This window comes from Lissotriton vulgaris, chromosome 4_1 (genome assembly GCF_964263255.1).
Source record: "Lissotriton vulgaris chromosome 4_1, aLisVul1.2, whole genome shotgun sequence".
Taxonomy (NCBI): Eukaryota; Metazoa; Chordata; class Amphibia; order Caudata; family Salamandridae; genus Lissotriton; species Lissotriton vulgaris.
This window is the reverse complement of record NC_141691.1, coordinates 1,624,635,461-1,624,707,549: the sequence shown is the minus strand read 5'-3', so window position 1 is coordinate 1,624,707,549 and position 72,089 is coordinate 1,624,635,461.

Sequence of the window (72,089 nt, the reverse complement as noted above, 5' to 3'; positions counted from 1 at the left end):
CCCTCAAAGGAACACGTGTCTTCCGCAAAAGTTTGGGAATCCCAGGGCCACAAAGCGGACAGTGTCCGTTCTCTGGCTACTTGAGGGCAAGAAACAAAATGGATGCCGTACCTAAAATGGAACCCGTGGGTTCAGATGAAGAAACCCACGAAACAGACAAACGGCTTAGGTTAGCACAGCGAAAACGCGTACACCCACTAAACTGGTCATTTGCGGTTCATAGATACCAGACTCGACCATATTCGAGCGAGTCAAAAACACCGCTTACAATTGTCACGGAACCTCAGATGCTCCTTTTGCCCTCATGTAGGCAAGCACTAGTCGGAATCAGAATCGATCTCGATATTCATCAGACCATCCAGATGTTGCTGCAACATTATTCTATCCATCAGTGCTTCCTTGGTAACAGGTGGCCGTCTTATACACGTTGTAGCACAGAGGCCACATAAGGCGGGACCACACTGCACACAAAGACAACACGTGAACAGAAATGCTACAACAACCCCAATGATTATCAGAATTTTCCAACCCCACGTCGACATCAGGCCCCAAAACCACCCTAGTAGCGTCCAATCCCCTACGTCCACGTGTATGGACTCGGAGATCTTATGCAACTTCGAGATGGCTTGATAGACAGTTGGAGCGTTGTCAGGAATGAAAATGCAGCAACTCGAATGGATCACCTTACATACTCCACCTCTATCTGCAAGGACAACGTCTAAAACCATACGATTTTGTAACGTCATAAGCCTGTCAGCCTGAAGCTCTGCTGTAATATTACCAAGGGCGCTTGCAGTGATATTAGCGGTCGATTCCACCACTCGAGTCAACTGTCTCAGGTTCCTACTATTGATCATAGGTCCCCAAAACGGCAAGAAACCCTTAAAGAAGTCTCCTGCTTCTTGACCGGCAGTGTCCTCTTCGCTAATCACGCCTCTCACAACTCTGGTCTTGTGATAATCCGACCCAACAGTAAAGGTCGGCGGCAACAAATTCGCAATATAACATGTGCCTGAGAAGTCACGAGGCAACCATGTATATGCGCGGCCGTAACAAACAAAGTAAGTACCCTTGGCAGTCAAAAGAACAGGGGAAGAGGCCGTCGGCAAAACATACGTTTCGGTACAGGCACTCCTCACGAGCTGAGCTCGCAGGCTTCGGCCAAGGCCTTTCAGACAGAAATTACCGAGATGGGGTACGATCCAGATCGGAGACGAGCTTTTAAGATGCCGATCACCCACTGACATGCTATACTCAGCCTCACTCAGATCTCTGTATGCTCGCACCTCTTCCTCTGGGATAAGCGATGCGTCGAAGATATCCCTATCTAAATCGGCAATCGCTCTTGCCAAAGGCTTGTGGTACGGGCCAGGACCATGATCTGCAGTGCGTGGCTCTCTATGGGGGTAGGAATCTAGTGCGCTACGAAACATTGTTTGGAAAGCTCGAGCTGAACCCTGGGAACTGTAAGGAAGGACCAAGTACGGAATTCCCCTATCAGTGGTATGTGGCATTAACCCACACACCCAACAGTTGGTAGTGTTCATCACCAACTGATGTTGATGAAGGAGCTGAACGAAGGAATTGTTCATGAATTCCGCACGTCTAACCTGCTCGTGTTGGGGTAAGATGTGAAAGGAATGAGGAGAAACAGTGGAAGTAGGTTTGGGTTCAGAGGAAGGGGTAGGTGAAGCAGAAGGCAATAATGATTGTATTGCATAGTATACTCCACCCACCAGTAACGAGGAAACCGTTAGGAACAGTAAGAACACCTGAAACATAAAGCATTTAGTGCGTACCACCCTATGCAGTTCGAATCTTTGCGCTTGAGTCTTCTCCACTTTCGACAACTTTGAGAATGCCATCCTCTAAAACCGTCCGCAACGTTCTTGACGCACCTCGTTCTGTGTAGCAATGGTCAATCCCCAGGAGTTCCCAGGAATCAACGGCCTCCGACCTAGTGTCAGGACCTGCTAAACAGAAGGAAGTACCCGCACGGCCCTACGGTCAACCCGGATGTAAGGTTCTTTTAATCAAACAATATATACAAAATCTCCTAGCTGTGGAAAAACACACATATGTGGAAAAGAACTCAGAATTTGATAAAAAACACAATTGTTCAAAAATGTTCAAAGTGATAATGGGGGTAACGTGAACTTCGAAAAGGAAAAAAGCTAAAATAATTTTATTTGTCTCTGGTATTGGAACGGAGAAAATATCTGCTTCTTCCAGGACGAGTCTGCTCTTCAAACAATGGGTCGGATTGTGGAACAGAGTCCTGTCGGTCAGACGATAGTTCAGATCTTGAATTCTCCAATGGCAAAGGTTCAACAAAGTTATCTGGCTGCACTGAAGTATCCCCCACAGGCTGAGCGTCACTGAACGGCACAAAGTTCGGCAAAGCTTCTGTTTCTGTTGCAGCGATGCCAGTCCTCACCCACGAGTCCGCTGGTAAAGGTATTGGTACCTTTTTGGTGTGGGTGGCGTGCACCCAATGCTTACGGCCCTCCAAACGAACAGCGGTCCTTGTGGCGAGTAGCACTTGGAAGGGTCCAACAAACCTCGGCTCGAGGTTTCGCTTCCGGCCAAAGTTTCTGGCAACCACCCAGTCTCCGGGTTGGAGCTGGTGGCCTGGACCCTCCGTCTGCGCCGGCAGTGCTTCAAAGACCTGTTGATGAATTAACCTCAGTTTAGCAGTCAGATCATGAAGGTAATCAATTAGCATTGGATATTCAAGATTTGTGAATGCACTGGGTCTAGGAACCCCCCAAATATTTGCAGGACGGCCGAACACAATCTCATATGGGCTGAGCCCTACTCGAGAGTGTACAGTCGCCCTAGTTGACAAAAGAGCCAGAGGCAAAGCATCGGGCCACGAGAGACCAGTCGTAGCCTGAATCTTTGCGAGTTTCAGTTTTGGAGTACCATTGTACCCCTCAACCAAACCTGCTGACTGGGGATGATTGGCGCTGTGGAATTTTTGTGTAATTCCAGGGCCCTTACACACACTCTTCATCACACTCCCCACAAACTCACTTCCGTTATCGGACCATACAATCCGTGGCATTCCATACCGAGGGAAGTACTCCTTCAGTAGGACTTTCGCTGTGGACAGGGCAGTATTGTCTTTGAGAGGATAAGGTTCAATCCATCGGGATAATGCGCAAACCACAACTAAAACGTATTTCAGGTTATTACATCGCTCCATATGGATGAAATCCAGTTGTATTACCTCAAAGGGACATGTAGGAGGAGCAAAATGGCCAGGGGGTGTAGGAGTGCCCTTGCCAGGATTGTACATCATACATACCATGCAATTCTTGACCAATCTCTCAGCACACTTAGCAATACCATCATTCTTCCATACAGGGGACAGCAACTTGCAGATACCTTTTGCGCTAATATGTGACAAACCGTGTGCCATGGTCACAACAGCTAGCACATATGCATCCGGCAACATCCATCTTTGATTCTCCGACAAATCAATCCAACATCCATTCACATCCAACTTTCCTGTGCTCTCCTTCCACTTGGTCTTTTCAGTTTCGGTAGCCTCATTCTGAATCGCTTTCACACTTTCGACAGTATCCTCACACATACCAGTTTCTGCAGGCCACCTTACCGAACTCGTCACATACATTCTAGTTGCAAGGTTTCTCGCAGTCTCCTTAGCAATCTCATCAGCAAACGCATTGCCACGACCAACATCATCCGTCACCTTACGATGCGCACTGCATTTAATAATCGCCACCTGCTTGGGCAATGTGAGTGCGTCTAAAAGATCGTTCACAAGCTGTCCGTGCTGGATCTTCGTACCATGCGATGTCATAAAACCTCTCTCTCGCCACAATCGTCCAAAGCTATGAGCAACACCAAAAGCATACTGGCTGTCGGTAAACACATTCACCCATTTCCCTTTCGACAAAACACACGCTCTCGTCAAGGCAATTAGTTCTGCCGCCTGTGCAGAATTCTGATTCAATCTCGCAGTTTCCACAACCGTACTCAACGTTACCACAGCATACGCAGTCGTCACATCACCATTCGGCAACTTAAAACACGAACCATCCACATACAAAGTACCATCGGGGTCTTGCAATGGAGTGTTTTTTAGGTCAACACGACCCTTCGTTTCTTCCTTAGTTTGCAAATAACAATCATGTGGTAATACCTCGTCTGATTCCATATTGATTGGCAACAACGTCGCCGGGATTAGAACATTGCAGCGCTTTATTTGAATGTGACTTGCCAAAAGCGTCAACTCATAACCAGACAACCTTGCGCTCATCAAGTGTTGGGTTTTCGTACGATTCAAGAGAGTGTCAACTGCATGCGGAACTATCACCGTAAGCATATTATCCATGACCAATCCTGCAGATTGTCGGATGGACACCGCAGCTGCCGCTGTTGCTCTTAGACAACTCGGCAATGCTCTAGCTACTGGGTCCAAGGTCGAGGAAAAATATGCACATGGACGCTGCTTACTGCCAAATTGCTGCATCAAAACACTCAACGCGCAACCTTCCCTCTCGTGAACGTATAGTGTAAACGGCTTACTGTAGTCAGGAGTACCTAACACAGGGGCCGAACACAACGCATCACGTAGTTCAGAAAAACTTTTCTGACACTCTTCCGTCCATGGTAAAGGAGTTGAAACATCCTTACACGTGAGGGCTACCAATGGTTTCGCTAGCAATGAAAAATTTGAAATCCATTGCCTGCAGTATGACGTGATACCTAGAAAGGCATGCACATCTCTCTGAGTTGCTGGCACAGTCATTCGAGCGATCGCTGCAATTCTCTCTGGGGTCAACCTTCTTCCCTCCTTTGACAATACGTGACATAGATAGGTTACTTCTTGACAACAATATTGCAGTTTAGAAGGTGATACCTTATGATGTAAGTCACAGAGATGTCGCAACAAAGACACCGTAGCGGTTTTGCAAATTTCTCGTGTGTCCGCAGCCACCAATAAGTCGTCAACATATTGGATCAAGGCCGCACCAGCCGGTAACACAAACGCGTCAAGTTGACTCTTCAGGGCTTGGCTGTATATCGATGGACTCTCACAATAGCCCTGAGGAGCGCGTTTAAACCTAAAGCTGCGGCCACCTAACGAGAAACCGAATAGGTCCCTGCTTTCCTCAGCAATCGGAATGCTAAAGAAAGCATTCTTCAGGTCAATCACTGAGAACCAAGAAGCAGATGCTGGAATCAGAGTCAGTAAAGCCGTAATGTCAGGCACCACAGGGAACTGAGGAACCACAATTTTATTCACCTCCCGTAAATCAATGACAAAACGATAAACAGGAGGCTTAGATGGATCAGTGCGTTTCAGAATAGGTAACACAGGACTATTACACACGGTTCCCCGAGTCTCCTCGATAACATCTTTCTCGATCAAGTCATAGATGATCGCTAACAACGCTCGTTCACCATCAAGGGAGATACGATACTGGGGAATACGTGGTAATCGCACATTCGATTTCAATTGGACAACATAAGGGGAGATGTCAAGCAGGCCCACGTCATTGGGACCTGTTGCCCACAAAGATGCAGGAAGAGAACTCAATTCCGGTGGGAGCTTATCAATGGACAAGTACATAGGAGAGATTACTCTCTCACCCAATGTAAGCTTTACTCCCGCAGGAGAACAATACAAAGTTGCATACAAACGTTTCAGCAAATCCAGGCCCAAAAGATTTTCACCACAACCAGTAGTCAAAATCAAAGGTGCTTTCAGCTCACGAGGCCCAATTGTAAGGGGCAAAGGGCTAGAAACCGGATTGCTAACAGGGGCGCCAGAGAATCCAACGGAAACATTTGTTAAGCCAGACAAAGGTGCGCCAGGGAGTTTCGAATGCATGATGGAACTTTTCGCTGCACCAGTGTCCAACAGAAAAGGCTCAACTACGCCCGATGTGGCAACTGCGACGTAAGGCCGTCTCTGATCAACCGGAACTGATACTACTCCCTCTCCTTGTCTATGGCTGTCCTAGTAATTACCGTCATCAGTACCCTGGTCGACATAATAATCGTCCACATTGTACTGTGCGGATCTACCTGACGATGACCCACGCTGATCAAAACAATTTTTGGAATCAGAGGAGTTATTAGAACGCTGATTTTGATTCTGAGTAACACCACGACCTCTACCTCGTGAAGCCTGTTGAGGACCACTACGACCTCCTCTAGATGAATTGCCATTATTCCGATCGCGCAGAACCGGACAATCAAATTTCAAATGACCCTCACCTCTACAATAGGCACACTGATTGTACCCAAGCATAGATCTCTGCGAAGAAGAGTCATTCCGCGACTGTGACCTAGCGGACTGCGATTGTGATCTATTCCGCTGTTGAGAATCGTTTTGATTCGAGCGCGGAGGATACGCTTGTTGTAACAAAACTTTCGTTTTGAGTTCTTTCGTCTTTTTATCTGCACGGTCATTTTCCTCCTTCTCTCTATTTTCATAATATTGGGCCGTAGCCAATATCTGAGCAGAAGTAGAAACAGCCCACGCACTTTCTGAATTTCTTAATTTATTGCTAAGTTCGGGCAACAAATTCGATACAAATGTATCCACAAACAACCTCTGACCTCCCTCAGTGCCCATATCCTGACCACTATGATCGATGAATGCCTCCTCAAATCTCGTAAAGAAATCGGAGACACTCTCGTCCTTCTTTTGCTTACAAGCGGACAGTTTATCCCAATTAACTTTCATTGCTGGCATAAGTGTCTTCATAAGGGTAATTATTCTTTGGGGAAGATCAGTAATGAGCTGTTCAGGTTTAGCCCCACCAACTTGTCGTACATCAGCCACTGTAAGCGCAGCCCAATCACCACCTAATTCAGCTGCATGATCTTCGTGACGTATTTTCGCCCATACCGGTTGCGGTAAAACATTGCCGAACAACATATCAATGTCGGCAAGATTCATTATCGTTGCATCCACTAGCTGGGACAATTCTTTATAGTACCCTGCAGGATTTTTGCGAGGGTCAGGCAAAGTTTGCTTAACCTGCAAAACTTCAGATCGTTTCCATGGAAGGTGTATCCATACTCTCTGGAAGTGTGGCAAGATAATAGGAACAGCATTAGCATCACCTGGCATCCACACTGGTGGAACTTCACGCATGGGATACTGACCAGGCGTCGGCATCCATTCCTCATGTTTGTCTTTAAACAGCGCACGAGGCATCAAAGCGGGATGAAAAGATAGTAGATGCTCGACAGCGCGTCGAATATTGCTACCCACAATCATACCACTCGAAAACTGAAGCTGAAGTTCAGTTAAAGCGGCCAGTACATCATCTGCCGCATCAACTGATATCTCATCGCGTAAGAGTTTGCACATTTCTTCAAACACGAATCTTTGTGTTGGCTCATTGAATTGAGAGAAAGTGTCAACAACTATACGTGGAGGATTCTTAAGGGGGTATCTAATCAAATTTTTCGCCATTTTAAATAGCGTGTCACGTTCCCTACCACCAGGAAGCTAACTTCGTCTTTGGGGAGCGTCAGAATCAGCAGACCCAAGAATCGGTCCAAGAGGGGGGTAAAATTTGGCAACAATATTAGGAATACGTCGCCGAACAGACGGCGAAGAGGAGAGAAGTAAAGGGGTAACAATAGGAGGACCAAATACATGAGGAGCAAGAGCAGTAGGAGTAGCCACAAGAGTGGAAGTAGCGGGAACAGTAGCTTGAGAAGGTATAGACGGTGGAGCAGTAGGGACAGTAGCAGGTAGAGGAATAGGGACAGAAGGATTCGCAAGAACAAGACCAGCGGCAGGCTGATTAACAGCCGCCGGAACAGCAGGTTGAGGAACAGGGGGAACCACGGGAGCTGTGGTATCCTGTGCATATGGAGGTGGCGACTTCAGAAGATAGGACAACAAAGGGTCCTCTATTGCTTCCTCTCCCTTCTTATCCGTACCCGTCGGTAAAGTGGGATAACAATTATCCACAGTCATACGTTGTAATCTATCAAAAATTTCCTTTTCCTTCTCTTCTTTGTCTCGCTGAAACTGCTCTGCATTTCTCATCGTTGTAACGATACCTTCTCTCTTATTACGTTTAAGCTGTTTGATTTCTTTTTGCTTGGCTTCTTTACGCCATAACCGAAAGGAATCAAACATTGCTGGCCTTGCTTTTCTTTGGAACAATTTAGCTTCAAGATTATCTAAAATCGGGGTCTCAAAACTACCATGAGGTGGCCAACTATGGACACCGTCATCTTTAGTGTAACGGACCCAGCAATCATTAAACTTGATAGGACCCACACCATGTCGACTATATAATTCATAAATTGGAGTTCCAACCGGAGGTATCGGACATGAGTCCTCCAATCGGGAATCCGCACCACAACCTCTAAAGCAACTGAACAAAGTACTACGGCTAGGCATCGTGCACACTAACCGAGTTTCACAAACGTCAAGGGTTATTGGATTACAATGTCCCCGCAAAAAGTGCAAAAACCCTCGGTTTTTGGCGACTGCAGTCGTCAAATAGAACAACTAAGAGCAAAATATGAAGAACCACAAATGCAATGGAACCATGCAACAACTAAGCACCCACAACAACTAAGGACTCTGGGAGCGACCCACAAATACTTAACTCAAAGAACAATGGCGTCACCAGGAAGGCCCGTCAATCGTCTCGCTGTACCAAGGTCTACGCCAGGCGCCAAAACAGGTCGACAGTCAGGGCAGCAGTCCGTCGCAGCCGTCAGGAGGCGGGGATCTTCGCCGGAAAAGTCTTGGGGCCACTTGTTTCGACAACAGGATCGATGAAGCGGGGTGCACCTTCCCTCGGAGATTTCACACGAAGTTCCTCATGATCGTCAGGCTTTGGACCGGTACCGCTGATGCCGCCCCACGTTGGGCGCCAACTGAAGGACTGGGTTTTTCTAAGACCCAGCGGTGCCAGGGACAACACCTGAAACCTTCGTGGGTTACCTGTTCCGGCGTACAAATGACAGAGACACGGGACACTTCCTTCGGCGTCAAAGATTCGAGGTTTATTTACTGCAGGGAACACAGAAGTCACAAGAAGTACATAGCATGTAGGTTCAAGGAGACTGCTTCGAATTGTATCTGTGGATCGCTCCTTTTATACAGTTTTTCGTCATACGACAACATGGCAAACAAAAGGTTACAACCCGATTCCCACAGTAAATTTCATAGAGGGTCGCTTTCATGTATTCAGGGTCCCCGAACATAATTACAGTAGCATTGCCTGTTCCCAACTGTAGAAGTACATCTTCTCACCATTAGTGCATTCCATTCCAGCAGTAAACGAGTCAAGGAAGAGTCAGAAACAGGTGCAGAGGAAGACGAGGACAACTAACAGATTGAAAAGAGTGTAAGGGGTGCTATCAGAAACACGATTGCAGGGATCAAAGGAGACGTGCCTAATGAATGCACAACTGAGACAATAGACCGGCACGGCAAGATGAGCCTCGAGCGGGGCCATCTGCCTTGCAGTGTCATCCCCCTGGTCATAAAGACACCCTCAAAGGAACACGTGCCTTCCGCAAAAGTTTGGGAATCCCAGGGTCACGAAGCGGACAGTGTCCGTTCGCTGGCTACTTGAGGGCAATAAACAAAATGGATGCCGTATCTAAAATGGAACCCGTGGGTTCAGACGAAGAAACCCACGAAACAGACGAACGGCATAGGTTAGCACACCGAAAACGCGAACACCCACTAAACTCGTCATTTGCGGTTCATAGATACCAGATTCGACCATATTCGAGCGAGTCAAAAACACCGCTTACAATTGTCACGGAACCTCAAGCTGGCACGAGGACCTGCCCTCTTGTGCCCACTACTTTTTTTTTAAAGCACATCCACTGACAGACCCACACATATACTCAAACACACACATTTACAGACCCACTCAGACCCACATGCACCCTCTGACAGACCCACTCAATGCACCCACTAATGGATCCATTACAGGCATTCATTCATTCACTCACTCACAGACCCACTGAGACACACTCACATGCATACTCACCAACTCGGAGACACAAACACACACTCATGATCATTGATATTCAATGTTCTTTTATACGCGCTACTTGGAGCCTTGATAAGTTCCATCGCCATTACGCGTCTGTTGGTGTCTGAAAAGGTAGCCTCCTTCCGCGTTTCCCTTCCAAGGCCGCGTATAAACTCTGAGACACAACATTTGGATGGATTCTAGATCAAGGAATTATACTTACAGCAACTTTACGTGTGTAAACCAAAGGCTTGAAGGAACAATGGCCAAAGGTTCTTTGCAAATTATTGATTCTTAGAATACATGCTGTTCACCTTACATTATTTGCCTTGAAAAAGCCAGAGGAGGGCGAAACACGCGTCGGCTGTGACAAGAAAATAATTAATAAAAGAACATTGAATATCAATGAACATTGTGCGTCTATATCTGTGGATGGCAAGAATATTTGAGATACTGGATTGATGTGGCCAGATGCCCATTGGATAAGAGTGACTAAAAAGGATGTGCACTGGTGTTTGTTCATAAATTATATATGACACTCTGCCTCACTTTGTGTGGATAGGGTATCGTAGATTGGTGCTAAAAGGTGGATGAGCACTACATCAAGATTGCACTCCAACAAAGTGATTCAATTAACATTGTATAAATTCATAACAAGGGAGATACTTGATTCTATGATGTGCTGATCGTGTTAAGCAAATCCGCCACTTGTTTTTTGTCATAGTTTAGTATATATCTTTAACACAAACTCTTAAAAACATTTAGAATCTCTTACAATCACTTGATGATGTAATCAGTGATGCAAGTTGAGATGTCATCAGTGACATAGTATGTGAGGTCATAAGCAGTGCATTACAGGGGCATAATTTACACTTAGCTCAGCTAACTATAACTGCTGGATTTCACTGGTTTTATACAGGTAAAATCTGAGCCTATGACATCCCTGTAACCGTTGTTTTTTTCAGTGATGTTCCTAAGGTTTTTAATTCAATTTCCTTACTAGAACATTTCTGTAACCTCCATTTCTTTTCAGTGAATATATATATATATATACATATATATATATATATATATATATATATATATATATATATATATATATATATATATATATATATATATATATATATATATATATATATATATATATATATATATATATATATATATATATATATATATATATATATATATATATATATTCAGGCTCACATCCTTCGCAAGACGCCGGGACACCAAGACAGCGGTGCAGTTCAGGGGCAAAGGTAACCGTGTATAGATTCAGATCCACAACGCGTAGCTACGCGACTGCACTCTCCTCGAGAATCCAATGATCACATCCAGTCCATAATGCGCTTTTCCAGATACATTTATTTATTTAAATGCAGCATCGTGATGAAAAACGGAATAAACCCAACGCGTTTCGGCAAAAACACTCGCCTTGGTCACGGGTGATTCCAATGGTAATGTGCAAACAATATATAAAGTTTCACGTGATTAGTGATGAAAATAAACAATGGACTCAAGGCTCTACTATCGTGGCCATCTTGGAATGGAGTATAATTCCATGAATGCAACTGACCCACAGTGCGCAATTTACACTGTTTACGTTTAGACAAATGCCTTTCAAAAAAACATTTTGAAATATTTGAATACTTTTGCCTAATTAATTGCATTTTTCAATATAAGGTAAATGCATACACAAATTCGCTATATTCGCGTTTAACATCAGCATCAGCCAACAACTTCCTGGCATATTTTAGAGCCGGAACGTCCTGTTTAAGCTCAAATCATTTCAAAGTACTACATACTCAAGTGAGTTATATTACATATACTGCATCAAATTGTGAAATTGTGCCTTTCATATAGTCCCAAGTGAGATTATATACAGTGTGTCCACACGATCATATCCAAATATCTGTGCCCCAGTGGGATTGTTCTTCCTGTACACCATTACATTTCCATTACCTACAATTAAAACACAAAAGAGAATGGGCCGATCAGAATACTAGTAGTCTATAGCATTCCATGAGGCTTCTAAATTAGCTATGAGTCACGAAATTAGTGCAAAAACAGTGAAACAAAAATTAAAAAATGTATCAAACATGTTAAAATCAGCAGAAAGCACAGTGTAGACATTGGGCCTAAGCAATACTGGATTCTGGACATACATAGCCTATTGCTAAGAGACCTGATTAACAAAGAAAACCATAGTAATCTATGTGACTTGCCTCTTAGTCCCCTAAATGCCATTTCATTTCATGAATCTTTGTTTTGTTTTGTAAAAGTCTAGAGAGAGAGAGTATTTGAGGGACTGTCAAGTAATGAAAAGTTGACCTTTAGCACTCCGGCCCATCCATGGCAAAATAATGTTGTATATGAATAACGGAGAATGTAAATCAAGTATAACATTGATTTAAAAATGTAATCGCATGTAAATATATAAATTGGGATAGTGAACAAGAAGGTTATGGCATAAGCCCATCCAGGGCGGTATTCTTGGGATGATGATCGTCTAACATTGCAAATACCGTTCTAATATGGCGTATATGTATGTGACATAAGTCCTCTTTCTACCTCCATAACAATGTACAATGTATCACGTGAAGGGTATTTAAAAAAGAAAAAATGGCGCGTCAGTGTACCACTGACAAAGGCAGTAGCCGAAACGCGTCTGGTGCTCTGAGGGTCTAAATAAAACCTCTGATCTTCCTCCCATGAGTGCTGTGTCTTCTTTGGGGAGAAAGAGAAGTGAGTAGCTGCGATATATATATATATATATATATATATTTTTTTTTTTCACTGAAAAAAACATAGGTTTTACAGACAATACAGTTAGGAAATAGCATTTAAAAAACCTTTGAAATTCACTAAAAAAAAACATAGGCTTCAGGGACGCTCTAGTTAGTTGGACATTTGACTCATATAAAACCAGAGAAGTTCAACCGTTATAGTTAGTTAAGCTAACAATAACTCGCGCGCCCGCAATGCATTGCTGATGACGTCACATATTACATCACTCCTAACTATAACGTCTGTAAAACCTATGGTTTTTTCAGTAAATTAAAAAAAAAAGTAAATGTTAATTTAATATTTTAATATTTATAAAACCTATATTTTTTACATTTTTTAAATAATATTTGAGAAAACTAGAATCCCGTACCGGTAGTGTACCAAGCTCCATCAGCACGCGAATCCTATCCGCCATATTGCTAAACTCGTAAATGATGCGCATTTCGTATCCCTCTGGTTCGTGACACCGTGACCCGCGTAACAACATATACATATGTGGTCGCGCCAGCTGCTACTTTGGTATGCGATGGGTACGCAGTACCAAGCCAGGCGTTACGTCATGTACATATGGAGTCACACCCGCTACGCATTGCGTATGCGATGAGTGCACGCTGCCAGGCCCTGTGTTACAGCATAGACATATGGTGTCGCGCCTGGTACGTGATTCCCTCATTTTATTTGATGTCTCCAAACTATATCTAAATAACTTTAAAGTGTATATGAGAGCAAGCGATAATCAAAAATATTTTAAATGTATATATTTCTAACTGTAATAAAATCGCATCGGGTGCGGTCTCCTCGCGCGCTGGGTGCACGATTTCCATGTGGCCTACAAAAAAAGCATTTGATTAGTTCATAATATTTCCCATTGTATCAGTCGGGGAACGCCACCCATTTTAGTCATTCTCTCTATAGCATTTGATGAGACACACCTCTTCTACTTAGAGAGTTGTTTCAAAACTTTTTGCTATGTACACATATCTTACACTACACACAACATGCAACCATCATCTTCGTCAATATTCATCCAAAAAATAAATAACCAAAGTTTTCCCCACTGCCAGAGGTAACATGGTTGCATACACTGTCCACAGCACAATGTAATGTGGTACGGCCCAGGGGTAGTGTCATACATAGATAATGAACACAATGACACAGATAGTGGAAGTGGGTACGGGCACGTGCGCTCGACTCCTTTTTATTACCACAGTCAGATATCTAGTGATGTCTGTGCTGGATGCTTGTGGGGTGAGTGTAAACCAGCCCTCAGGGAATGGTTGCTGCTAGCATCAACTACAATAGTAATCATTGGATCACACAAAGAGATTTAATGATAAAAGGGTCAATAGTGTGTGCTGCAATACGGTAGGGACAGTAGATGTGAAATAATACAGAAAAAAAATCTATTGTAACTTGTGGTACACTGAGACACAGGCAATAGATCTGTAATAATACACAAAAAGATTGTATAATAAAGGGTCCATCAGTTCTAGTGCACTCAGATAGACACATCAAAAGCATTCAGCATGTGCACAGCCAGCGATGATGCATGCTGCTGGCGGGCCGTACTAGGAGCAATGTCTGTTGCCATCAGCACTGCATCATCTGCAATAGCGACTCAATCTGAATTGTGAACACTGCTGTCTGCAATGTAGGCCCGAGTGAGTGGTCAGCAAGGGCCCACAGCCATGTAATGTGGACTTGAGCTGCCCAGTTTGTAATACACAAAGCAAAAAAAAGCGAGTGCGGAGCCTGCGATGATGCATATGCGTGGTTCGGACAGAGCGCACTGGATCAATGTCTTTTGCCTGCAGGACTTCAATAGCGACTCGATCTGAATAGTGAACACTGCTGTCTGCAGTGTAAATTGAAGGCAGTAGTCACACAGACATCCATGAATACATTTTTTCACTTCCTCTTCACATAATACATACATAAAATACAGAAAACTCTGCAATAAATAATTCAAAACAATGCTAATGGCGATCTCTGCTGTCCACAGTGTACACTGTTATTCAGTGTTCTTTTCCACTTCCAAGAAGAATTTGGTCATTGTACTAAACAACTCATCTAAAAAATGTTTTCAAGCAAGTATACTAAAACTATGAAGTTGTAGTTAAGAGTTTTGTAAAGCGCTCGATCACCGTGTGGTTTCTTGGCGCTGAGGACAGATAGACCCAATGGGAGACAGAGGAGGCTGCTTAAGGCAAAAAGGCACGAGAAAAGAGGAAGGTTTTAAGAGCTTTGCGAAAAACAATGTAGGTTGGAATGGACCTGACAGAAAATGGAAGGACATTCCAGAAAGGGGGGCCAAGGTGGAAAACCTCATGCCTCCAAGCTTTTTCCTCCTGAAACGAGGGACGGATAAAACAAGCTAGGAAGAGGAGCGCAAATCTCTATGAGGGACATAAGCTTTGATTTTGGAGTTAATAAAAGCTGGCGCAGTGCCTGCAAGGGCTTGAAAAATCATGCATCCCACCTTAAATAAGGAACGCTCAAGGATGGGCAGCTAATGCAGAGTTTTTAACAGCGGGGTAACATGATGGAATTTAGGAATTTTCTGAATCAATCGGGCAGCCTGATTTTGAATCAGTTGTAAGCGCCGGAGTTCACATGCAGAAGCACCCGCGTACAGAGCATTGCCATAATCAAGGCATGACATGATCATAGCAAGGAGAATGAGTTTGAGAGCTGCCAAAGAAAAAAAACAGGAGATCTTGCGTATAGTACGGAGTGTCCAGAAACATGATGATACCACAGTACTGATCTGAGAACGCATTGTAATATCATTGCTGACTTTGATCCCCAGGGTTTTTACAGAAAACACTGGGGTTTGGTGGTGGATCTACGGTCCGTACTTTGAAATGTTTCTAAGAGAGCAGCCTTCTTCCAACCTGCGTCCACGAAAAAAGAAATTCAAACAAAGAAAAAGAAAAGAGAATCACACATCTACCGCCTATGTGAGAACAGGACAGAAAAAGAAACATTTTAAAGTACGGACCGTAGATCCACCACCACAATTCAATTAGAGGCGCGCCGTGCCAAGAAATAAAAAGGCCCTTTTCAATACATACGAGTAATTGATTAAGAAGAGCCGAATGATTGTTTAGAGCCACTTGGTCCTGAGGAGAGTTCCCTATCTAAGGAACTCGAAACTCGTCGACCACAGTTTTTTGTTAGGCCAATCTATCAAATAATGTTATGCTATAGGACCATTTGAATGGGATATTTTGAGATGGCCTATATGTATAACTTTCTTGTATATGTTTGGAAATATTGTTGCTTTTTCGATTTAAGAAAAAAAGATTTTCTGATTACGTTTTTTCTCCATGGTGGGTTTTCGTTTTTGTATATATGAGGTATGTATGAAGAGTGGAATGGAGAAGAGTTGAATGGCTAAAAGTAGTATGAATGTGATATTTATTTAGAACACACAACCAAAATATTATGGGATGTATGTATGAAGGTGTGGGTATGAAAGAGGTATGCTCTATGACCACAAGTTTTGGGTGGGGACTCTTTTTCTAATGTCGGTTGTAATGTTCTGAATTTTTTGTGAAATGGTTTTTTGAAATGAAAATGAACTAAACAGATTCGAGAAAGAATAAATTGATTTATTCGAACTGAAAAAGTGGTTAACAAGGGTCAGTTTAACTCGGTCTCTGGTTGGTCTAAAGTTGAAAAACAAGAAGCAGTATTGGCAATAATCATGTGCAGCTGTTAACTACGGAAGCACAGAGTGTGATGCCCTGGGGGGGGAGGGGGAGGGGCCAGGGGCAGTAGGACCACATCGCCCAGGTGCCCTTGCGGCCAGAGAGCCGCTTCCGGCGGAATACGCGCCAGGAGGCGCTTGAAATACAGTATCATCCTTCGCGTCGCGGGACGTGTGCGGGCGGTGCCGGGCTAAGCCCGGGCAAAGGGCGGGCCGTCTGTAAGCGTCCGGGGTAGGAGGAGGCAGGGCAGGGCCATATTCCTTAAATTTCCTTAAATTTCCTTCTCAACAAACGATTGGTGAGTGCCTTCACATTTACATTTACCTCCGGAACTGACCTGTAATATAAAATGGGAAAGAACGGTGCCATGGCTACTGCGACTAACTTAAATATTGATACCGCATTGGAGAATGCTATGACCCTGGTGAGCAACGAAATTCAGATGGCGAAAAAAAGACTGTCCGTGGGTTCTATTAAACCACCAGGCACCAACTTTCTTGACACCCTAGATAATAGCACAGCTTCGAGCCTTGTTGTGTATGGCAACTGCACATTCACCCCAAATTGTAACAGGAGACACCCCTCTGGAACTGGTAGGCCCAGAATTGACTAGCCCGGTTGCCAATGTTGAAGCTGACTCAAGCCAAATTGACCATTCACTTATAGCGAATGTACCCATCACACCTGACCTGGAAATATGTGGCACCAAAAAGAAGAGGAAGGCATCCAAACAACCTTGCCCCAACCCCAAAAGAATACAGCAACCCCGTTTGAAACCCCAATGAGCAACTCTGAATAGACCTTGAACCCTCCACGGATCAAGCTCCAACTGGCAATGGATGCAGCGATATCACTGTTCCAATCATCGTAGCAGGGGAGGATTCACAATGTAATTCTAATGGAACACAATCCACACAAACTGGCTTTTCTGACTTTACATTGGGGGACACAGCTATCGACATTATTGTCGACACAGTCTGTAACGGCATCAAAGGGCTGATAGATTTAAGTTTTGATAGGTTGTGGAACCGATTAGACCGCTTGGAAAGCTTAACTTCAAAACCCACCCCGCCTAATAAGGAAGTTAACAAACTTACTAACCCTGTTAACCTCCGGAAAACCCATATGCCAGGGAAACAACTAACTATTCCTCCACCTTTAGCATCTAAAATTGTAGTATCCAAGCCTCCAGGGACATCATTGTCTGCACTAGTACCCTCACCAATCCAAACCACAAAATCTGTGTCAGTCACCACTGATTGTAATACACCTATATGCCCCGGTTCATCACACGATATTAATATAAACCCTGCCCATAGCAGGACGATAGATAATGCCAACACAGCTGTGGAAATGGACAAAGTACTTGACGAACCCAATAAAGATATTCCGAGCCTGCCTCTCCATCTTGCCCATACGTCTTAGTCCTTGCAGGGTTTCCTCCCCTACAGAGAAATAAATCTGAGTCATGGGCCCAGCTTGAAACAAATGTATGGATTGGTTGGCTGAACACAAAAGGTTCAAAAGGCCTGACATGAGTGAAATCTTAATGGTCCGTAGGGTGGGCTGGGGAGGCCACGCACCAAAAACAATCAAAGGGGACTGCATTGTTATTAATTTTTCACACCCAAGGATTGCTGGATCCATACTTGAAGTTAAGGAAATCACTGACCCTAGCCAAACCAACATCTGTGCTTCGCCCCTGGGGTTCTTTTACAAATGCCCACTGTTACATTACCCAGTCCCTAGTTTCCCCCAGATGACAAATCAATACCTGGCCCTCTCTGATCTGGATACACTTGACTGACCATCTGAGTCACCCATTTTTAATAGCTCGCTGGTGTGTGGGAACGCGGACATGTCTGTCCCTGTCAGCCTTGAAGCGCCCAACCCTTGTAAAGCTGAGACACCCGAATCCATATTGAAGGTCCTGAGCTGGAACGTGGCAGGCTCAGCCTCAAAGCTACAATCATTAGAGTGGGTGGATGCGATTAGGGAATATGATGTCCTCTTGTTCTAAGAGACTTGGGCTCCCAAAGAGCTATATCTCGAGGGATATGAATGTTTTAACGCCAACCCCGCCACCCCTAGTCACGGTAGACCGATAGGGGGACTATCAATATGGATCAGAATCGCCTCAGGAGGTAGAACAAAATTAATCCCTACAGGTCACGCAAATTTCCAAGCTCTAATCTACACACAAGGTCCCTCTATTTGTTTTATTAATTTTTATAATAATGATTTTTTAACAAACCCGAATCCTAATTTTGTCCAACTTTTTAATGTTATCATGGATCAAGATAACCTATTAGAGAAATATAACTTGGCGGGCATTTTCTTGGGGGGTGATTTTAACGCAAGGATCGGAAAAGGCCCCAATGGACTCCCTTGTGATCCAAACACCCACAACCCATGCAAAAGGGGATATGAGCTGATTGATCATTTAATTAACTCAAGCCTCCTAAATGTTATGGATATCGCCCCAATTAATAACAATGAGAATCCAACGCCTACCTATAGAGGACTAGGACTAGAGTCAGTTATTGACTATGTTTTTCTATCACCCTCGTTACAAAGTTATCTCCTCGGGGCAGAGGTAAAGCGGTCCTCCTATGGAGACCATAACCCCATAATTGTTCTACTAAAGGTAGCACGTGGTGAAAATTTTAGGAGGGAACCAGGAGCGAGCGACTTACTCCTCTCCACTGACACATTGAGAGTCAAATGGAGAGGTTTAGACTATAAAGAACTTTTTGTTAAGATTATAAAAACATACCCCACTTTATGGAAAACGTGCCTGGTCTCATCAGTCCCCAAACCTTCAGTAGTTATTACATTTACAGAATTATGTGAAAGCATACAAAACCTGATCTCTAGACCAGTGGGCACCCTTAACCCTGACCCAAAATGGTTTGACAACATCTGCTCCAGAGCCAATAGGGAGTTGAGAGCGGCTCTGTCAGCATATACCAGAGATCCTACGCTTATTCACATCCTAAGGACAAATTATAAGAGGGCCCTAAGAACAAGGGGCAATACTGTCTTAAAAGAACAGTGGGATAAGTTGGCTTGCGCCGCCAATTCCAAAAGTACAACTGTCTTTTGGTCTGCTACCAAATCCCTAAGAACTTTTGGGAATCCCTCCACACCCCTAGACTGTAATATCTCTAATGAAGCATGGGTTACCCACTTCTCCAAAATATACGCTCCCCCATTATATTGTGATAATTCCTTGCCTGTTATGTGTCCTACCAAAATTTCGATAACTATAGGCGAGGTCGAGGAGGCAATATCCCAGAGTATGGGTAATAAAGCCCCAGGCCCGGATGGCCTACCGATAGACCTCATAAAAGCAGAACAGGAATTTTGGGCCTCCTTATTAATAAATGTTTTTAATAACTTAACCACAACTGATATTCCTAAGACATGGTCAACTTCTGTAATTGTACCTATTTTTAAAAAAGGATCAAGATTGGATCCTAGCTGTTATAGGCCGATCTCTTTAATTGACAATACCCTCAAAATATTGGGAAGAGTTTTATTTAATAAAATCAGGGCATGGGCAAAAGAAGAAAATATTTTAAATAAATTCCAGTTAGGCTTCCGGAGCCACCTGGGTACAGTGGAACAGTGCCTGAATTTGAACCTAATGATAGGAAAATATACCTTTGCCAGACACAGTCCACTGTACCTGGCTTTTATGGACCTTTCGTCCGCTTTCGACTTTGTCAACAGGTCGAAACTCTGGTACTGAACTACGGCCTCGATATTAACCTGATACACTTTCTGGCATACCTGCATAGAGTCCTAAAAGCTAGAGTAAGAATAAGCATGGATGGAGCAGTTTCAGGAGACATAACGGTTGGCAGAGGCGTCAGACAAGGGTGCGTTCTTGCCCCTCTTTTATTTATTTTATATATTAATGAACTTCATAACGCCCTGTCTATTTTAACTTCCGATGTCCCTATAATAAATGGCACCAAACTCCCTTCCCTACTCTATGCAGATGATGCAGCTTTAATGGGTCGTACACCGAATGCCCTGAGGATTTTAGTGAGGGGATTTGTGGATTTTATGTATAATCTCGACCTTAATACTAATTTAAAAAAATCGTTTTTAATGTGTTGTGGCCCCAAAAAACGGCACATTAATAGGATCGTCTTAGATCAGGGATCACTGTTATGCTCTCGCACTTTTCCCTATCCGGGTTTTCAATTCTCTGATAACGGCTCATGGACCCCCATCTGGCATACGGTCGGACTACATTCATTAAGGCCATAAACTCTGTACTTTCTCTCCCCAAGCCTAAGAGATTTGAGGTGGTCCAGCCCCTACTGAAGATCTATAAGACACAATGCGTCCCCGTTATGACATACGGGGCCGAAATTTGGGGATACTCAAACCTAAAAAACACCCAGGCAGAGGAGAACAGATTTTGCAGAAGGCTTTTGGGGTTACCAATTTCATCTTCCACCTTTATAAGCCACAATGAACTAAAATTGTTCTATTTGGGGGATTACATCAAGGCACGTCCTGTGCTGTTCTGGCTTAAGTTTTGGAAAAACCCTGAAGCCTCACTGACAAGAGAAATTCTGACTGACTGCCTAAAATGTGATCAGGGTATTAAAATCCCATGGCTTGCCCAAGTTCAGGCAAGCCTGGCAGCAGTCAATCTTGGGCACATATTTAACAACCCAGATGGGCTAGAGGGGACTAATGTGAAGATAATACGGAATATCCATTACAGGCACTATGGGGAGATAAGATACAATGTAGAATCAACCAAATCCTCTGTAAAGGGCTATACCCAAATAGAAGGTGATATTGTATCCACTTCATCCACACCAACTGGCTACCTCCTTAAAGAAATGACATGCTGGGAGCGCAGCCTTTTGTTTCGCCTGAGAGCAGGATCTATAATGTATTTATTTTGTTTTCCCTTGGGCTACCATTGTAACATTGAGAATCTGCTCCGCCCATGTCAGAACGCTGGAAAGCAAACACTAATGCATTTTTTGTTCTTTTGCTCCTATTATCAAAAATACAGTAAGCCCCTCCTGATACCATTCTTCAGAGCCAAAGGCATAAAAGATTTTAATGTGGCATTTAAATCTGTTTTACAGCTTAAAGATGATGGACTAACATTTCGTGTGTGTACCTTTTTAAAAATGGCCGTTCGATCTCGTACCTTTATGAATTAACTCTTACATGAACTATGTCATCCTAATAGATTGGGAGGTTTCTTTGCACACTTGCACATTTGCACATTATAACTTATGCTGCTATTTGTAAATATATGAACCCCTTTTCTCTTGCCAGTACTGTAGTAATATGGAGATATAGATAACAATTCACTTCTTGCTCTCTGGCTGCTATTACACGATTCACTTTATTCAGACAGTCCAATAACTAGGAAGTATGCCCTATGCACTTTAGAAAATTGGTGTTCAACATAATGCTGATAGATATGTTCTATGTATATATTGCCATGTCATTTTAATAAGATTGGAAGGAGGTTTCTTTGCATTTTTGCACATTGGCACTTTAAGATCTTTTACATCGTTGCACATCGCCACTTTAAAATCTATGCTGTTATTTGTAAACATGTGAACCACTTTTCCCGTGTCAGTATTGTAGCAAAAATGGAGATATAGATAATAATTCACCCTCTGATCCTTGGCTGCTATTACACTATGCTCTTTATCTAGACAGTTTAATAACTAGGATGTATGCTCTATGCCCTCTAGAAAATATGTGTTCAACATAATGCTGCTAGATATATGTCCTATGTATATACTGTTGCTGGTTCAACGGTGATCCTTGTATTTGTATATCCTATTATACATAGAGCCAAGGAAATAGACAGGAATTAGTGGACATGGACATCAATGATATCTTGGACCATTTTCTCATCATTGTTTTTATTAAGAAAACATAGTACTTTACCTTTTTTGGCCATGTATGTAATTATGTGCACACTTTTATGGATAATGTAATATCCGAATAAAGGTTATTTTGTCTTTGACTATGAAAACCAAGCACAAGGAATATCGGACATCGTCCATTGTGGGATCAAGACACCATTCCACTGTTGGGACCTAGAATAGTTGCACCTGGTCGAAGGGAGTACCTTCAGCTCCACTCTCAGATGCAGTTCTAACATTATCCATTATGGGATCAAGATACCGTTTCACTGTTGGGACCTAGAGTTGATTGCATCTGGTCGAAGGGAGTACCTTCATCTCCACTCTCAGATGGAGTTCTAACATCGTCCATTGTGCGATAAGACACCGTTCCACTGTTGGTACCTGTTTGACTACTGTGTTAGTAGTATACAGGGTACTCCACGGTGCTGGGCCTCAGGTTGGGTGCTGTGTTGTGTTAGCCAGCGTTGATCTCAGGAGCCTTCCGAGCTCACAGACCTCGGCCCAGGAGCTTTCGCCGGCACGTGGTGGGCCCTCTTTCACATACGGCAGTGTGGAAAGGTGAACTGTGCGGCATATATGTGTTGCAGCGACCATGACGGTTTCTGAGTACCAGCAGGCTAAGAGCATCATTCACGCAGCTCACGGCATCAACCTCGTGGCAGTGTAAGCTGCACAGATCTGGCAGACACATTCGATATTCCGGGACAGAACCAAACTCCGTGAAACAAGACTTTTATTCATACCCCAACGCTAGCCTTGCGTATGCCGAGCCAGCCCACTACGCTAAAGATTTACATGCTATGTTTTTGTAATCTTCCCTACTGACTGTACTATCATGGTTGCGTCCACTGTCCACTTCACTCAACAGACCATCAGTGTATGTTGACATGTACATGTCTGTGCTCTGCATACTCAAGTCTGCCTGGCACATCCCCTCAACACTTTACATTGTATAATTTTATAATAGAGAATCACTTGCCACCTTCACACATACTTTGTTCCAATGCCGGTGTCTAAAGATCAGATTAAGAGTCTCGGAATGTGTGTTTCTTATCTTGTCCCGTCTAGACTACGCGAACGCCCTGTACCTGGGTGCCCCAATGGCCACCATCAAAAATCTACAGGTGACTCAGAACTGCGCGGCAATGTGCATAGCCCATAAAGCTATGTGGCACTCAGGCCCTGCTATGATTTGTTCCTTGGTGACTCCTTACCATCCCTCCAGAAATCTGCGCTCTAGTACAGCTTTTCTTGCAGTCTCACGGAAAGTTCAATGAGCTAGATTGGGAGGTCGCTCCTTCTCATGGAATGCGGCCTCCTTTTGGAATTCTCTGCCCCCCCCCCCACCATGCGCAGCGAATCTGATCTACAAAAGTTTCGTAAACTTTTGAAAACTTTTCTTTTTCACTAATCTGCACAGCCTGGATGTTGTCTCTGCTCGCCGGCCTTAGCGCTGCGAGGCCTTAGGGTAAAATTGCGCTATAGAAAACCGAATTTAATTTAATTTAATTTCATTTCATTTCATCTCTCCCTGCATTCTGCATTGTTTGGTTTGTGTACATGGCTAGCCATGGTTCCCACAGTATGTAGTGTCATTGTGTCTGCTAGGTGTACAGGTTGTTTGTCATGTTGTGTGTGATTATATAAGGTAGCGGTGGTTTCTCCCATTTACATAACGCAGTCTCAAAGAGGATACAGAAGTTTTTGTCACAGGTGAAAAGTGCGACCACAATGGCAGTCATTCATTACTATGCAAGAAGGTCCAACTGCACAACGCTTCTAAGCTTACAGCCCCCAATCCTGCAAGCTTTCTTAAAAGCACGCTAACTCTCACAATCAGACCAACATTCACACAGCTTTCTAACTGCAGTTATCTACTTCTTAATAACATGTACTCCTACGGAATGTGAGCTGGCATACCGTTTGTCCTCACTGTTTCAAACCGAGTAACTTCCTGTGGCAATGCCTATTCCCACCCACACAATGTAACTCCCAAACTTCAACTTGGCCATCAATACTTACTCTGAAAATAGATTTCATTACACTGAACAAACTGAAAGCGCTTTTGTACAGAATAGAAGTGTCCCTCACTTCTGCAAAAGAAATGTATCGACTGCAGATAGCACAAACTTCAAGTAAAATACAGTCCCTTTTAAATACAAACCTCCCATTACACTTTGGGCCAGATGTAGGACACCAAATACCGGTCGGTAACGGCCGATTTCGGCCGTTACCGACCGGTATCTGGTGTTTGACATGTAGGGGGGCCTAAATTTTACAGAATCAGTAAATTTACCGATTCGGTAAAATACTGAATCGGTAAATTTACAGATTCTGTAAATCAAGATGTAGCTGGCACTTAAAACAGTGCCACAGGCCCATAAGAATTTGTTATTTACCACCAAGTACTATTTGGTGGTAAATAACGAATTCCTGTGTACATGCACATCTGTGCATGTAACCTGTGCCATGTGGCACACATACATGCTCTATGGCAGAGGTCTTCAAACTTTTGTAGGTTGAGCCCCCCAGCTCACTTTTTTCAGCTGTTGGGCGCCCCCCTCCCCCCAAAACCTGACTGAAATTTCTGGAATCTGGTACACTACATAATTTACCGCCGCGCCAAACCCGGGGCCATATCCAGTATACAATGTCCAACATGATAAGAGTGTTTAGTTAAGTGCAGGTTTGTGAGTGGGGGTGCTGAAATGACAGATTATTACATAGCTCAAACCACCATTTTCCTAGATAAAATGTGCGCAAATTGTTTTTACTAGGATGCTTAGTTTTACACATGACATTGATTGATAACAACACCAACATAAATGTTACGGGTGTGCCCGTTTTTCTTCTGTACTACGTTTTTTGTCACAGACGCTCAATCTGTGGATGGATTTTTGAGAATGAGAAGCGAGTTGTCTGAATGCAAGGTGCATTCCAAGACACTTGAAGTAACTCAGAATGTTATTGAGGGCAGAGTAGGGTTTCAAACGTGTTAAACCATGGGCAGTCACAAACTTTCTCTCGGGGGCCAAATTTACAGTGTGGTTTGTGTCCGAGGGCCGCACCGGTGGGGGCAGGGTAAGTGGGGGAGGGGGCGGGGCTAGAGAAACAAAAAAAACTTAGGTTGAACAGAGGTCCCTGCAGCAGATGCCTTCGTCCACTGAGCCACCAGACCAGGCATACACACATCTCTCTCACTCTCTCTCTCTCTCACTCTCTCCCTCTGTCTCACTCAGACTGTCTTACTCCCTCTCACTCCCTCTCTCTCCCTCCCTGTCTCACTCACTCTGACTGTCTCACTCCCTCTCTCTCTCTGTCACTCTCTCTCTGTCTGTGTCTCCCTCTCTCTCTGTCTCCCTCTCTCTCTGTCCCCCTCTCTCTCCTTCCCTATCCCTCTCTGTCTCCCTCTCTCTCCTACCCTCCTCATTCTGTCGCCCTCCTCACTCTGTCGCCATCCCCCTCCCTCCCTCTGTCACCCTCTCTCTCCCTTTCTCTGCCTCCCTCCCTCTCCTTGTCTCCCTCTGTCTGTCTCCCTTTCTCTGTCTCCCTCCCTCTCCCTCTCTTTGTCTCCCTCTGTCTGTTTCCCTGTTTCCCTCCCTCTCCCTCTGTTTCCCTCCCTCTCCCTCTTTTTGTCTCCCTCTGTCTCCCTCCCTCTCCCTCCCTTTGTCTCCCTCTTTCTGTCTCCCTTTCTCTGTCTCCCTCTCTCTGTCTCCCTTTCCCTCCCTCCCTCGCTCTCCCTCTGTCTGCCTCCCTCTCCCTCCCCCCTTTCCCACCTCCCTCGCTCTCACTCTGTCTGCCTCCCATTCCCTCCCTCCTTTCCCTCCCTCGCTCTCCCTGTCTGCCTCCATTTCCCTCCATCCCTCTCCCTCCCTCTCCCTCCCTCTCCCTCCCTTTCCCTCCCTCCCTCGCTCTCCCTCTGTCTGCCTCTCTTTCCCGCTCCTCTACTTAAGCACACACAAGCAAGCATTTGCAAACATTTGTTCCAACGGAGACACTTCAGTGAATTGGAAAGCTGAAAGCCTTGCAATATTTAGTACGTAAATATGTTATGTTATGTTATGTTATGTTATTTATTTTTTGTATAGCGCACGGATGCCGCAGCCAAGAGGCGTCCCGGCGCTTGGAGATCTGGATAACACAACACATATGAGAGGCGAAGGCAAGCAGACAGACTAAACTGTGGAGAAGAGGAAGGTCTTCAAAGCCTTCCTAAAAAGAAACAAGTCTGGGATTGAAGGTACTTTTAATATTATAATTTAAGAAAGCATTCTTGTTAGCTTCCTTAACGTTTTTAAAAATATATTTGTATATTTATCAAAAGTACACTTAAAAGTACATCTATCATTGAGATGTGGGAATTGTTACAGTACTTAGCTGCAACCCTCCAAATAGAGGTGTCCTCAAGGCAGTTAAATACAGCTTTGTTATTGTGCCCATTCAAATGGTGGCCTCTCAGCTGATGCTCCTATTCTGCGGGAGTCAAGCAGCACGGAATGTGTAAATTCGCCCCTAATGCGTCTGGACTAGCTTGCCTCAACAGTCAGATGTACACCTTGTAGCACTATCATGGACCCTTGACTTGCTTTATCATTTCTCACTCTTTTTAGATGGGACTTTTCCTGAAAGCGCCTCAAGGTCATCATGGTTCGTGTGCGCTATAGCCCAGCTGACCCCTCGTAACTTCTGCCAGAGTGCATGATGGTGGTAGGAGGTAACTGAGCGGGTTCACACATCTGCTGCAGAAACGTCCTCGCAGGCTGCAGAGTGTGAGTTTGAACCCTAGCAGGGCTGGCTGCGCACCGTCCTCCCACTGTCAGGAAAATGACTATCATGGAGATGCGGGAATTGTTACAGTACTTAGCCGCAACCCTCCAAATAGAGGTGTCCTCAAGGCAGTAAAATACAGCTTTGTTATTGTGCCCATTCAAATAGTGGCCTCTCAGCTGATGCTCCTATTGTGCGGGAGTCAAGCAGCACGGAATGTGTTAATTCGCCCCTAATGCAACGTTAGAACATAGTGCTACATAAAACTATAATAAATAATGCACCACGGACGCTTTTAAAAACAAATAGATAAAAAACAATGCCATTTAAAATACCAACAACTTCAAACTTTGCTAATGCGAGACCTATTGCATTGCAAATGCTTGTTCCTTCTTCCCTCTGTCTCCCTCCCTCTACCTCCCTCTATCACCCTCTTCATCTCATCCTGCCTGTATGTGCCCGGGCTGATACAGCTTCAGGGCACACACCTGCACCCAAGCACTTCACAGGTCTTTAAAAGACCATTTGTATGTTAATGAGGCTTCTGTATTTCACCTCTGGGGACAGACAATCAGGAATGTGGGTTAAGGGACCATTGGCAAGCGCCACAAATCAATTGCTATAAATGTGTCAAAATGAGGCTGAAACAATATGTCCTGTTTCATGGTCTGAATGTTGTGACTTTGCCCAATTTCTGGATGATTTTGTTCTTTACGATTTTGTGCTCTTGGTATGGATTCACTTCATTTCAAAGGGGGGCCGGGCTCCGTGTCAACTTAAAATGCTTCCTGTTTGCAATTGGCACTGTTCCCATTTTTTCACGAACCATAATTTGCATTTGGGCTCAGTCACCTAAAGCAGTGCCTCCCACGTCACCATGGCTTCTGTGAATATCATCAGAAACCATCACAGACCTCTTTTCCTAAATTAAATGTCCTCGAAAGGCAGTTTTCAGTTTAGCAGAGGAGACTTCCTGCCTCCTTGCTGAAGCTGAATGAATTAACCCCCTCCTGGGAGGGTAAACATAATAAAAGAATGGGCACTTCGTGCCTCGTCGATTTCCCCTCCCTCCTCCCTCGACTTGCCGCAGATAACAAAGGTGAAATTAGAGAGTAGTTGTGAAATTAGAGAGGAGTTCGCGCCCCCCCAAGGATGGTGTTGCGCCCCCCTAGGGGGGCGCGCCCCACAGTTTGAAGAACTCTGCTCTAAGGGCACATACATGTGCTTAGGGCATGTATGTGTGCCACATGGCACACAAGCCAGAATCAGGGGTGCAACAGGGTGTCAAAGTGACACCCTGTCCCCCTTGACAATTCGGTAATTTTACCAAATCGGTATTTACCGATTCGGTAATTGCCATTGATTCCTATGGGCCTCAAGGCCCATAGGAATCAATGGCAATTTCCGAATCGGTAAATACCGATTCAGTAATTACCGAATAATTTCGATTCGGTTAACATTACCGAATAATTACCTACATCTTATTTACTGAATCTAAAATAACGAATCTGTAAAATTCGGTATTTTAGAGTCGGTAAATAAGGTTTACCTACATCTGGCCCGTAGTGAATTGTTACACAATTTTCAACGCATCTCACAGTCAAAATCTGGCACACTTTTTTAACACGTCTACTCTGGCCTTGTCACAGGCTTTCAAACTGTTTTTGGTATAATACCAGACTTCATTCATTCGATCATCTCTTGAATAACAGGAACGGTGCCCATAATTCTCACCCTTTTTGTGGCCATCCTACTATTATTTTTTGCTTGTAAAGAATGGCTGCGCTCCCTGTGGTAACAAGCATGTCTGACAGAATACGCCTCTACGTGAAGCTATATCAATACCGTGAAAAATTGGAACAACTTTTTGGCTGCCTGCCACTATCTATTATCGGAGCCAGCTACAACATGACATTTATTTACACATATGCAAGCTGCGTGCAACCATATTTTTATTGCCAAACTTGCCCATTCGACTGGCGAATGGATCTATTCCTTGCCAACATCCCAACAATAGCTCCTGATATCCAGCAGGTAAAGGTTATGTTGAAAACCATTAACTTGATTGTTCAGGCAGTGGAAAAATGGCGGATGCAACGCAAAAATGTATCGTGGCAGAATGGGATTCCTGCGCAGCCACGAAAGATCTCCTGCAACGTGCGACCTTTGACAACATCGCAGATTGCCTGCCAATTCACATTGTCGCTCCAACATTCAAGGAACATTACTATTCCTTCGAGGATATGAATAGGATCGCTTTGCTTTTCTCACACAATTGCAACAATGACCTCTTGGAACATTATGCATCTCAAGCCGCTGAAGAACTCCCGGATTGCAATCTCCAAGACTTGTAAGAAATTCACGTTATTCTTGGATTGATTTTTTCCAACTTTTTTTTACTTTCTTCTATACAATTTTTTAATACACTTCAATTGAACTATTTTCATATAATAAATTTCTAAGTATGCTCAGGCATTTGAACTCTGTTTTCATTATTGCCCCTTACGTCTCCAGCCTTACCAGGGATGGGTGATGTATGGCCTATGTCTATTCTTTGTGCACACGTCTCCCTGCCTGCCTGTTATCCACGAAGCCCTTTCACACAAATTAACTCATCTTCAGCCTCTTCTCACGAGCTGGCGATCAAGATAAAAAAACACAACATTGTTTAGGAACTGGTTGGCACAGTGTGGTAATCGTATCCTACCTTTATTTTCATTATACAATTTAGTCATTCATGTGTAATAGCTATTGTTTATGTCACATGGAACTGTAACATGTAATGTGGAATTTACTGATGCAGGAGCTTCGGTTTGAATACATCAGAAGCGGTTGGAGTTTGCCACAGCTCGATGTCTCAGCTCTTTGCACAAGAATGTTTTTTTGAAAGAGCTGAAGACATTAATGTATGGTTTGATGAGAAGGATGCCGAATGGTCTTATGACAAGCTCCATATTTGTGTTCCTCCTCAAAGTTCCAATGTGGGTAGAACTATTACCAATTCTGACATGCAACAGATTTAATCTACTGTAGAAGATATTGCTACTGTTGATATTTTGGGTTACAAAAAAGGAGTACCAGGGTACCTAAGAAGTTTGATGATTACATTTTGCAATACCTTTTTTTCTTAAAGGATACATGTGGTAATCCTATCCTACCTTTATTTTCATTATATAATTTAGTCATTCAAGTCTAATAGGTATTATTTATGTCACATGGAACTGTAACATGTAATGTGAAATTCACTGATGCAGGAGATTACATTTGAATACAGCAGAAGTGGTTGGAGTTTGCCTCCGCTGGATGCCTTAACTCTTACACCAGTGAGTCCATTTATGGCACTTAAATAAATACACTTTTTACCTAACTTGCAGACTCCATTGCTTTATTACACACAGCCACTTTCTTAGACACTCCTGATTTCACCATTTCTCTTCGGTGGCATTGCAACATTTTACAATATATTCTTCATGATTATTTCTCTATTCCTGCTTCCTAAAATACTGCATTCGAGTCTTCAGACTCGTAGAGGTGAGTAGTTTGCTTCCCATTCCCTGTATAGTATAAACGCATACAAACACTACTTTCACAGGTATGCTACAGTGGGCAGTATCCTACAGCGCCCACAGCATATCACTTTACAGCAATAAGCTCACAGCTTAGGCTCACGGTTTCATCTCCGAGTCTTCAGACCGGTATCAATTAGTGAGTATTTTGCTTCTCACTTCCGCTATAGCCTAAACGCATACTAACACCACCTGCACAGCTATGCTACAGCGGCTAGTATGCTACAGCGCCCAGAGCACATCAGTTTACAGCACTCAGCTCACAGTTTAGGTGCACGCTTTCCTCCCAGAGCATACCAGCACCTCACCACAGCACCATCTCACTGTGTGCAAAACAGTACGTTCACGCCGGTAGGGGTAAATACATCGCTTCACACTCCCTATATAGCACACCCTAACCACCCCACAGAGCTTACAGTGCTCCTACCCTCCTCTTTCCTACTTTTTTCATCATTTTTCCCCTTAGTTGCTTCAACGGAAACACAAAATGGCTGCCAACACTTCCTAGTTGCAACTGTTCGCAGCCAATAACCAGCAAGCTCATGGTCGTAACGCCTCAGCCAATCAGATGGCAGAATTCCCAAATATCGATATCTGTAAATTTAGATATTTCTCCAAAACTACTGAACAGATTCACACCAAATGAACAGCGTGCTTTCTAGACCAAGACCCTTCTCCCTGCCAAATTTGGGGTAATTCCGTTCACCCGTTCGACCTATAGCCTTGTCTAAAGTTTCCTATGGAATTTGCATGGAGAAAACATGTTTTGAGACCCCCTTTTTTTCTCTGCCCCCCCTTGACGAATCACCCATTAACATTCAACATAGGAGCTGATATGAACAAAGAATGAGTTTTTAAAATTTCACAAAGATGCATCAAACGACACCAAAGTTATAAGCAAAACAAAAAAAAGTCTTATTATGGAAACATGGTCCTAACTATAACTACCTACTGGCGGCCGCCAGTAGGAGATATAGATATATATATATATATATATCAGTACGTAGTTATAGTTAGGACCTAGTTTCCATAGGAAATCCGCAACATTCTATTTGGAATAACTTTGGCGCCGGTGGACGAATCTTCGCAAATTTCTCCAAGAAAATGGCCGGCTCCGCTCCGCCCCTGAAAGTCTGGGGGTGATTCGTGAAGCAGGGGCTGAGAAAAAAGGGGGGTCCCAAAACATGTTTTCCCCATGCAATTTTCCATAGGACCTTTAGCCAGAGCTACAGCCCGAACGGCTGAATGGAATTACACCAAATTTGGCAAAAAGGTAGAGTTTGGTTCGCAGATCACGCTTTTTGTTAAATGGTGTAAATCCGTTCAGTAGTTCCTGAGAAAATCATAAGTATATTTATAGGTGAGGGGCGTGGCTGAGCTAGCCAAAATGGCGGACGTCTCTTTGTGAGGCTCCGGCTACCGGCCGGCACCCGTGGCCACCAGCGGCAGTATATGAGTCCATAAGTGTCGGAAAACCCAGCGGCTGACTCCGGAAGGGGTGAGGCATGCCCGATGTGCTTAGCTCCCGGCTAGATGGTGTGAAAGGTCCGGGAGCTCTCTGTCGGCGGCACCCGTAATCGGCCCCTTCAAAATGGCGGACATGCGAGGGACTGTCGCGCAACTCTAACAACGACATTGGTACAGCGGCTCCCGCGCTGAGACTGGAGAGCCGGAATCGTAGGGTAAATGCCGAATTAAGATGGTGGTACCCGGGGGAGCGACGAGACAGTGCAGAGGAGTTCCCCTCCTCCCCCTCCTGATCAGCTGAGGAACGGGAGGGCCTTGCCATCAGCGACGAGTTGGCGGGAGAGAGGCCCCGGTGTGTCCCTGAGCCACATGCCCCATCAGAGGAGCGAGACGGACCTGGGGGCCCAATGGCAGGCCCGGCAAGAGGTTGATACTGAGAGGGGACAAGAGACTACCAAACCCCAGGTAAGGAGACGGGGCCCCCGGCCCGACAACCTGGTGACAGAACACATGCGGAAGCCTGCGAGGAGGTGGGCACGTGCTACACCGTAATAACTAGGCGGCAGCCGCGCGGAGCCCCTGGGAGACCCATTGCGGAACAGACTAACCGGACCACCCGGGACGCCGCGCTGCAGAAGCGGATCGAGCGGCGTGCAGCGCGCCCCAAACCCGGCAGCAGCCAGGAGAGTGACCTAGACCCAGCAACAAGGGCACAGCAGGCCGCGTCACAGTGAGACTCACCCGCGATTCCAGAGCAGAGGGGAATGGTACCAGAGCGGATCCCTACTGCAACATCCCCGGAGCCCCGACATCTGCACCAGGGAGGGTGGCCCCGAACACCTGAGGCCCCCAAGGGGATGCAAAAGCACTGCACCGGCTGGGTGCGTCCCGGAACTGGCCGGAGGACACTACTAGAGTGTCGGGAGGCAGCTGGGGGAACGGAGCGGCTGCACGAGACTACTGTGGTTCGCCCTTCGAGTCACTCCCTGTGGCAACAAATAACCACCTTCATTCATATCTCATGCTCTCTGAGGGACGGCGCACGACACCCACCGCCACACCATCTGTGACCATCGCAGGAGGAGGCCCCTCGACTTTGAAACTGGACGCTCTACTGACCCACGGTGACTACGGGCCTGGGAGCCGGATCCTGGGCCGGTCGTGACATTACGAGGGACCCCCCGGAGTGCATCACCGGAGTGAATTGCCATCACCTGCTGATGGGTGTGAGTCGCGCCGAACTTTCCGTCCCGCCAACATGGGTCGACCACAGAAGACACTGTCACAGACTTCCTCCGTAACCAGATCCCGGGATGAGCCCACCAAAGACAACAACCCTATGTCAAGGAAGCTGGACCAGGTCCTGGCAGCCTAGAACACTCCCAAGTGACGATGGAGAGCAAGTTCGACACCCTGGCCTCAGACTTAAACATCTTGCGCGACGACCATAGGAAGCTCGCAGACAGAGTGAACCAGGGCACGACGACACTACAAATGATAGAGCCTCAGGTCCAACAACAACACCAAGCCCTTAAGGACCTACAGGCCAGATTCAAGTCACTAGAACACAAAACTGACGACTTGGAAGGGCGCTCCCAGAGGAGTAATATTCACGTCATGAACCTGGCTGAAGGAGTGGAGGGAACCGAACCGATCAAGTACATCACGGAATGGATCACAACATTCACGCCCTCCAAGGATCTAACCCCCTACTTTTCCATTGAGCGGGCGCACCGGGTCCCCGCGAGAAGACCCAGACAGGGCCTCCCGCCCAACCGTTCCTACTGAAGCTACTTCACTTCCGAGATCGGACACCGTCCTTTGCGCCGCCATGGCGCACGGTCGCTTGCAGGTAGAAGACAAACAGGTGATGCTGTTTCCAGACTACTCTCAAGCAGTGCAGCGCCAAAGAGCTACTTTTCAGGCTTTTAAACGTACCCTGCATCAACAGAACTAAAGCAGTTGGCTCTTCTGTTCCAGGCCGATCTCCGGTTCGTCCACAACGGGAACACACATTTCTTCACAGACCCAAAGAGGCGGACTCCTGGATAGAACAAAATTTGCAGCACCGAGACAACGCCTCGTCCACACAACATGGCCGGACGACGCGCAGAACCGGGCGACAGCCTCAAAAGATCACCCTGATGCAACTGAGACGCGACCCGGCCCTTCCAGAACGGGCTCCCCGGATCTAACACAAATTATTGCTGAGCGCAAGAAGGCCCGCTGAGTGGTGGCCGCCTTAGACCCCGAGAACAGAGGATCCGACCTGGAGGAATGTCCCCATCTGTTTAGCTCAGAAGACGAGGGCAGCAATGTACCCGTATCCCGGGAGGGATCGTGTCACCCCCCTAGACAGCTGACACTCTGATCTGATGAACTACCAAAAGATTGAGACTCCTGACGTGGTCGATGGAGGTCATGGACCAGGCTGTGCCTCACTACGGTATTGTCCCACTCATCGGAACCCGCAGCCTGACGTTCGTTGACCTGCTCCACTGAGTGCACGGCGATCGCGGACGCCATAGCCCAGCCATGCACACGAAGGACAGAGACAACACGAGCGGACATCTCTCAACTATGATAACTGGCCGCGGAGCTCCGCCGGCGACGGCAGGAGAGATACCCATCCATGACCCTGTGAGAACGAACTAAAGTTTATTCTAATATGCAACCCAGTTTGGACGCACTGCCCCCGGCAGTGGGTCCCTAATGTTGGGATCATATCTCAGAGTTATGGTTTTCCATCCCCCCCTGTTTTCAACCTACTTTATCCACTTTACCTTGGCCGGGCAGGGAGGGAGTGGGGCGTGCAACATGGTCCTCTTAGGCGGCGGTGGGCGGGATGGGCTAGGCGGGGGAGGGACGAGCACGGGGGAGAGACACACAGCAAGGTAGACACACAGACCACACGGGTGACACATGACCCCTAAAGCATCAAATACTGATTACAAATTCCTCACCCTGAACGTCAGGGGCATACACACGGCCAGAAAGCAGGATTCGGCGTATGCACACATCAAACGGCAACAGGCACAGGTGGCTCTCCTACAGGAGACACACCTAACGGCACAGGAAGTGGATCGATTACACAAGGAATGGCGGGGAGTGATATGCGCCACAGGGTTCTCAGCCTTCGCCAGAGGCCCACTTATATGGGTTAGACCGGGGGTCCTCTTTAAGGAACATACCAGGCTCATAGATAGGGAGGGTTGCTACGCTATCCTGACGGGTCTGTTAGAGGACCAGCTGATACTAATAGGAGGTGTGTACGCCCCCAATACAGACCAAGATCAATACTGGACTACCCTCACAAGTGTACTGGCCCGAAACATAGGGGTCCCATGGCTCATAGGGGGGACTACAATACTGTTTTAGATTTGCAATTAGACAGGTCACATCCCCCACCAGTACACTCCCCAGTGCACAAACAGACGGAGCGTCTATGACGCTGGTTGGACCACTGGTCTCTGGTGGACGCATGGAGGGCACTACACCCAACAGATAGGCTATATTCCTTCCATTCCATCCTGCCCGACTTGCGTGTTTGACTAGACAGGTTCTTATGTTCCACAGACCTGCTACCCAAGCTGCAGCACACAGATTATCTGGGATGAGTCATATCAGATCATGACACCCACGTAGTGGTCCTCCGATGGAGACCACCCCGAGCCCCAGTCCCAACATGGAAACTACCTCAGGAGTGCCTTACAGATCAAGTTTTCCGTCAAACTCACGAAGATTATATTAGGGACCACTTCCTGCGCAACACTGGCACAGCCTCCTCCAGGGCGATAGAGTGGGGCGCATACAAAGTTAGTGCCAGGAGCCATTGCATCCAACAGGTGGTGGGAGTGCAACGCTGGGTGACACAGAAAAGACCCTAGCGGAACTCTCTCGTGGCGCGGACCAGGGAATAGCCACACTAGCACAACTTTCAGCAGCGAAACTCGCGCACGCAGAAGCCATGAGAGACCTGCGCAAGTATAACTTTCGCACTTACGCTGCTAGGGCGCACAAGGAGGGTAACAGAACGGGCGCGCTTCTAGCCTGGCTGATCAAACAGGACACGATGCCCCACCCCGTGACAGAACTCATAGACGCGAGAGGACAGCTTAAGCAGTCCCAACTTGACATCTTGCACATATTCCACAACTACTATGCCAGGGAGTATCGTGCCCCGGCGCCGACGGTGCCCCATGATCTTACTCAATTTTTAAGCCTGTTGCACATGCTTCTAATGTCTCAGGCGGACAAGAAGGACTTAGCTGGTAAAATTACACCCTCCGGCATCAAGCATGCCATAAGTTCACTAGCGAGGCAAAAATCACCAGGTATGAATGGGTTCCCCCTGGAATACTATAGGACATTCCTGACTGAAACGACACCCCATCTGGTGCTCATATTTGAAGAGGCTCCGGCCGAGGGCATGTTACCACAATCATTCCGTGAGTCGCTAATCGTAACCTTCCTGAAGCCACACAGAGATCCCACACTCCCGGCCTCTTATAGGCCGATCACACTGCTAAACGCAGTCTGTAAAATTATGGGGAAGATACTGGCCGACCGATATAGTCAAATCCTCCCGACCCTGGTCCTTCCCGACCAGTGCAGTTTCATGCCCAGGTTCAACACCTCCCATAATCTGCGCCGGCTATTTCACATACAAGACTCTGTCGTGGATCGGTTTCCAAGTGCTGCCTGCCTGATCTTCGACTTAATGGCGTTCGATACCCTGACCTGGCCCCACGCTGATGGCGTACACTCAGCTCCTCTACAGAGGACTCACCTCCAGGGTGAGGATCGGGAAATTTATCTCGACCCCGTTCCCAATAGCGAGGGGAACCAGAAAGGGGTGTCCCCTCTCCCCCTCCTGTTCGCACTGGCAGTAGAACCCCAGGCCATCCAGTTACGGAGAGAAGGAGAGGATTGGGCATTCCAATAGTGGACGGGCTTCACTGCGTCTCCCTCTACGCGGACGACCTGCTTGTATACGTCCGGGACGCGATGGGAGACCTCACCTCACTCTGGCACACTTTGCAGGACTTCGGAGTCCTATCAGGCCTCAACGTTAACTGGGAAAAATCGTCAATCTACCCACTTAGCCCGGATCTGGCACCCCATGACATGCAGCTAGGCACACAGACCCTGAAATGGAGCGAGGCGGCCCCCAGATATTATTATTATTATTATTATTATTGCATTTATTGAGCGCACAGCTACCCGGAGGTTTCCCGGCGCTTGCCTTGGGAACCCGTCCTGGCTTTTCCCTGTGAGATAGCCCCTACAGGGTATCCCCAAGGTTAAAGCCAGGCATCCCGCCGCAGGGGGGCCGTTGTGGAGATTAAGCAAGCTTAATGCCCAGAGTTGCAGAGTGAGAACCCATGATTAGAGCAGGCACCGAAGCGAGAATTATCGAGTCCGTGGACATTTGAGCTCAAGACCCTGCCGCGTCGGGAATTGAACCCTGGTCCCGGGTCTGACCTCAGCTTCCGGGTCTGCCTGCTCTACACCGTGAGCCACACTTCTCCACCTGGAAGTGCGCCTATACCGCTCACCTGAGGACCTGTATGAGGGAAATCATCATAGAGTATTGGCTGGCCTCCGCTCTGCGGTCGGGTTTTGGAAGACACACCCATTGGCACCCACAGGACGGATAGCTGTAGCCAAAATGATAATGGTGCCCAGACTATTGTATCATTTTGCAAATCTGCCAGTGATTCCGCCCCGATCCTTCTTTCGCGAATTGGACACACTTCTCACAACATTGATCTGGGGGGATGGGTGACGTAGAATAGCCCTGCGCACTCTACAGCTGCCCACAACGGAGGGGGGCATGGGCGCCCTATCCTTCGAATCATATTTCCTAGCTGCGCAACTCCAATGGCTGTCCCACTGGACGGCAGAGAGACATATGGGAGGGACGGTCACCGATGGAGGAGCACTGCCACTACCTGCTATCAGGCGGCTACTAATGCCAGGCTCCAAACCGGACGGCACGCATCCGATACAGGTCACTGTAGCACAGAGGTGCATGATGCGAGTCCACCGACTGTCGAAAGGGCAACCATTATATTCCCCTTTACTCCCCTCGGTGGGCTTTCCTCGAAAAGAGGGATATTATACCGAGGGAGACCTACAGGCATGGACTTACAGCGGGGTGACGGAAAGGAAGCCCTATTCCACGAAGGGCAACTGAAAACGTATGACCAGCTAATCGAGTGGTACGACTTCCCGCGGGGACAATTCCTGACACACAGGCAACTGATAGACAGTGGTCGAACATTGTGGGACCTGGGAAGTGGTGAACCCCCTACACACCCAGTACTACACACGATGCTGCGGATGGGGACGGGCCGTCACCTAGTCACATGGCACTATAAGACCATACAGGAGCTGATTACAGTTCCCCTGGACAGACTTCGCAAAACCTGGGAGGACGAGGTGGGCCGGGTCTTTCATGATAAGGAGTGGGCACAAGCGCTAGAATACCCGAAAAAAGTCACCCGGAACTCCCACTTTAAGAATATACAGTACAACATCCTACACCTCGCCTGTCTTACACCCAAGAAATTCTACGCGGACACGGAATTCCAGTGCCCTCAGTGCCAAACGCCAAACGCGAATTTCAAACACATGTTCTGGGACTGTCTATCCCTGCATCAGTGTTGGACTAAGGTGCATCACAAATTACAGACCTTGGTCCACCTTCAACATGCTGACACGTGGGAGGCCTGCACCATGAAGAAGACTGAGAAGATGCAATGGCGTTTCGCATCCCTAGTCCTCCTCCTCGCCAAAAGAAACATAGCCATTCATTGGAGGTCCCCTACGGAGGCGGCCTAACCATGTCATGAGTGATGTAATATGTGACATCATCAGCAGTGCATTGCGGGCGCGCAAGTTATAGTTAGTTGAACTAACTATAACGAGGGAATTTCAATGGTTTTGTATGAGGGAAATGTCCAACTAACTATAAAATGTCTGAAACCTATGTATTTTTACTGAATTTCTAAGGTTTTTTAAATGCTAATTCCTAACTATAACGTGGCTGAAACCTATGGTTTTTTCGGTGAATTTCCCAAAATTTGTAAATTATAATTTTTAATTGTATTAATTGTTATTTTTTTATACTGATTTACTACATTGTTTTATACTATTTATTTTTAGATATTTTATTTTTAAAATTACATTACACATTTTTAATTTAATTGAAAAAAAATGTTTTTAAAATATTGAAATTGTAATATTTGTTTTTTTAAATTTTATATATTTTTTAATTTATATATATTTTATATAGCAGGCAATGATATCCTATAGAAGGAAATTCAAGTTACTGCAAGCATGGTTAGAATTATTTTTCAGGATCAGTACTGGACTGAAAGATGCAGCACTAAGGTCTCTCCTGATAACAGGTGAGTAAATCGGAATTTGTGGTTCAGTTGATTTTATAGGATTATTTTAAAGTTCCAAAACTCCACACTTAAAAGAATTTCCAAGTGAAACTAGTCAATTTTAGCCTATAGAAGGAAATTCAAGTTACTGTAAGTATGGTTAGAATTACTTTTCAGGATCAGTAGTGGGCTAAAAGATGCAGCACTGAGGTCTCTCCTGATAACATGTGAGTAAATCGGAATTCGTAGTTTGGCTGATTTTAGAGGAATGCTTTAAATTTCCAAAGTGAAACCAGTCAATGTTAGCCTATGGAAGGAAATTCAAGTTACTATAAGTACGGTTATAATTACTTCTAAGGGTCAGTCTGGGCTATTTGGCCCCCAGGGACCATCAGTATTGAAAGAAAATATAGTCCCCAACTTAAAACACGCCAAGGGGCGCTTTTGCGCAGTGGTGAAGGAAAGGGGCGTGGCCTGAGGTGACATGTCTGCAAACACGACCTGTGGCGTGTTTTAAGTTGGGAAATTAATTACTCCTCAATCCTGAGGGACCCTGGGGGCCAACTAGCCCACCAGGTACCTCCAGTATGCGCCAGGTGGCTGCGTGTCAGAGAGGTGTTCAGAGGTCACGCCCCTTTTTACAACACTCTGCAACCAAGCTCCATGGCGCTTACTGGAGGTACCTTGCCCCAGGGAACCACTCTGCAATGCAGCCCCCTGGCACATACTGGAGGTTTTATGTATTGTGGGAGGGGGACTGCGTGGCCCCCCTCCTGGAGCACTGGAGGGCCCCGTTACCCCTGGGGGGGGGCTACAAAAAAATCGTAGGGGGGCTGCAAGGTCTCCAAAGGCATAGGGAGCACCACTCCCCGGGGCTTTATGTATTGTGAGAGGGTCGTTTCCTGCAGTGTCCCGGGGTGTCCATCCCACCCTCCCATAGCAAGGTAATCTGTTCTCTCTTTCAAAATGTAAATCAGATCGCTTTTCCATATGGCGAGCTGCCTGTTAGTAGGTCTCCATGTGGAAAAGCATCGCTGGCTCCCAAATGCGTGGAAGTTGTGCTTCAAAGGCGCTTGAGTTGCGCACCCTACAGATTATGAGTCGTGCATCCAGAGTGTGCACACCAGAGGGCCGCACTGAGCGCTGCGCTAGGTGCCCGACTTTTAATTTTACCATAAAAAAATAGCCCCTGTCAGAAATTTCTAATATTCCTGGGGACCCAATCCCCCGGGTCTTATAAAAAATGTTGGGAACCATGGGGGAGCCACAATGTCCCCTTTGGTCCAAGCCGGCTCCCCTCGTTCTTTGGGAGCCGGCATTGCTTTTCCGCATGGAGAGATGCTAACTTGCTTGTGGAAAAGCAAATCTGGTTTGGATTTTGAAAGTGAGAACAGATTTCACTGTTGTGTCTTTCAAAATGCAAACTTAGTTTGCTATGGGAGGGTGGGAGCCGCAAGACTTCCGCTCTTTCATAGCAAACAGCAGTGTCCCGGGGGTAGGCCCCAGGGACACTGCAGGAGTCGGCCTGGGGCATGGTGGTCTCCAGGGCCTTTGAGGGGTCCAGGCGGAACAATACACAAATCCCCTGGGGTGGTGGTTCCCGCGGCTTGAGGGCGGTCATTGAGGTCCCCACACTTCCTATTTTGCAGAGGGGGGCCTTGGAACCCCCCACAACCATTTGTTTTATAGACCCGGGGGTGGCTCTCACTCTTGCATAGCAAACAGCAATGTTGAGAAAATCTTTCGGTAAGATAACAAAGGGTTTTAAAGTTAATTTTCTGTCTTTTTTTGTACTTTGCAGGCGTTAAAGCGATGACAATTTTAACTCTGTCTTTCTAAATATGCCACTAAGTTTTGTCATGTCGACAATCTTGTCTTCCATTTAAATAGGCACAACGTATTTATTGAAGTTCATTGTGAATCGTGAAACAACACTGTCTAATTGTGATTGATAAAGAAGCGAATGAGTTGTGTCCTTGTTTTGCTCGTAGTGTGGATAGGGGCCGGCTTACAAGTTCATTGCGTTACTATTGCTTCACTTTTAAGATGGGAAAAGTGTCGCAAAAGTGGTAAAAGGGTGTTGTAAATCTGGTTTGGATTTTGGAAGAGAGAGCAGGGTGCATCTGTAGGGTAATTGCAGGTTAGTGTCGGGGTAACAATTACTATTCTAAGTCCAGGGGGGGTGCATGTGTAGGGTAAGTGCATGTTAGTGTAGGGGTAACAATAACTATGGTAACTCCAGGAGGGTGCATCTGTAGGGTATGTGTTGGATGGTGTATGAGTAACAATTACTATTGCAAAGCCAGGGGGTTGCATCTTTGGGGTATTTGCTGGATAGTGTATGAGTAACAATTACTATGAAAAAGAAAAGGAGGAGATGGGCACTTTCACGGTCAATCTCGACAAACAAAGTGATGAGAGATGATTTCTGACGTGTTGAGGCTTGAGAGCCTGGATAATCATTAAATTGGTCTGGCAGATAAGTGCGTACTTATTCTGCAAGAAGCCTTCGGGGTCTTGCGAAAGCAAGTCATCTTTGATAATTGCCTCTCGCTGCGTGTACTTGCAAGGTCATCATTGCTCGTATGTTAAAAACAGAAACTTTCTACACCTCCTTTTCATTGGTTGTGAAGCATTGTAAGAAGAAGTATTACCGACCAATCCCTTTTCTTGCGCAGATTTTGAAAAACATTTGATTGGCTGTTGTGTGGTTAGCTCTACCTTCCTGATCCTAATGTTGATTGGCTTGTTTTTTCTATGTGATGTTACGATACCCCCACCATGTACGTAGCCCATTTTGTGACGCACTTTACTTATGATGAATTTCAAAAACTAGTTGTGGTAGGGTGTTTTCAACTTAAACTGTGTACTCTGCTTACAAGTTTGTTGACTGTAAAGGTATTTAAAAATATTTTTCTATTTTCTATTGCATCATAATTGTGCTGACTTTTTTCCTGTAACTTGGAGTACTTTGTTCTTTCATTAAATGTATAATTCTTCAAAGAATCCTTGAAAGAAAAATGCACAAGTTTTCAAAATATTTTTATTGAGTCTTTTATATTCATCACATTGATGAAATACAAAATCTTTTTTTCATGCATTGGTATCACGCTTTGGACCACATTTTTTTATTTTATCATAAGCACTCATTTCTTAAGTTTACATTATATAAGTGTTGCCCCATCATCTTTTTTTTAATATTAGGGCTTGTTTTACTTTCAGATAAAGTAGAATAGAAGTGCTACGACAACCACTTCCTCACTACTTCATCTTTCTTTTTTTATGTACATTTCATGTCATTATTACATTTTACAATAATTTTTAAAAATTGAAAGCATTAACATTAACATTTGAAGACACAATTATATATATATATTTTTTAAAGTGCTTGCGAAGATAATCCTCCTGTTCTTCACAAATGAAAATTGGTAAAAGCATTACTCAATATAAATACTTTTATCCCATTTTCACTGTAGAAGCTAGAGAGTATTTTCCTTACCTTGCACGTATTAATTCCTTAATTAACCTATATTTCTTGTAATAGTTCTTTCGTCAACTCGTTATTATATTCCATTTCAACTTAAACATAGTACATTTTATAATCATTTAAATATTTTTGCTTTCTTTTTTAAAAATATCAAACATATACCCATAAAATAATTTACCTCTGTTCGATATTCTTTCCTCCCTGCATCGAAATTCATTCAACTCCTCCGGAGGGGACATAATGTTTTATGTATTTTTAAATATACATTAACAATATGTTCCCTCTGAGGAAATGAAAGATATTCTCAAGATGCTTCCACAGCCCCGAATTATTACCTTGCTTGTAGTTTCTTCGGCCCGTATTTTTTTTTTAATGTTTTTTATTGAAGTTGTTTGCAGTCTCTTAAATCAGATACAAAAAGTATAAATCCCACAAATATACATTATCCTTCTTGCCAATATAACATAATATGCAGGAAGTTACCGAAATACAATCCCCAGATCTTTTCAAATTTTTTTATTCCCCCAACCCGTTTTGCATACATATTTTCGCATTTCCTGACCCTTTTCATTTTGTTAAGCCACTCTTGAAACACCGGAACCTGTGATGTCCGCCAATTCTGCAATAACAGAGATCTAGCAACAGCCATTGCAATATAAACCAATTTTGCCAAATAATCTGAAAGTTTGCACTCAGGATCAAAACCAAACAGTAATAATTTTACGTTACAAGAAATCGGAATCACGTAATAGGTTTTAAGAAAATCAAAAATGTCATCCCAGAAAGGCTTAATTTTTGGACAGTAAGCCATAATGTGAGACCAATTCGCTTGGTCACATTGAAAACATCTAAAACAATTGGCAGACGTATTATCGTACATTTTGGTAATAATTGCAGGAGTGCGGTACAAAAGCCATTTGCTAAAATATTGCATTCTATGCCAGTTGGCACCGCGTAGTGAACCAAAGTCGAACTTATTAATATTTTTCCATATATCGATAGATAACACTAAATTTTCCTGTGTGTGCCATTTTCGTAAAGCGTTTTAAACCCAGCACACCCCCACTTTACAATGATTGAAGGTTCAATTTTAATCCTTAAAAAAGCAAAACCGCAAGTTAGGGGAGTTGTTAAATTAAAGAGGGGGAGAGAGTATCTCTTAAGCATGGCATCCCGTCGTTTGGAAAACCAATTCAGGGTCTTGTATCGAACAAATTTGGGTGATTTAGGCACAAGGAGAGGGGATCGAATCTGAATTTCTAAGCATATTAACTCAAAGAAAAAATGTATAAATAAGCCGGCACCTGGAGTTGTATTTTTAAATCAGTCTAAGTACTGCGCAAAGTATGCGTTATAGTAATCTTTTAAATTTGGTAATGAGAGGCCTCCATATTCAGTTTCTTAATACAAAGTCCGTATGTCGATTCTAGGCATTTTTGTTTGCCCCGACAAATGCGGAAAACATAGATTCTACGCTAGCAAAAAAAGAGCCGGGCAAAAAAACTGGGATAGTAGAAAATAAAAAGTTGAAAAGGGGAAGTATTGACATTTTAATCAGGGCAGTTCGACCGAGAATAGATAACGGTAGTGGATCCCAATGAGCGAACATAGAGCGGACCTTCCGAAGCAAAGGGACAAAATTAAGTGTATATAGATCCTGAATTGAGAAAATAAGATCCCCAAGTATCTTTTAGGTTTAGAATTAAGACAGCCCTTCAGGTCTGGATGTAATACTGGGTTGCACCCCCACAAACCGGAATTTCTGTCTTTTTTTGTTAATTCGATAGCCCCCTAAAACCTCGAATTCTTCAAAAATCTGTAGAGCCTGTGTCTGTGATTGAAGATCCGGTTTAATTAATAACATAATGTCATCCGCATAAAGTTTTATCTTGGCCATAGAAATGACCGGTGGAACAATCTGTACACAATTCCGAATAGCTACAGCAAGAGGTTCAATGAAATAGGCAAAAAAAAATAGGAGACAGGGGGCATCCTTGCCTAGTTCCCCGCTGAACCAAAATTGAGCCCGCCAAAAGCTTATTAATAATTATATTAGCTGTGGCACCAGTGTACAGATTCTGTATTAAATTAATGATTTGTTGTGGGATCCCAAAATATTTCAAAATAATAAAAAGTGTATCCCAGACCACCAAATCAAAAGCTTTTTCTGCATCTAATAGTAGAACCAAAGCCTGACATCCCTGTGACTCAAAATAATCTAGTTCCTCAATCAAAAAAATGTGTATTTGTGAATAATTGCCTGCCTATAATAAACCCGTTTTGATCGAGATGAATTAAATCCGCCGTGCTATTATTAAAACGAAGTGACATTAATTTGGTGGTGATTTTATAATCCAAATTTAATAACGTGATCGGTCTATATGAATTAGGATCTTTAGGATCTTTCCCCTTTTTCAAAAAACTAACAACCGTGCCTTCATGGAAAGATGCGGGAACTTGCCCGCCATCGAGCATAGAGTTTAATAATGACAAAAACAGATCACAAAAAGAACTAAAAAAAACCTTGAAAAACTCTGCAGGAAAGCCATCCGGGCCACTGGCTTTACCCAATGGAAGATCATTTACGACCAAATTAACTTCCTCCCTAGAAAATGAACTTCGCATAATTAGTTGATCATCTAATGATAGACTAGGAAGTGCATGTCGCCCCAGAAAATCAGACAAATTTTGGTGGTCGATGGAATACTGTGTACTATAAATTTTATGATAGTGGGAGAGCATTATAGAACTTATTTCAGCCTGATCTGATGACTCAATATGAGTGACTGGACTTCTTAAAGAATGTATCATATTCGTGGCAGCTTGTTCTTTCACCTGCCAGGCTAAAAATTTCCCCGTAAAGTTACTTTCTTCATAGACTTTTTGAGATTGTCTACGAAAAACCTCTTCGCTCTGTGAAAAATAATGGGCGCTAAGTTCCCGCTTAGCTTCACTAAGCTGTTTCTGAACATTACAAGTTGGGTTGGAGTATCGTTGTGTTGTTAAGTCCTGAATTTTTTGTAACAACGTATTCCTAATATTTTAACAACGAGCCACTCAGCCGCATCTTTTCTTATGACTATAACCCAAATAAAAGCCTTCAGGGAGTCCCAAATTATATGTACGGGAGCTGTGCCGGTGTTTCGAGCGATGAAATCCGTAATCTTAAATTTGAGAGCAGTAACCCAGTTTATCTCCTGTAAGTAAGCTTTATTAAAGATCCATCGTTTAGGAGTTCTAGTATTGTCTCCCACAACAAAATTAATAACCACCATTGCATGATCCGAGAAACCATTATGACAAATTTTTTGAGAAGAAAAATTAAGCTCTCTGGAGGCCAAAAAAAAATCAATACGGGAGGAGGATTTGAACCTGCCCGACCAACAAGTGAAATCCGTTTTCCGTGGATTTTTCAAGCGCCATGGGTCACATAGATCGAGAATTAACATATTATTTAACATAGTCCTAAGGGAATTAGGCATAGACTGTTTCTTGGAGGATGAGGTAGAATCTAAGTTAGGGTTCATAAGTATATATAAAATCGCCTCCTATAACAATATCCCCTCCCGCCAATAACAAAGACTGAAACAGAACGTCATAAATCTGAGAATTATCCTCTTTAGGAGCGTAAAAGCTGACAAAGGTAATAGGCCTTTGTCGATTTTTGAAACTGCATGAGACCCAACACCAACGACCCAGGCTGTCCTGTTCCGTCTGAATAATTTCAGCCTCCAAGTTTTTATTAAAAAAAAGAGCAACTCCTCGTTGTGAACTGATGGCGCATGAAAAACCCCGGAACAAAGCCCATGCTTTAAACATCGGAAAATCCTCCTTTTTAGAAGCGGAAAAATGAGTCTCCTGCAACATTATAACAGCGGGATTCTCAGTCCTAATCCATGACTCTATGGCTCGCATTTTTTTCCTATTATTGAGACCATTATCATTAAACGAAATTAATTTCAGCCCCCCCATTAGAAGACATAATGCATATTACAACTTATATGTATCAAACATTTCGACATCGTAAATGGCACAGTGCGCACATTTCCATAGACAGCAAGAATCCTTACAAAGTACTTTTTCACCAAACACAATCCTACTGCAAAAAACTTCCCAATTTTAATCTTTTTGTCTCCCACCCGCCCATATCCCCACCCCTAGCTTCACCCGTGGCCATCCTCCTGCTGCCCTCACCCACGCCTGCCACTGAGTCTTAACCCCTACCATAGAGGTGTCTTGGTATAACACCCCATAACCTACCAAACATCCCCCTCCACCCCTCCTCCAAATGCATTATAGCGCCATCCTCTGATGAATTTAAGGAAAAAAAGCTAAGAAAAAAAAAAGCAGAGGTGAATTAAATATCTAACCAGGCGACATTTTACTAAGCAGATCTTGGGCCTCCTCTACGTCTGTCAACAAGTAAAATTTGCCTTTGATCAACGCCTTTAGATTTGACTGTTGTGCAATTGAGGCTTGAGCCCCCTAGGCTTTAAACAGGTGCAGAATTTTTACAAACTCCTTTCTGCGACGAGCCGCTGCAGCTGACAAGTCGGAAAAAATCCGACATTTAGTAGTGCAGCAAATTGACCTTGTTTAATGGCCCTGGACAAAATAGTTTCTTTGATACGAATGTCTGCAAAGTTTAACAAAATAGTACGGGGAAGAGTGGAATTAGGAAATGGCTAAGCAGGCACCCGATGGGCTCGGGTGATCGTCAAATCCCCTTTAAACTCCGGAATAACTTCATGCAGCAGAAATGAAGCAACCCATTGAACCATATTAGATCATTCAATTTTTTCAGGAACTCCCACTATTCTGAGGTTTGATCTACGATTGAAATTTTCCAGTTCATCAAGCTTAACTTCCAAAGCCTTGGACGTTTTGGAGACATTTTTGACGCCCTTCTTAACCTCGGACATTTCGTCTTCTAAACCTGAGATTCTGCCTTCGGCTTCCTGAAGACAAGGAGGGAATGTTGATACAAGGTATTCAATTTTATCCAGGTGATTTTGAATCCCGGCCAGCTCTGCCCTCTGGAACTGTTTGACTTCACGTATTTCCTCTAAAATTAAATTTAGCATGTCTTTAACCGACAACTGCAATGTTCCAGTAGTCTGAGTAGTCTCAGTATCCATAGATAAGATAGGACTAAGTATATCCATTCCCTCTGTTGCACCTGACTCCTTATATGCCTTGACCAAAGCGTTATTTGAGACTGACACTGTAGCTGCCGGAACTGCCACTGCTTTTGAGACCACGGCCGTCGAGGGGCAAGACAATATTATGTCAGTCATATTTGATATTAACCCACTAACCTGTGAGGATGCAGTACCTGTAGCAACTATTGCTGAGGCTGGACCGGGGTCTGAACCAGAAGTGAGCAGAGTGGGGCTGCTAATTACCGAAGAATTGGTCTTGGCCTCGAACAGAGGAAACTGTTTTAAAGGTTTATTAGTAGCCGATGCCTTCAGCTGCACTACAGCTTGCACAGAGTCTTGTCTAGGAGCACCCGTCTGCATTGCTTCAGATACTGAATTACTATCCAGAGTCTCTGCTAGTGACTTTATAGTACAAATGTTGCCGGGTGTCTCTTCCGTCTCTTCTTCAGAGCTCACAGAAGAAGCCTCCTCTTTGTCCTCTTGACCCACTAATTTTGCCGCTTCTTCTTTAGCTTGAAGGCGTCGGGCTCTCGCCTTGGCACGTACCCCTGTGAGTTTGCCCATTACAGACTGAAGTTTCCAAAATAGTTGGAAACAGATAAAGTGAGAGCCTACTATTAAAGATGACCAGTCCACAGAAACCCCTCACCGGCAATCTTCTAGCTTCTTTCCAGCTTATTTAGATTTCATTTCCACAAGAAGAAAAAATAGCAATTTGCCGCTAGGAATAATGGGACACGTAGTCCTCTCCACACTGCAGCCACAGCGGAACAACTTTTAAATTACAGACAGAGGCTGAGTTCGCTTGAAAGCTGGTATCTTCAAGAACTAGACCAGCCGGTGCATTTGCTGGAATAACACTGCAGAAGCCAAGCTCGGAAAGCGAGTGGCCACCACAGTGAACTACTCGCGAAGGGAAAACGCCACTGCCAAGCCTCCACAAGCCACCACAATCCCTCGCTTCTCAGGATGCGGTAATCCGGAACAGCGTCTCAGCAGAGCCTCGTTACCCACTTCAAAGAAGAAAGCGGCTCAGCCTCAAAAAGCAAGCCGCCACCAAAGCAGACTACTCGCGAAGGGAGAACGCCGCTGCCAAGCCTCCACAATCCCTCGCATTTGTCAGAGATTCCACACTTGTTACAGCCTCCGCCTCTCAGGACGCGGGAGTCCGAAAAAACAGAGTCTCAGTAGATCCTCATTGCCCACTTCAGAAAAAGCGGCACAGCAGCGGCCCAAGCACCTCAGAAAGCCAGCAGATGCCACGTGGTTACAAACGCCAGCTGGGAATCACCAATATTCTCATGGTAGGAGGGGCGAGGGAGTGAGAGCGGGATGCCCAGGTGCTACGTGGAGGCCTGGAACTCCACCGTAGCAGGCTTCTTCGCCCGTATTGATTCTCTGAAACGAAACTAATCATCCCACTGGTGTGGTTGATATACTTTTCGGTTACTTAACAGTCTATGGGATCAATTTATTGCTCCTCCCACTTTTAAGTCACAATTTTCAGTTGACAGGTGTTCTCATTTTCACTGTTTTAGTGCACCAGGTGTTTATGTAAACGTCCCTCTTTCCATACTTTTTAACTTTTGTATAATTTCTAAAATGCTTTATTTAGACTCGTGTTTCTTATTAAAGCATTTCTATAGATTACTTTTTTTATACTAGAATTACCATTCATTCCCCTTTTATTCTAGTAACTTTCCTTTTTTTGTAAAACTTTTAAACTATTCGTCATTACCCTAAACCCCTATTTTCCCTGCATCCCGTGCCGAGATACTCTCTATTAAACTTTGAGTATTCTAATTTATATCCGACTATTAATTAATTAAATTCCATTACTTGGAGTTTTAAAACATTTATTTATCTAATATTTTTTATCTTTCTTTATACACTGCAAGGGATACCATTATTTGTCTAGAATCACACTATGAATCAGTGTCCATTTGGCAGAATTGAGAGAGAATGTTTTGGTTGGATGATGTGTTTGCAGTTATATAAGTACATATACTCTTGTAGTAAGCCAGGCTTTCGGGTATACAGTGCTTCACACTTCTCTGCATTATGCATGTAGTGGTGTAACCACCTTCATATTTGTGCTTCGGGCCTACAATTCCCCTGTCACTATCTATATACTGTGACTGCTGTTGCAATTTCAAAATGACTCTTTCAGTACCATGAAGTAATTCATTCACTAAAGTAAAAGTCAAACAATTAAGAATTCACCCAGTGTCTTTACTTATATTAATTTAATTTAATCATTCAGTCAGTAAGCATGTACTCATGCAGTGAGCCAGGCTTTAGGGAACGGAGTGATTCAAATTGCTATGTATTATACATGTAGTGATGTAATACCCTTCAAATTTGTGCTTCAGGACTACAATTCCCCACTCACTATACATACCAGGGGTCTCCAATTAGTAGCTCTGGAGCTACTGGTAGCTCACCAACACCCTGAAAGTAGCTCTCAGAGGTGAAGCCATACCAAGCCAATCTCAGAGATACTGTGTATATTAACTCCTTGGACGCTCATGACGAGCTCAGCTCGTCATGGTGTACATCTCCATACACTCATGACGAGCTGAGCTCGTCATGAACAATGGGAAAACCAAGAGGTCAGCACAGGAGGAAAATGACACTAGCATCGATGTGGTTAAAGAAGGTAGTACTGATTATTTTACTACCCTTAAGAGTTACAGACAGCCAAACCAATGGCAGGGGCGGTTGATAACACTCAAACACACAGTGTGATGACTTGGATACAGAGGATTTCGGCGAAGGCCTGGTCAGCAGAGTGGAGGTTTCTTTTGGGGATGTAGATGGAGATTGAGGTATTGGAGTTGTGGAGGGTTTTATAGGTGTGTGTGAGAAGCTTGAAGGTCACTCTTTTTTCGACAGGAAGCAAGTGGAGTGCTCGTTTATGCTGGGTAATTTGGTCTTGTCATGGGATGCTGAGGATGAGTGTGGCTGCGGTGTTCTGTAAAGTCTGAAGTTTATGGAGTAGAGATTTGTTGATTCCCGGCATAGAGGGCATTCTCGTAGTCCAGCCTGCCGGTGATGAGTGCTTGGGTGAAGGTGTTCCTTGATTCGGGGGTGGGTCTATTTGAAGGTCTTGCTGAGTATGTGGAGGGTGTTGAAGCATGTGAAAAGTGCAGCGTTGGCCTATAGGTTTGTTATATGAAATATGTTTATCAATTTTAAATCTAAGTTGGGGAGACTTATTGCTGTGGTAATACCGTTTATGGCACACTGCATGTGATGATTTGAATTTAACTTGATTAGAAGCATTTAATATTGATAAACATTTTCCTAGCATTCTGCTGATAACTTTACCTGGAATGTTTTGGTGGTTACGACTGATAATTGTGCTTAGGGTGGTCATAGTAAAATATTAATACATACCCCCAGCACAACCCCTACACTTTACAAACACCACTACACTACCCTAAACCCTAAAACGCTACCCCCAGCACGACCTCCTACACTACACAAACACCACTGCACTACCCTAAACCCTAAATCTACCACCAACACGACCCTCTACTCTACACAATCACCACTACACTACCCTATACCCTAAAACACTACCCCCAACACTTATACAAACAGCACTTCATTTACTCATATAGATAGTGACTAATAGTTAGTGTTATAAAATCACTATTACAAGTCTACAGTTATCCATACAGTTACTCATGCAATCACTGAGTCATATGTATACTTCTTTATTTACAACCAATGTCACATACGCTGACTTTTATTTTTCTACTTTGTTGGACATGTACCATTGAGAGATATATTTGCTCATCACCACACCCATAAAGATATTGACTCACCCAAACAATTGGTATAACATGTAGTCTTAACATCATATACCTACTGAATCAACTATTCACACTTCTTTGGGCAGTCAGACACCCCCCAGCGAACCACACACACATTCAATCTCCCATATAAATACTCAGTTAACTAATCAATAACTAATATAGACTTTCACATAGCTAGTAACCAACTGGTGCAGCAGTTTACAGAACAAATGACAAAGTAATACAGATATTCACACAGTTTAGTCACTATCCAATATATTTAGTAAGACACTCTAAATTAGTCAAGTAAACTGTCAATCACACTACTACTAAATCATCCAGCCAGACACTACCACTCATTCTTCAATGCAGATTTATATTTGTATACCACAAATTTAAATATGGAACCAGACCACATTCCCTGGGTGATGTAATCAGTGATGTAATCAGTGATGTCACTGACCATGTCATGAATGATGTAATATGTGACATCATCACCAGTAGATTGCGGTCGCGACGGTTACAGTTAGTACAACTAACTATAACGGAGGAATTTCAATGGTTTTGTATGAGTGAAATGTTGAGCTAACTATAACACCCCCTAAAACCTATGGTTTTTCCAGTGAATATATTTATAAATGTATATATTATCTACTGGCGGTCACCAGTATATAGTTATTGTTAGGACCTAATTTCCATAGGAAAAGCGTTCTCTGTTTTCCCAATAACTTTGGACGAATCTTCGCAAAATGTTCAAAACTTATGGCCCGCTCTGGTCAGCTCCTATCCTAAAATTTTTGGGGTGATTTGCCAAGCAGAGGCCGAGAAAACAGGGGGTCCCAAAATGTGTTCTCTCCATGTTTTTTTCCGTAGGAAACTTTAGACACGGCTGCAGACCGAACGGCTGAACAGAATTACACCAAATTTGGCAAAAAGCTAGCCTTGGTTCAGAAAGAGCTTTTTTTTGTTAAATGGTTTAAATCCATTCAGTAGTCCTTGAGATATTAAAAAAATAAAAAGTTTAGAAATTTGGGTGGAGCCTAACCCTCCGAGCATGAGCTTGGCTCTAATTGCCTGCCAATACTTCAAACCAGGAATTGTTTGCAGCCATCTTGTACCTCAGACGAAGGGAAAAAATGAGTGGTGGGCAGTGAATAAATACAAGCATTGGCATCTCTCTAGGAAAATGTGAAAACTTTTGTAAAGTTCTTGTGCAGGTACTTGACTTTGGATGTCTATTGTCTCGCCTTTCCAGCGGCATTGGGAGTGCGCCCCACCCTTTAACTTGAAGCCTCTTGGCAGCGTTAATGTTATGTTAATGTTAAGCTACACTTGTAGAGCGCGCTGACACCGTAGGTTTCCTGGTGCTGAGATGGTGATTGTGGGTGATGGCAGAGGACTAGTGGGAATTCGAGAAGAGCCAGGTTTTTAAGCTCTTCCTGAAGCTCAGCAGGGTGTCAGAGGTCTTGATTCCTAGGGGGAGGGAGTTCCACAGTTTGGGTGCCAGATAGCTGAATCTGCGGCCGCCCAGTTTCTTTAGTTTAACCTCCGGGTTAGGAGGTGAAGATGGGCAGATCGAAGATTACGGGCCGGACAGTGCGAGGTGATAAGAGATTTCAAAAAGGCCGGACACATGGACTGCCGGGCCTTGTAAATTAGGCAGCCGATCTTAAAAGCGGCCCTTTGTTCGATGGGCAGCCAGTGCAACTTGGACAGAAGGGGTCTTGCTGACTGCCATTTTGGGACTTTATAAATGAGCCTTGCTGCCTGAATCTGCACCATCTGGAGACTATGAAGCAGGGACTTGGGTAGGCCCCAGTGAAGAGAGTTGGAAAAGTCAAGGCGGGAGAGAACAAGGGAAATGACAATTTGCACCAATGCATCATGCGAGAGTAGGTGAGAGATTTTACGAACTTTTCGTAACTGGAAATGCTGGCCGAGATGATGGCTCCGACATGGGTTTTAAGAGAGAGGTCGGTGTCAATGGTGACGCCCAAGCTTTTTACCAAGCTCGACGGGCTGGGAGGCGTACCTAGCTCTTATGGCCAGAAGTGTGGGCCCCAATGTGCCGCACTGATACCAGGCAAGATGAGTTCCGTTTTCTCTGGATTTAATTTGAGCTGGTTAGAAATCATCCATTGTTGGATGTGGAGCATCACTACCTGAAAATCAGATGTGGCATCAGGGGTGTCTAAGGGGAAGATGATATGCATGTCATCTGTATAGTTGAGGACAGTGCATTTCCAGTTTCTCAGTGAGTGGATTAACGGCCAAAGGTATAAATTAAACAATAATGGTGAAAGGGAGGATCCCTGCGGTACTCCACAAGTAGTGGGTACCTGGGTTGCTGTAAAGGGGCCTAGGTGGACTGTTTGCACTCTGCCCGAGAGGAAGGACTTAATCCATTCCCGGGCAGGGCCCTGGATGCCCGCCTGTCTGACACGGTGGAGAAGGATGTCATGGTCCTCCGTGTTGAACGCGGCCAATAAATCCCGGAGAACCAGTGCCTGTGGGGAGCCCCTGTCAGCATTCTCCCTGAGAGTGTCAAGGACTTTCAGGATGACTGCTTCAGTGGAGTGCGCTGGCCTGAAGCCGGCTTGATTAGGTTCCAAGAAACCAGAGCTCTCTATAAATGCCGACAGGCATGTGGTCACATGGGCCTCCAGGATTTTAGAGGTGTAGGGCAAAATGGAGATGGGCCTGTAGTTAGCAGGGTTAGCGGGGTCGGCTCCCGCTATTTTCATCAGAGGGACAAGTATGGCCTCCTTGACCGTGCAGGGGACCGTACCAGTGCTCAAGGAGGCGTTCAGGAGGGGGAGAATACTATCAGGTAAAGATGAGAAGACCGCTCTGAGGAGTGGAGGGGGACAGCAGTCCTTAGGAGATCCTGATTTGATGCAGGTAGTGAGCTCTGATAGAATACTGGGGGTGATGGCTGGGAACTGGGTGAGGGAGCAGGGATTGAGAGAGAGGGAATCTAATGGGCTGGCGGGGATGGAGGAAGAGATAGCATTCTTAATATCTACAATTTTCTGGATAAAAAAGGTGTTGAGGGCATTACAGGTTTCTTGGGTTGGGGCCTGAGTGGGGAGCACTCTGTGATCTGATGAGAAGTAATTCATAATTTTGAAGACATCTTTAGATTTGTTGCGGGCTGAGTCAATTCTTTCAGAGATATGTGAGGCCTTTGCTTTGGTGATTGCGTTTTTGTCTTCTTTGCGGGCCCTCACGAACACTGAGTGGTCCGCATTAGAGTAACCACGTCTCCAATTGCGTTCTAATTGGCGTAGCTTCAATTTTAGTGCTTTGAGTTCCTCAGAGAACCATCGATAGGAATTGCTGTGTCTGGTATGTGCAAATTTAGTAAGAGGGGCAAACCTGTCACTAGCTGATTGTAGCCAGGTTGCTATCCCGCCCTCCATAGAGTCAATGCCTGATTCAGGGTCAATAGTGGGGCAGGTTTTGGCCACAAAGTCAAGGAACCCCTGGGAGTCATGGGAGTTCCATTTGTGGCACAGTCCACCAGGAAGGGTAGGGGCCTTGATCCTCCCTTTAATTGTGATAGTGATCTCTATCAGGTGATGGTCCGACCAGAGACAAGGGGAAATAATTGGATGAGACAGGACGAAGTTATGAGTCCAGATATGGTCAAGGATATGACCCTTAGTATGGGTGGGTGAAGTAATGTGTTGGGTCAAGTTAAGACTAGTCAGAATTTCGAATAGTTCAGTAGCATGGGGCCCAGATTGGTTGTCGTCAAACCAGTAGTTAAAATCACCAAATACGGCGATTCTAGTATGATGAGTGAGCAGGCCAGCTACCTGTTCGTTCAGAGAGAGGGGAAACGAGGGCATCGACTGGGGGGGCGATAAAGTAGTACAAAAGCAAGGGCACCACCGTCAGTTTCCAAACTGATGACTATATTATCTACCCCAGGTAAAGTTAGCGATGCAGTGGTAAGAATTTTTTAATTTTTGTGTATGATGGCCGCTACTCCTACTCCGGGGGGGCTCAATGGTCGATTTACGTTAAGGATATAATAGTCCGGAGGGAGGGCCGCCAGTACATCCGGGTGGGAGTCTGGGGTAAGCCTTGTCTCAGTTAGTAGCAAGACATCTGGTTTATCCATGGTGAGCAGGATAAATAGGTCTAGCTGGTGTTTCACCATGGAGCGAGTATCAAGATAGAGCACCCGAAGCTGTGTGTCGTTGCTTAATACCTGTGGGGATGTTTTCGGGTGAGACCGGGTAGCTCCATGATCACTCCGGATACATGGGCTCGGTGCATTTTGAGAGATCTCCAGGTGTGCAATACGCTCAAGCGTACCTGGCGGTCATGGAGGGTTTGAGGACTGCAGCTCTCTTTAGTACCTTTGCTAGATAGATGGTAAGTTGACCAGGGTTCCTGGCCCCTGTGCTCAGACTGGCGCGGACTGGCGCAGACGGGCTTGACTTTGGCGGGCCCGCTGCGCCCGTCCGCTGCGCTTCCGGGGTAAAGGTTCCATTTTATAGTGAACGAGGGCGGGAGGGCGGGAGGGTCCAAGCACTAGTCTGCTCTCCTTGCTCCTGCTACTCACCTAAGATGGCGGTCCCCCAGGCAGCCTTAGATCTGCTGCAATGGGTTAGATCCGGGGGAAGGTTACCGGCTGAATGAGCCCGATAATTTATGGCGGCGATTATTTTAGAGAGGAGGATACACCGCTAAGGTCCGGCGGTAATTAGGCGGGTGAGTGACCAAAGTGAAGTTAAAATACAGATTCGTATTCAGGGTGAGTTAAAATCCGGCGACTAAAACTACAACAGTTACACTCTAACTGGTCCCGGCTTTCCGCCTCAGGACGAATTAATAATCATACCACACACACAATCGCAATCATTGGAGTGAGGTTGAAAGGTTTTTTTGTATAGCGAACGAGGGCGGGAGGGCGGGAGGGTCCAAGCACTAGACTGCTCTCCCTGCTCCTGCTCCTCACCTAAGATGGCGGTCCCCCAGGCAGCCTTAGATCTGTTGCAATGGGTTAGATCCAGGGGAAGGTTACCGGCTGAATGAGCCCGATAATTTGTGGCGCCAATTATTTTGGAGAGGAGGATACACCGCTAAGGTCCGGCGGTAATTAGGCGGGTGAGTGACCAAAGTTAAGTTAAAATACCGATTCGTATTCAGGGTGAGTTAAAATCCGGCAATTAAAACTACAACAGTAGTGGTGCTGACCTTGAAAGAGTGCCGTTGTCAGCTCGCTCTCTCAGGCTGCCCCGGCAGCTAATTCATAATATTATTATAAGCAGCCATGAGAAGGGCCCAGATGCGCCCTAATTGGTAGGACACATAACCCTGGGGTGGGCGGTAGGCAGTGGTGGGAGCCGGGGATGGGGTTGCCACGGAGTCGCTGTCAGTCACGGGAACTCGATCCGGGAGTGGGCGGGACCTCTCCTCCCAGGGTTGACAGCTCCCTGGACTCGTAGCGAAGCATGTGCTAGCCAACTACTAAGTGATTTTTTCATCAAAACACTAGTGTCTACAAGATGGCCGCGGGTGGGTTGTGGTGAATAGTCGCACCAGAGCCTCTCTCCCATCTGGACTGATTAATATGGTTTAACGGAGCGCTAGTCTTCCCCGGATTGAACTGAAAAGTACCGTTATTGACTCTGCCTGTATGCACAAGGGTGTGATGCTGGAAAACGTACTTTTGCAAAAAACGGTACCGACAAATACCAGCTACTTCAGAGACCTTGGAGACGCGGTGGCAGCTGAACTTGGCAGGTGGACAAGAAGCCTAAAGTGGAAACTTGGAATCTTTAAAATCAATCTAGCCAAGCATGCGGCAAGTATTGCAGTGCTAGGCTTTAAGGGTTGGAACAGTACGATTCCTGCCAAAATGCCGCCAAGACCAACAAAGATCGATAAAAAGAAAAGCAAGGAAGATACTGAATCAAACAATTCAAATCTGGTTGCATCGGAGACACCCGCCACGCTGAAATCACAGTTTCCAGCCAAGAACCCAGGCGCGATAAAGAAGGTGACTGTGCCTCCCATTAAAAGGAAAACAGACATGAAAGGAAAACCACTGGGGGACGAGCGCGTCAAAGCAAACGAGAAGGCGGCGATCCTCAAGAATAAAAACAAAGCGACCCCTCTCAGGCAGCCCACCCTACCTGAATCGTTCACCCGCCCTGGTTGCACAGACGGCGGATCAATCAGCAGGAGCCCAGGAGCCCCCGGCGTTACAGAACAAGAGCCTGATCCCGATGTACGTCAAAAGAGCGTCCTCGAGGACGCAGCAGCAGCGGCAGAAGCAGGAGCTCGGAACGTGAGAGACGCCGAGTCAGCAGTTGCCAAGCAACCAGCAGCAGAGTCTTCTTTGAGGCATGAGCAGGACGCCAGCAGTAAGAAACAGGAGGTAACAGCTGGGAATGCGGGACAGAGGGCTGGGGCAAGTACTGAAAGGGATCAAGCAAGAGAGATGCCTCAGAGGGGGTTGCTTGAAGGCAAGAACAACGAGGCTAACGAAAATGATAATGATAAAGAAGTACAAAAAGAGGCAGGAGGGCCGAGAGTGCATGAGAATGCCGACGATATGATGCAGGCGATTATGCAGGTGGAAGCAGAGCTAATGGCTAAATCCCCCAATCCCACATGGGGAAGCGCAGTTAGCTTGGCGCCTGAAAAATCAATACTCGGTCACCCCAAAGAGAAGGAGGATATATGCTCATTGAAGGGGGACCGCTTTTTTTCAGTGGATGAGGATTCCGACTCAGTTCAACATGAGGGAGAGGGTTCAGATTTAGAGGAGGAGGAAGAAGAGGCGGAGAAGGAGGAGGATGAAGATGAAGAGGAGGATGATTCATGGACAGCCTCTACCTCCTCAGAAACTGATATTGATAAGGAGTCTACACTAAAAAAGAAACAGACAAGGCGGCATAGGGACGAAAGGTCACCTACAAGGGGCGCTGAGAGGAAGCTGGCCTGGGACTATTCAGCTACATCACAGACATACCAAGAAGAGTCAGAAACAGGTCTGAATCAGGGAGATGCATTTGGAAGAGTATTTAATATGCTGAAGCAAATACAAGCAGAAGCGAGATCTACGAGTCGGAAAACAAGGCAAGATTTTAGGAAAATCCAAACGACGCTTAGAAAGACTAACAAACTATATGAAGGTCTGGTGGGGAGAGTCTCCGAGGTCGAGGAGAGAACGGGCAAGATGGAGGATGACTTTCGCAGTTTTAGCGAATTTAAAGTACAACAGGAGAAGAAGGCAGATGATATTCTCTGGAAGATGGAAGATTTCGAAAATCGCCAAAGGCGCAATAATGTTCGCATTTTGGGAGTGGCGGAAGTACTTGAAGGGCAAGATCCAAGGGGTTTTGTGATCAAGTTACTAAGGGGGCCATTCCCTGAGTCCCAGTGGCAGTGGGAGGCAGAGGTCCTGAGAGCGCATAGATTCCTCTTTGTTCAGCGGAAGACATACGGAGCTGAAGGAGGGTCGAAAGCACCACTCCCCCGAGCAATATTAGTGTACGTTGGGAACTTTCTACTCCAAGAGGAACTTATCCAGAAAGCCAGACCAGACAGTAAAAGAACGGTTGAGGGTGTTACATTTTTTACGAGACCTGATTTCTGCCACGTGACAGTAGAGAGGAGGTGGAGGCTCAGAAGACTGATCTCGGAGTTTCAGGCTCTTGGATCAGAAGCATATCTGTTATTCCCTGCCAGGTTGAAAGTGGTCACAAAGGGCAAGGTCAGGATGTTTATATCAGAAGTGAAAGCGCAGGAGTTTATTCAGGATTTGGAAAGGGCAAAGAAAGAGGGTCACTGAGGGATAAAGGTTCTTTGTTGGAGAAAGGGGGGGCACATTTGAGAAGATGGGAGAGGGGTGCGACTAACACAACCAGGAAGCGTCCACATATAGGTCATTTTTGACCTATTTGCCTGTAGGGGGGGGAAGGGTGGGTAACTCAGGGGAGGCGGGGGGGAAGGGAAAGCAAAAAGCAGCTGAAATGTATGGTTCTGATATGGCAGTTAGCACACATTGATTACATATTTTGTTTGTTGTTTATATTTTTGAGTAAAGAAGGAGGGAGGAACAATGGAAGAGGGGGGGGGGAAGCCGAAAGAGATAGCTGGGTTAGGAAGAGTTGGCCTTTTTTTCAATACAAAATGTCATGCAAGTTTGTCTCCTTAAACGTATGTGGCCTGAATGATCCAAGGAAGAGGGCAAATGTAGCAGCGTATCTAAGAAATCTACAAGTAGATCTAGTATGTTTACAAGAAACGCATATAGAGGAAAAGCAGATTTATTGAATGAACCAATTGAGTTTTGATGTACTTGCAGCCAGTAGGCAAGGATCTAGGACAAGAGGAGTTGTTATCCTGGGGAGAAGAAGAGAAGTGACAGTTAAAAGAAAGAAAGAGGACCGTTGGGGGAGATGGGTTATGGCGGAACTAAATGTTAAAGGGTTCAATGTCACATTAGTAAACATATATGGTTCCACTGAGGATGATTCGGAGATATGGGAGTTTTTAGATATAGAATTAGCACAGTGGCCCGAACCAATAATCTGCTGTGGTGATTTTAATATGCATGACCCTACAAGCTCATTTATGAGTACAGGCGTAGTGTATAATGGTAGAAAGAAAAAAGTAAACAGGGCCATTACCAATATGGTTAAAAATAATCTTCTGGCAGATCCCTGGATAATGCAACACCCATTGGTTGATGGTAGCACTTTTTTTTCGGCACCTCATCAGGTGCTGGTGAGATTAGATTATTTTTTAGTTTCTAGGTCCTTGGTCTTGGAGACACAGATTGAGAAGCAACCAAGAACTATTTCTGACCATAGTCCATTAATACTGTCAGTTAAGGTCCCGCAAGTACAGAGTAAGAGGTCCACATGGACGTTTGAGAGGAGTCTGCTCCAAGACCTTGAATATAGGAAACATATGGAAGGGTGGATTAGGTTATTTTGGGAGATTATTCATGGAACTGCCTCAGTAGGGCAAACGTGGGATTGTTTTAAAGCAGGTGTCAGAGGAGAAACACTAAGCTACGTGTTGACCAGACGTAAGAAAGAGAGGTTAAGGAACGAAGCTATTCGTCAAAAGCTGATTATCGAAGAAGGAAAACTAGTTGCTGCAGTATGATCTAAATCCAGCTTGGAAAATATATTATTAATAATAGTAGCACTAAAGGCAGACGCAATAGAAAGTCTCTCGAAAAGGTCTGCTGAAAAATACTTGGCTAAGAAAGAAGAGTTATATGAATGTAGTGAGAAGGTGGGCCACATACTTGCGGTTAAAGTTAGACAGCAAAGGGCGGATGCAGAGATAAAAGAGATATTAGATCCAATGGGTGTCATTGTCACAGGCTCAGATGAGATAAGAGAGGTTTTTAGAGGCTTTTATGAAAAACTGTATACACAGGGTGACACAGAGGGCATAGTGGAAGTTAGGAATTATCTTAGAGGTGTGCGCTCACACTCTGTCACAAAAGAAGAAGGTGAAATGTTAGACTCTACCCTAGGTCTGGAGGAATTTATCGATGCATTAAACAGCTTACCATCAGGAAAGGCAACCGGACCTGATCAAATTCCGGTTGAATTTTATAAAGTATTCCGTGATTGTTTGCTGATTTATATGTTTGAGGTTATGGTATATGTACAGCAAGGAGGGCTATCACCAGATTCATGGCGTGGGGCAGATTTAATTGTTATTGCTAAAAAAGGGAAGCCCGCAACCCTTCCTGGATCCTACAGACCCATTACATTGATGAATTCAGATAGCAAGGTATATTCTAAGATGTTGGCAAAGAGATTAGCAGGATGTATTGAACACTTGGTGAGCCCATCACAACATGGCTTTATACCCGGGAAGGGTACTACTCAGCATATTAGGACATTGATCACTATGATCGACGCGGCAGAAGTCACAGGCGACCCTATTTCAGCACTGTTTTTAGACGCCGAGAAGGCTTTCGATAGGGTCGCCTGGGAATATCTATGGGAAGCTATGAAGTGGTGTGGTATTGGCTCAGGTTACATACGAGCTATGCAAGCTCTATACAGAGACCCGGTGGTTAAAATCAGAGTAAATGGAGGGCACTCGGATCTAGTACATATACAACGGGGGACTCGTCAGGGCTGCCCGTCTTCTCCACTGCTGTTCGCCCTGTACATAGAGCCATTATTACGTAAACTAGAGGGAAACCGTGTTATTCAACCTATGTCATTAAATGGTTGCACTGTGAAAACTCTTGCCTATGCTGACGACGTGGCTATATTGACTCCAAATCCGGATATAGCCATGGTTGGAGTAGAGGCAGAAGCGCATGAGTTTGGGCTGATCTCAGGATATAGCCTAAATAAAACTAAAACCCAGATTATTCTGAATAGGTTTGCATCAAGTCTAGATAGCAGGGTGGTCAATAATGCAATTTACCTAGGGATTGATATATCTGCAAAATTGGAGGAACTAGTTGAGCGCAATATGGAACCATTGCTTGCGAAGGTTAAAAAGGACCTGGAAAGGATAAATAATCTACATCTTTCTTTGGTCGGATCCACAAATGTGTTGAAAATGATGGTCCTGCCTACATTTTTGTATTTATTCAGGTCAATACCTTTGATTTTTGAGAACAAATGGTTCAACAGGTTGGAGAGTCTGGCTAATAGATTTATCTGGGCATGAGGAAAAACTCGTAGGGCTTATAAATTTATCACCTTGCCAAGGGATAGAGGGGGGGTGGGGTGCACCAGATTTTAGATTATACTTTTTGGCTGCTGCTCTCCAGTACATGCAGGGATTAATTGGAGGAGGCGGGGGGGCATCAAAGACCATTAACATGTCAATTGAAGCTTATACAATGATACTAGGACAAAATACTGTTAACGGATTCCTGTATTTTACGGATTTGGGCTACCTCAGAAGGCAGACATACAAGACTCTAAGGGCAGCACTTAAAATCTGGAGCATTTTTTTTAAAAAGACCGGTATGGGTAGATTTAACAGGTACACCAAAGTCTATAAAAATAAATCCTTCCCTGAAGAAATTTTTGCTGATTCAGTAATGGTGGATTGGGAGGGTAAAGGGATACATCAAATCGGGGATCTAGTAAATTCAGAGGGTATTATACAATTTGAGGAATTGATTAAAACACATAAAATAAACAGAAGGGACTTCTTTAAGTATCTTCAGATTAGGAGTTTTCTTAGGAATAAACAAGGAGGGCCATTGGGCTTTCACCCAACCGAGCTGATGGAAGGGCTAACTACGGGGGAGGAATACTCCATCAGGTTAATATATGCTGCACTGGCAAAAAATAGACCGGATGATTTAGATAAGCATAGGGCTAAATGGGGGGAAAGGATAGAGGCTACACCTGAATCATTTAACGAATCACTGGAGCTGGGCCGGTCTATGCTATGTTCTGCCCCTTTGCAATCCCAACACTACAAAACGCTATTCTCGCTATATTACACTCCAGCCAGGATTGCGAAGTGGGGGGGCACTGAGGGTACTACATGCCCCAGGTGCAATTCTACTGAGGCAGATATTGTCCACATGTTTGCTACATGTCCTCAATTATATACATTAATTAAGGATGTCGAAAAAATTTTAATCAACTCATTAAAGATAAGGTTAACCTTCACTGTAGGCTTAATTATGCTGGGTGTGGACGTAGGAAATGCGCATTTGGATCCAGGCGATGCAATGTTTGTGTTTATGGCAGCGGCTGTCTTTAGATTAATGCTAGCCAGGGTATGGTTAGACAAGAATCCCCCGACCCTGCAAACATGGTTATCAAATCTTATTGCTATACATAATTTAGAGAAATACATATATGCAAGGAAGGGTAGGAGAGGGAGAGCGCGAGGTATTAAGATATGGGGACCTTTGGAGAAATGGAGAACAGGAATAGGATGATTTATTTTGTTGTTGATTTACGATTGTGTTTTTTATATAATATGATACATGTTGTCTTGGCCTCCCCTCTTGGTGGTTAAATAGTTTCAATTTAAAATGTATTTGGTTATATTGTGAGACGAACAAATGTAGGAGCAAAATGTTGTATTCTTTTTTTTTTAAATGTGTGCTTTTTGAAATGTAAAATAAAATATATTAAAAAAAAAAAAAAAAAACACTAGTGTCTACGCCGATTATCAATATTTTTACCAACACGCTGAGAACGTGGAGCGCTTTGAGGCCATTCTACTGCACTATAATTATATCAACCTGGAACCCTAGCGCGGAGAAACCCAGCAGGATGATAGCCCCAATGAACCTGAGACTGTACAAAGAGCTCAGGTGTTTAGCAAACAGCGCACTACACAACATCCGGTAATATAGCACACACACATTTGGATGAAGATACGGTTCCCTGTGCTGTGACATGCCGCGTGAGAGTGGCAGTGCCACCAGAAAGGAAACCCGGACAGACCACCTCCGAGCCACACACGGACCAAGATGTGCCCACTAATATTCTGGGCAGAGGAGGGGGAAACGGTGACAAATCTACATCTGCTCAAGAGGCTATGGAAATAGGTGCGGTGCGGGCTGCTCTATCGTTCAGCGAGAAGGAACATCGCAGGAAGAATGGACTGTGCCTGTATTGCGGGAAGAAGGGGCATTACCTACGGGAGTGCCCAGTGAAGCCGAAAACTGGAAGATTCCGGTCCAGCCAGAATGCAGTGAGTGCGGTGGAAGAGAAACCGGGAAACTCCAAAGCTTGAGGGTCAACGGAGGGGAACCCCCAAGCCAAATCCTTATCCCTTCAGTTACGGCCTGTTGCAAACAAGACAAGAATCATGTCTTTCTATCCATGCTAATTATAATGGACACTGGAGATCAAGAAGTAAAAGCAATGGTGGATTCCGGAGCTACTGGGTGTTTCATGGATTATGCTGAAGCAGATAGACTGGGCATCCAGCTCATTGAGAAGAAACACCCGGAACCGGTATATGCAGTGGATGGCAGTGAACTAATTGCAGGACCCATAAGATATCACACACCTGAATACCGGTGCATCAGCAATAAGGTACACCAGGAAAACATCTCCTTTAATATCATCCAAGCACCACAGTATGGGATCATTTTAGGACTACCATGGCTACAGAAACATGAACCATCCATACATTGGACGTCGAAAACCATCGACTTTGTCTCTGAGTATTGCAATGACCAATGTATGATCTCCACGGCTAGCCCTTCACAGACCTTGGCAAGGGTCTTTAACATCGCCACGGCGGCTGAGAAGGAGGTACAACTACCATCGTGCTATGCGGAATACGCTGAGGTGTTCAGTGAAGAGCAGGCTGAAACACTTCCCCCTCACAGAACCTTCGATTGCCGCATTGACCTCGTTCCTGGAGCTGTGATTCCGAATGGCAGGTTATATGCACTCACTGTTCCAGAAAACGAATACCTGAGGAAGTACTTAGACAAATACTTGGCGTTAGGATATATACGCCCTTCTCGTTCACCGGCATCATCGCCTTTGTTCTTCATCCCAAAGGCCAATGGGGACAAGAGGTGTTGCATCGATTACCGCGCATTAAACACCATAACGGTAAAAAAACAGTACCCTCTACCGCTGATCCCGGTCTTACTTGAGCAAGTCAGAACAGCCAATATATATACAAAGCTAGACCTGCGAGGAGCCTACCATCTGGTCCGCATAAGAGAAGGTGATGAATGGAAGACAGCATTCAAGACGCGGTATGGGCTGTTTGAATATCTCGTGATGCCTTTTGGGTTGTGTAACGCCCCTGCTGCGTTCCAATACTTTCTTAATGAAGTATTGAGAGAGTATCTGGACATCTTTGTGGTCGTTTACATTGACGACATCCTCGTCTATTCCACCAAGACGAGTGAACATCAGTATCATGTGAAACAGGTCCTGGGTGCCCTGATGAAACATCATCTTTATTGCAAGATTACGAAATGCGAATTCCACGTCACCACTGTCGAGTTTCTGGGAGTGATGCTTACTCCATCAGGCCAGGTCATGGCAGAAAGAAAGGTACAGGCTATCAAGGAATGGCCTTGCCCACGTAACGTAAAGGACATCCAATGCCTATTGGGGTTTGCTAACTTTTATAGGAGGTTTATCTGTGGATTCTCTGCATTGGTGACCCCATTGACGCGTCTAACGAAAAAGACAGTACCGTTTCTATGGAACACAGAGGCCCAAAAGGCGTTTGATGGATTAAAAGAGGCCTTTGTCAAAGCTCCGGTTCTGAGACATGCCAACCCCTCTTTGCCTTTCATAGTAGAAGCGGATGCTTCTGAAGTTGCTTTGGGAGCGGTTCTCTCCCAAAGACAAGAAGATTCAGGCATGTTACATCCAATCGCCTATATGTCCAGAAAACTCAGCCCCGCAGAACTGAATTATACGATAGCCGAAAAAGAGCTACTGGCTATAAAAGACGCATTTGTGGAATGGAGACATTGGCTTCTAGGGGCAGTACATCAGGTGACGGTTTATACAGACCATCGCAACTTGCAATTTATAAGAGCGGCACATCACCTGACGCCCCGGCAGTTGCGCTGGATGCTCTTTTTTGAAGAATACCGTTTCGTTGTCACCTTCAGACCCGGAAGCATGAATAAAAAAGCAGACGCCCTAACCAGACAGGAGCATCCGGTGTTGCATTTACAAACTCCGAAAAGGTCCATAATCGATCCATCTAAAGTGGTGTGTGTGACTCAATCTGGTGATTTTGTGCAGTCCTTGCGGTCAGGGATCCAATCCTGTGTATGGAGAACTTGGTTAAGACACCACCCAGAATGGCGTTTGAGACAAGGTGTGGCAATGAAAGGGAAGCAAGCTCTAGTGCCAACGAAGACCTTACGGCTTCAAGTGTTCAAATGGTGTCACGAAATACCAAGTGCAGGACACATGGGATATGTAAAAACATTGGAAAAGGTGTTGAGACAGTTCTGGTGGCCCTCCATTCGGCTGGACTTGAAGAAATGGGGAGACCAATGTTTGCAATGTGCCCGGATGAAATCCGATAGACAACGACCTCAAGGTCTTTTGATGCCTTTACCAACCCCCGAAATGCCCTGGGAAAGCATTTCTGTGGACTTCATTGTGGGGTTGCCAAACGATCAAGGAAAAACCGCCATCATTGTAGTAGTTGACTTCCTTACCAAAATGGGACATTTCATAGCATGCAACAAGGTGCCTACTGCAGGTCAACTAGCTCATCTCCTGTTAACCCACATAGTCAGGTTGCATGGGCTTCCTCAAGTGATAGTGTCAGATAGAGGGGCCCAATTCACTGCAGGGTTTTGGAAAGTGTGGTGTGCTGAGTTGAGGATTTCCTCCTCATTATCCACCAGTTTTCACCCACAGTCAGATGGCCAAACAGAGAGACTGAACCAATCCCTGAAACAGTATCTTCGTTGTTATGTTCTTACTGACACAGATTCGTGGGTGGATTGGTTGTGGGTAGCGGAGCTGGCCTATAATAGCACAGTGCACTCATCAACAGGTCATTCCCCTTTTTTCAGTAATTATGGTCACCATCCTAGGGTTACCCCTCTGATTCTTCCCAGACCCACAGTTCGGATTCCTGAAGTGAAGGCCAGATTGGGGCGCATTCGCCGTGTTCTCCTGGCGACGCGCAGGAATCTGGTTCAGGCAAAAGGGAAATACAAGGCTCAGGCTGACAAACACCGTAGGCCGAACCCTGTTTATAAACGTGGGGACCTGGTGTGGTTGTCTACTAAGTACATCAAGTTCCGTAGATATAGCGTGTTTAACCCTAGGTTCATCGGGCCATATAGGGTGGTGAGAATGGTGAATCCGGTGGCGGTGAAATTGCGGTTGCCTGCCCACTTGCACATACACCCTGTGTTTCATGTGTCCTTGGTGAAGCCTTCTCGAAGTCCTGTTCATCGCCCTCCTGTGCCTGTGTGGGTGCAGAATGAGTCTGAGTATGAGGTGTCACGTGTGTTGGACTCCCGGTGGGTGCGGGGGAGGCTCCAGTATTTGCTGTCCTGGAAGGGCTATGGGCCTGAGGAGAATTCGTGGGAGCCAGCGAGGTCGGTGCATGCTCCTAGGTTGGTGTCTTGTTTTCACCGACGTCATCCGGATAAGCCTGCTCCCGGCCAGCGTCCCTTGTAAAAGGGGGGTGTACTGTCAGAAATCAACCCGTTTTGGGACGCTGTCCGCGCAATGCGTGGGATCCGGCAACCTGCTACACAGAACTACCATCCCCATGAGGCAATGGGTGAAGTAGCGCGAGACGGAAAAGTAAGCCGGAAATATAAACAATCTGGAAAGCGCAAACGGTGCCGATAATTCTCGTGAGCCGGAGGATTGTGCCTGAGGTACTGGACAAAGAAATCGTGAGTAAAGTGATTTGGATGTTTCCGGCTGGAACATTCAACGACGGAGAAGCGGAGGATCCGCTGTTTTGTTCTGGAGGGTTTTGTCCGGAATTGACGGACACGGCTGTGTACGTCAGTTACCTTCCGGGATAGTCTGTGTTGGAGGAAAGGAGTTTGGTCCTCCGTTTGGTATAGAGAAACGTGGCTGCGTTTCTCTGTTTCTGGATACACCTCGTTTGTTTTGGATAAAAGGAAGTCCTTTTCAAATCTTGAAAGACCTGAAACTAACTAAAGACTTTGTCTCACAGTGAGACATTAAACTGTGATACTTGCAAGAAAGAAAAGGATTAGAGTGTTACTGTGCATACTATAACGTAACACTGGTGTGTGAACTGAACTGAAGTATTTTCTCTGAAAGGTGTCATTTAACCTTCATCTCATTTTTTAGTTGAGTTTTCATGTTTATTTCCGACAACCTGTTTGTGCTTTCTTTTGAACTACAGGAGAGGAGAACAGGGGGGGTACCTAACGCTACAGTGGAACAAGATAATCTATGGTCAAACATGGGTATGTGAGATGCAAGAAACTGTCTATGGTGTGTGTTACAGTTGCAGGACAATCCATGTGAATGTTTGTGTTATTTCTTTACTAGATCATAGCCACTGATAGGACCTTCCATCTCCCTCCTGCATTTAAAGCCTTAGAATTTTCCTTTACAGGTAGGCTTCACAAGCTGTGGGAGAATAGGGGACGGTTAATCTATTGCGTGTTGTTGGTGTATTATAGATTAGTTAGGGAGGGGTGTGAAACTAAATCCCTTGTTCTTTATCGTTTCAGATCTCCCTCCCCGCTGTCCCCTTCCTTTCCCGCGGTTGCGGAACCCTCCTAGTGATCTGTGAAATCTGCCGGGTCACGGGTGGGTTGCGTGAGCGCGTGTTTGGAACTTTCAACACAGCCCCGAGGAGAAGAGTGACGGACCTTGACAGTGCCTCTATGGGGTTGGGTATGGTCTGTATGCAGTTTGTGGCTTTGGGGAGTATGGTCTGTGTGTGTGCGTCAGGTTAGCACCTATGGGGCTGGGAATGGTTTGTGTGTGTGCTCGTGCAGTCAGAGCCTATGTGAGGTTGGAAATTTCCTGTGCGTGCATGCATGTATGCCTACACAGGGTAGGAAATGGCCTGTGTTTGCATGTGCAGTGTATGTATACACGGGGTTAGGAATTTTTAGGTTGTACATGGGGCGAGGATGTCTGCAGACGGCTGCATTTAGGGGTCAAGGAGGTGCCTGGAGACAACGTGTGTATCTTTGTGGTACTTTGCAGAGGCAATTTTGTCTGTGAAGACTGTGGACGTGAACCTCTCGCTATGTGTTTGTGTTTTTCAGCCACTCTATGGGTCTTGTGTGCACGAGAGGTGGAGGAGCCGGCGGGCACCTTAACATTTTGTTTCAGGGTGAACGGAATACTCGCAATCGGGGGCTCTGGAGTTAGAATGAGGGCCCCCTCCCCTACCCTACCCCCGGCGGAGGCAGTGCTTGTATTGGTGAGGGGGTGCTTACATCCCAGCCCCTTCTCTTTCGTTTTCTCTTTTGCATTCTCTCTTTCTCTTTGTTCCCGTGAGCTCTTTCGCCCCTCTCTCTTTCTCTCTCTCCTAGTCTTTCTCTTTGTTTTCTGCTCTCTCTATGTTGCTCTTTCTCCCCCTCTTTCTCATTGTTTCTCTCTCTCTCAGTATCGTTCTCTTTGTTTCTCTCTCTCTCTCTTTGTCACTCATCCACCCTCTCAGTATTTCGCCCTCTCTTTCTGTCTCTCACCATCTACCTTTCGCTCTTTCTATTATCTGTATCTGTCTTCCCACTCCTCTCTCTCTCTCTCTTTCTCTCTCTCTCTCTCTCTCTCTCTCTCTCTCTCTCTGTCTGATATTTTCACCTCTTGTCTCTCCCCACCTTCTTGCGCAGACTCACCCTTCCCATACCTTCCTTTATCTTCACTCCACCCCGCCCTCCTCTTCCACCTTCTATTCTGCTCTCAATCTCCTCCCCACAGTCTACCGTCCACCCAGTTTTCCTTACTTTTTCCTTAATACACCCCCACTCCCCCAGACTGCCCTTACCCCACGGCTGGAAAATTGCGAGGAGTCGGTGCAACACAAATCACGTGGAGCCCGCCCTCTCTATGCATCTCCTCAGCGGTTCCCTCCACCCCGCCCTCCCGGCCTCCTCCACCCTACTCTTGGCAACATCTCACACACTCACCTAGCTCTCCTATTGCTGGGCGCACTCTCTTTTCTGGGCTGTCTGCCTCCCCCACCCCCTTTCAGGTCACCCCCATACCTTGCTCCATATCTCTTCAGCTTTCTGCCCCATCTCCCTTTCATAAATGACTCTCGTCTCCACTCCTCCCTCACTTCTTTGTCTGTCTTCCTTTCCTCTGACATTCTCTTCTCACTCTGTTCCCTCCTCATCTCTTATCTTGCTTTCTTTCTCTTCCTATTCTTCTCCCTCTTACTCTTTTTCACTCTTCCTCCTTGTTTTCAAACGTGTCTACCCCTCCTCTAGCGCCAGTGTCCCTTGACTTCCACAGTGGCCCCTCCTCCTCGGGATCTTCGCTCCCCCACCCCTCTATATCGCACCCCGTCTGGGTGCTGGACTGCAGGAGTCCGCTCCCATTACCCGCCCGGTGGTCCCAAATCTTCAGCAGTCTTTCCTCTCCTCCTCTGCTTGTGTCTCCCCCAGTACCTGCCTAGCTCTCACCGGTAGTCCCTTCTTTCTCCCACCACCAGCCCCTCAACCCTCTCTTTATATGGCCAGAAAAGTCTGAGCAACAAGATGTATAAAAATATGAATGACAAAACTATGAAAACACCATTAATAATAACTTTCACAAAAATATTAATAAGAATTACAATAACATTAACAGCAACATTTATTATTATTAGCAGCAACTGATACCCTCCCGTGTCCCTCTCCGCTGAAGAACTATAAACCCCTCACCAGTAAAGGCTGGGGTGGGAGGGTGCTTTCTGAGTATCTAGCAGCACACGTACATTAATAGAAACTGTTACCATCAGAGGAAGAATAGAATGGCTTAGGATTTACATGATATATATATATATATATATATATATATATATATATATATATATATATATATATATATATATATATATATATATATACTCCAGCTCCCAAATTCCAGCATGCAATAACTCCTGATAAAGAAAGCAGCACTTGCAGGGGTGGTTTCCAACCAACTTTATTGGAAACCTCAGCACATCAAGACGCGTTTCGGCGCTTAGCCTTCGTCAATTGTTGCACAGAAGGCGCCGCAACCGCCATTGCTTTATAGTTCACAGGGCTGAAAGAAGTATTTCAGTACCCTCTCACCCTTCAACTTTCTTTACTTTTTTAGTTTGTTTGGAATGGCTCCTACATAATGTTGGAAACTCCCGTTATGTATATGGGGGTGTTTCCCCACCCTACCTTAGAGGTAGAGGAGGTCTTACTGCTTGAGTCCTTATCAGCTACTAGACTACCACTCTGGAATATATCCGGTACTATGATTTGGCCACTTGGCCGTGATGAGATAACCCTCAACGTTGTTGTGAATTCGGCCACTTGGCCGTGATGAGATAAACCTTAACAATGTTGTGCATTGAATAGACAACTGTGA